The following is a 72,089-nucleotide window of genomic DNA, read 5'->3' as shown; positions in this document are numbered from 1 at the left end:
TAGGTAATGGAGCATACAATACAACTAACAACTTACTAACAACAATTCATGGCAATCAATGCATCAAATAATCACTTCAAGTTCTTCAAACCCTAACTCAATTCCACCAAAAATCAATAATCAAGTTCATGAAGTTTTCTAAGGCAACCTACACATCAAATTGAAGCTAGTGATGCTAGTAACACAATTAAAACATCAACTTTCAACATCTAACAACATATGATCATCCAAAATTCAAGAACAACACACCAAAATTCAAGTTCATGCTAGTTACACTAAAACAACGAGATCGAGCATATAAATCATATATTCATGTTAGACTTGAGCCATAGACACTAATTAACACTTTTATAAGTTAAAAACATCAAGAACACAAAATCTAGTGATTTTAGAAAGTTACCCAAATGAGATGAAGTTGGTACCAAAATGAAGAGGATGAAGAGAGGATCACGAATATGTAATTTATTTGGTTGCTAGCTCCCTAATCCGGATTTAGATGATGAATGAATGGAATGGGTGTTTGTGTGTGTGTTCTTGCTAGAGAGAAAGAGAGAGAGGTGGAGGTGATTGAATGGTGGTGATTGGGGTGGACTAGTTGACCTAGTCAACTAGTTTGCCCCGTGTCAATTTTAGTCCCTCGAGTTTAGAAGCGGGTGCGGGATTTAACCGATCGAATATTTTAAAAACGCAAGTTAACGAGAGGATGTTAAAATTAAATGACGGAATTATTATGAACGTTAGTTAACGAAAGATACCAAATTAAATGACGAAAGATATTATATAAAAAAAAAGACGGTGTTAAAATAAATTTAACGGAAAAAAAAACGCGGGATGTTACATTAGCCTCCTCAATAATTGGAGACAAGAAGAAGGCGATCCCTTCCATCCACCACATTGCCCTCTTGGCGATGAACCTGAAGCACTTACCGGCGAACCGGTCCGAAACACCATTTTCTCTCTCATTTCCAGAGTATCTCGTCACGATTATATACTACATTAAATTCTAGATTTTATTTATCCGCTCGTCCGAACTGACAATCACCCCGGTGTAATAGAAGAAGTCAACGAGCTTCGCGCTCGGGTAATGACTTTGGAGAATATGGTGCAAAGGTTACAAACACCAGCAGCAGCACCAACAGCATAAACAGTACCACCATCACCACCACCAACAGTACCATCACCACCACCAACAACAACATCCACATCCCACACCGCAACATCACAATCTGTATCTCAAACATCAATGTCATACGCCCTGTAAATATCCAGGAATATCAACAACAACAAACGATGAAGTATTAATTCATAAACTTCATTGAAGAGATATCTCTGCGGCAGTTATGTAATCTCCAAAATCTTAGAGATTATTTAATTCTGACCGTAAATCGGATGAGTGAATGGAGATGGTAGAGTAGAAACTTTGATCGAAAATGGTGTACGATTTACAAGCTAGAATTGTTTTACCAACAGCATCAACAGGACCGTAGCATCATAAACACAGTCAGTGCCGTCAGTATCGTCAGAATCAACAGCACCTGTAACATCACAAACTCTGTCAGTTCAAGAATTATTGTGGACATCATTACGAATCAACAACAAATATATTGTATCAACGAGTTATGAAGTATTGACTCATTTTCAATCAAAAGATTTATATGTATATTTTATATGTATAAATTTTTAAACCATAATAAATCTTCCCGTACTAAGCTATTATGTGTGAATCTTAACTACTCAGTTAATTCATATTACAAATATGCAATGATGTACGTCCTTCGTCCGCAACTTAACCATCGTTAATTACAATCTCTGTCTCAATTCAATAAAAATTCAATTCATAATAAATCAAGTGTATTATTCGAATATATGTTTGATTTTACACTTTCATCATCGATGTACTCGAAACTTTTCAAATAACATCATTCGTACCTTGCGAAGTTCACAAGAATTTCATGAAAACCAACAAATAACAAAGTAATGATTCATAATTTCAATATTATTGAAGAAATACTTATGCAATTTATAAAGTTTTAGGGATTACTCAATTCTAGTTCCAACCATAAAACAAATGAGTTTAATTTAATATTAACTCATTAAATCTATATTACATCTAAAGAAAATATACACATATATTTTCATAAAGACTGTAATAAACTTCTTTTGTACAAAATATTAATTGTGAAAATTTTTTCAACGGGTAGGTAATACCCGAGAGATATATAAATTCACAATTAATATATTACATTTTTCGAAACTGATTCAGCAATCATCAACTATACTCCATACTTTCACAACAATATCCATTCTTTCATATAAATCAAAACAATCATAATCATTCAAATTCAATTACATATTCTATTTTGAAATCGCATAATTCAATTCGAAATATAACCAGTATCATCACTCTTAGATTCCTATATCTTTCAAAGCTATACTTTGACTTCAAAACCGTGTTAGAACATCATATGTATATTAACGATTACAAACTGTGTTCAAACTCTCCGAAGTTTTCGAAGACACTTCAAACAATGAACAATCGAGATGATGATCCAATCACATATTACTCACATTTATGTACCTAAAAAGCTCTCGAAGCCAAAGTCATAGTTCGACGCGTATCCGTGTCAGACCCTTTGGCATTTATTAGCTAAAATGACTTTTCAATTCCTTTTCAAAGTAGACAGTTTTGTCACAGCTCCAGCAAGTCAACTTCGACTTTTCAGTCGGACTAGTCTTATTATAACCTCGATAGATACGTTGCCCTTTCGTCATCGTTACTGGGGACCTTTCATATCTCGCCACCTTAGCAATAAACTTACCAACAACTTCAATTATCTTTGACTTTTCGAAAAATCATTATATTTATTGAAATCACATCATTTACTCATTCGCATCTTGTAACGAGAATTGTCATACGAATCATCGGAAAACAGTAACCAGTATTTTGAAATCTCGCAGCATGTCTACGTCAACAGTTATATGTGTACGTAAAACGTCTATCTCCTGGACTTACATACTTTGAATGTGAAGTTCTGAAAAATATTTTGAACTGCAAACTAGTTCTTGAAATGCTGACGAAGCATCAAAAACTGTAAACGATCTTAAAAGTAAAAAAGTTTGATGACAAAGAATAGTAAGGTGGTAAAGCTGAGAAAAAGAGAAGGTTTGGAACTGGAAAACGGATTGAACAGACTATGAAGGAGGCTGTGGACAAATCACAAAGACTAAATCTGCCTTCAAAGAATCCAAATGATTTAGTGCCTGCTAAAGTCATTAACGAATACCTTACTCTTTATTCTAAACCTTTACAGAAAAATCTTCATCATCATCCATCAATATTAAAAATTCTAAGATATTATCATATCTTTCATTATAAATATCCACGATATTTCTGAAGATATTTTCACAACTAATCTTATCTGAAGTCATTTATGTCTTTGCGCTATCAGTGTTACATCATATAAGAAACTATTAGTTTCTATATTCTATAAACTTTCGAGTTTAAATTATGAATATTTTGAAGTAGTGTTGGGAACTGAAGCATGAGTTAGTATAATATAATGACACTTGATCAACGTGATTATATTACAGTAAGTCATGCTGAGTTTCTAATGGGACATGACGATTCACAGACCATGCCGTCATCATGTTCCATGTTACACGACTCTTGTATTCTATTTAATCTCTAAAAATATCAAGAATATATTTTCTTGATGATTCGGTCTTTTCAGGGTATTCTGGTAAATTAATAATCAAGATCGTGCCATTACCATTTCCTTCTTAGAACATTAACTATGTTCATTCTGAAATTCATATCTGCGAATACTGGACCATTACAAGCGGTGCTTAATCGCAAGAAGAAGAAACGAAAGGACAAAGCTCCGAACTAGAAATGGGAGTATAAATCATAGCAAATAGAAGATAGCATTAACTGTGGATGACAATGATTATAGAAGAAGCAAGGACTTTGAAATATAAGGGAAGATATAAAACCCAACAACAACCCAAAAATCACAAACCGTATATATCAATGCATATAGCAATATAAAGACATGGGAGAACTAAAAACACTATAAAACCAAGAGTATAGTAGAAGTAAATAGATTCTTCTGGAGGTAGATGAAAAAGAAGAACGACATATATGAAAGTGAGGAGTATATCGAGAATCAGCACTGGATGAAGCATATTGATGAATAATTTTAAAGTAAGAATTGAGGGAGAAAGAATAGAAGGTGTGAATTAAAAGGAAACGAAGGAGGTGGATTTATAGTGAAATATCCGACAGAAAAATCGAGATGAATCATCGCATTAAATCGAAGAGGATCATAATTTTCTTAATCACCGAAGAATCAAATCCTATATAGATTACAAAGATTTTCTTTAATCCGGAGATCAACCGTGATGACGTCAAAAGATAAGATGAATCCCTATTTTCTCATTTCACTCTTTTACGATAGCTTCACTCATACGTTTTGAGTAATCGAATTATTTTATCCATACTTCTTAGACATGATAAAACTTCATAATCGTCATAATAACATTCTCATTGTTAGCCATAACGACCTCTATTAAATTTCGGGGACGAAATTTCTTTAACGGGTAGGTACTGTGACGACCCGGAAATTTTCGACTAAATTTAAACTTTATCTTTATATTATTCTGACACGATAAGCAATGTTTGTTAAGTTAAATCTCAAGGATTTTAAACTATGTTTATACATTCATTTAAACCTCGACCAAATTCCAATGATTCACGAACCATTAAATGAACATATATGAATATGTATGTATATGTGTATATGTTATAAATTGAAAATGTCAACAAAGTATTTAAACGTATAATGCTTTATATGAACGTATTTGTTTCAATATGATTATCGACGAAATAAAAAAAATATATTAAATGATTGAATTATCAGAAACATTGAATTATGATTACAAGTCTCTGTTGAGAGGTCCACTATGATTTGAGAAAATCTATTCCTCTTAACGATATTCAGAATAATTTGTAAAGCTATTTATAAATAAAAACAAAAAGTGTCATTTACGAAAGTTAGACAAAAGTTAGTGGAGAATTGGTTTCCAAAATATTCTATTAATCTATTTCCAAACGTACAAAGATGTTTTCAGTTTAAAAAGAACTTTATTATTAAACATATATACCTTTTATAAATATCTAAAATTACTTTTGACAACTCATTACTTAACCAGTATAATAAATATAACGATATTTATATTTTATTTCATTAAATATATATAACGATTTAAATTAATATTATATATATTTATACGCGTATTATACATACATAGTTTTTATACTTTTACTATACTTTAACTTTACCTTTACTTTACTTTTACTTTACTTTAACTTTGATAATTCACTTTAATAATTCATACTTTAATAATTCACTTTAATAATTCATACTTTAATAATTCACTTTAATAATTCATACTTTAATAATTCAATTTAATAATTCATACTTTAATAATTCACTTTAATAATTCATACTTTAATAATTCACTTTAATAATTCAAACTTTAATAATTCACTTTAATAATTCAAAAATCTATTATAAATAGAATTCAATAGGTTTCATTATTTCATAGAAACTTGAAAATATATTTCTCTAAACTCTCTCAATCGATTTATATATATATATATATATTTGCTATGTATTATTTTAAGATATTATTAGTATACATAAACTATTACGACGGAGTGCTGTCCGAGTGATTTCAAAATAGTTTTTTGAATGAGTCGAAGCTAAGGAAATTATGGGTTATAGCTATGGAGGTGATGGGTATGGTTCATGGGTATGCTCGTGAGGTCAATCTAGTGTTTATCATCTCCGTTGCGTCTACGTACTTTCCTGCAATATTGAATCTCAATATTGATACGTGAGCACTCATAACTTAACTTTTATATATCAATAGTGTATCCCTGACTAGTGCTCGAGTATATAGGATTATGCATGCTTGTACATTCGTTATTGTCCTTAGATAGGTTTGTTGAATCCTGAATTAGATACATATGCTACTGAGATAGGGTATATGATATGCATGTCATTGGAAAGCTAGCGAAAAATTAAGAACTTTTCATTTAGATATCGAATGGTTTCGATGAACGGATTAGAAGTTATAGTCAACTGAATTTTAGTATTATTGTTAAAATGATTATTATTACTATCGTCGTTATTATTTTAATAGAAATATCATTGTTATTATAAAATATCATTATTACTATTATGTTAGTATTATCATTTTATCATAATACCATTTTTAGTAAATATAAATATTGTTATAGAATAATAATAATTATTATTACAAAATAATACAACTTTTACTTATTATTATTATGATCAATATTATTTTATCAAATAAATAGGGGATACAAAGATATTTTTCACCACGCGTAATATAATTACATTAATAATACTTACCACTATAGTTTTACGATATTAAGTGAACTTTATAAATTTTACTACTTAAGATATATAAAAGTATATTTTATTATATATAAACGTTAATATAAATTTTTATTAATAAATAACTTTTATTATTATAAAATCTAATAAATATATTTAAATATATAAAACGACTATAGTTAAGTTATATAATAAACACGTATAAATTTTAGAAGTCATTTTGGGTCAAGTTGACTTTTGTTGACTTTTGCATATTAGTCTCGAGCATTAGGATTGTGGTACACTATGACTTGACCAAAAAATTGTTAGAAAAATATTGACCAACATATAAATATATATAATTAATATAGGTTCGTGAATCCGAGGCCAACCTTGCACTTGTTAAATGACGTTATATGTATTTTTACTACGAAATACAGTATGGTGAGTTTTCATAGCTCCCTTTTTATTTGCTTTTGCAATATATTTTTGGGCTGAGAATACATGCGCTGTTTTATAAATGTTTTACGAAATAGGCACAAGTACTAAAACTATTTCTACGTGGGTTTAAACCAAAAATATACCCTTAGCTTGGTAACATTAAACTACTTGTCTATGTACGGTAGGCGCGAATCCTAAAGATAGATCTATTGGGCCTGACAAACCCCATCCTGACTATGGGATGCTTTAGTACTTCGAGGTTATTTTAAACACACCTAATCTGGTGTACTTTAGAGGGTAAAACATGAACGTTAAGGCTCGTTACCGGATGCCTACAACTTATAGAATACTTTTATACACTTGCGAGTGTACATATATTCATAAACGAAAATCTTGTGGTCTATTAATATATTGAAATGATTGTTATGATAAACCTATGAACTCACCAACCTTTTGGTTGACACTTTAAAGCATGTTTATTCTCAGGTATTAAAGAAATCTTCCGCTGTGCATTAGCTCATTTTAAGGATATTACTTGGAGTCATTCATGGCATATTTTGAAAGACGTTGCATTCGAGTCATTGAGTTCATCAAGATTATTATTATGTCAATTATAGTTGGATGTATTATCAAATGGTGTGCATGCTGTCAACTTTCGTTGTAAAGAAAGTTTATCTTTTAAAAACAAATGCAATGTTTGTAAAATGTATCATATAGAGGTCAAATACCTCGCGATGTAATCAACTATTGTGAATCGTTTATAATATATATGAACGGGTCCTTTCAGATAGTTGTTGCGATTATTGTTGTAATTGCTGTTGTTGTTGTATTGGTGATTCTTATCACCGTTTTCCTCCCACTTTCTTTTGACTTGCTTCACATTGGCCTCTTCAGCAGTCTGTTCTTTAATTCTTTCTTCAATCTGGTTCACTAGTTTGTGAGCCATTCTACATGCCTGTTGTATGGAGGTGGGCTCGTGTGAAATTATATCTTCTTGGATTCTTTCCGGTAATCCTTTCACAAACGCGTCGATCTTTTCTTCCTCATCTTCGAACGCTCCCGGACACAATAGGCACAATTCTGTGAATCGTCTTTCGTACGTGGTAATATCAAATCCTTGGGTTCGTAACCCTCTAAGTTCTGTCTTGAGCTTATTGACCTCGGTTCTGGGACGGTACTTCTCGTTCATCAAGTGCTTGAATGCGGACCACGGTAGTGCGTACGCATCATCTTGTCCTACTTGCTCTAGATAGGTATTCCACCATGTTAACGCAGAACCTGTGAAGGTATGCGTAGCGTACTTCACTTTGTCCTCTTCAGTACACTTACTTATGGCAAACACCGATTCGACCTTCTCGGTCCACCGTTTCAATCCGATCGGTCCTTCGGTTCCATCAAATTCCAAAGGTTTGCAGGCAGTGAATTCTTTATAGGTGCATCCTACACGATTTCCTGTACTGTTAGATCCAAGGTTATTGTTAGTATGTAGCGCAGCCTGTACTGCGGCTATGTTTGAAGCTAGAAAAGTACAGAATTCCTCTTCATTCATATTCACGGTGTGTCGAGTATTCGGTGCCATTTCCTTTAAAATAGTCAAATGGAACAAGTTAATCATACAGAATATTAAGAGTAGTTAATAGTATTTCATAGCATAATATGAACTCATTTATAAAAGCTTTTTCTTCATATTAGCGTTTATAAGTTTAAATTCAGGTAGTACCTACCCGTTAAGTTCATACTTAGTAGCTAATATACAATTCAACTACTACAATTCTATATGAAAAACTGATTATAATAATATTTTGCGTTCAAATTTTTATACAATATTTTACAAACTTACAATACCGCTTATTTTACATAAAGCATGAAATATAGCACACAATAACTTTGATACAAGATAGTTGTGAAGATAATTCTAGCTAGTACACAAATCGTTCAGCAAAGGCAATAAAGACACGTAATTCATACGTCCAGAAACAAGTCATGCATTCTGGTTTTACTAGGACTACTTCCCATCCTTGGTCTTGTGGAACATAACCGTTATGGCCGTTGATAAGACAGCGTGTTGTAACGTCGTCAAAGGGACGAGGGTTACGTAATGACCAACAGTCTCGTAATAACCTAAAAACCTCATTTCTTACCCCAATTACCGACTCCGTCACTTGTGGGAACGTTTTGTTTAATAGTTGTAGCCCGATGTTCTTTTTCTCACTTTGGTGAGAAGCGAACATTACTAACCCGTAAGCATAGCATGCTTCTTTATGTTGCATGTTAGCTGCTTTTTCTAAATCATGAAGTCCTATATTCGGATACATTGAGTCAAAATAATTTCTTAACCCATTGCGTAAAATAGCATTTGGGTTCCCCGCAATATATGCATCAAAGTAAACACATCGTAACTTATGGGTTTCCCAATGTGATATCCCCCATCTTTCAAACGAAAGTCTCTTATAAACCAAGACATTCTTGGAACGTTCTTCGAATGTCTTACAAACTGATTTCGCCGTAAATAGTTGTGCCGAAGAATTCTGACCGACTCTAGACAAGATTTCATCAATCATGTCTCCGGGTAGGTCTCTTAAAATATTGGGTTGTCTATCCATTTTGTGTTTTTATACTGTAAAAGAGACAAGAGTTAGATTTATAAAAAAAATACTTATTAATACAAGCAATTTTTACATATATCATAAAGCATAAGCACACTATATTACATATATTACACCACACGAATACAACTATCTTATTCCGACTTGCTCGTTTCTTCTTCTTCAGTTTTGGTTCGTTTTGCCAAGTTTCTAGGGATATATGATGTTCCCCTAATACGAGCTGTCGTTTTCCACAACGGTTTAGAAAAACCTGGTGGTTTAGAGGTTCCCGGGTCATTGTTACAACTTAAGGGCTTCGGGGATTGACGATACATATAAAGTTCATCGGGGTTGGAATTAGATTTCTCTTTTTTTATGCCCTTTCCCTTATTATTTTCTTTTGCCTTTTTAAATTCAGTTGGGGTAATTTCTATAACATCATCGGAATTCTCGTCGGAATCCGATTCATCGGAGAATTGGTAATCCTCCCAATATTTTGCTTCCTTGGAGGAAACACCATTGACCATAATTAACCTTGGTCGGTTGGTTGAGAATTTTCTTTTACTTAACCATTTTATTATTTCTCCCACCGGTTCTATTTCTTCTTCCGGTTCCTCCTCCTCCGGTTCCGATTCTTCTTCCGGTTCCGATTCTTCTTCCGGTTCCTCTTCGGGAACTTGTGAATCAGTCCACGAATCATTCCAATTTACATTTGACTCTTCATTATTATTAGGTGAGTCAATGGGACTTGTTCTAGAGGTAGACATCTATCACATAATATCAAACACGTTAAGAGATTAATATATCACATAATATTCACATGTTAAAAATATATAGTTTCCAACAAAAATGTTAAGCAATCATTTTTAAAGGAAACATGGTCGAAGTCCAGACTCACTAATGCATCCTAACAAACTCGATAAGACATACTAATGCAAATTTTCTGGTTCTCTAAGACCAACGCTCTGATACCAACTGAAATGTCCCGTTCTTATTGATTAAAAACGTTCCATATTAATTGATTTCGTTGCGAGGTTTTGACCTCTATATGAGACATTTTTCAAAGACTGCATTCATTTTTAAAACAAACCATAACCTTTATTTCATAAATAAAGGTTCAAAAAGCTTTACGTAGATTATCAAATAATGATAATCTAAAATATCCTGCTTACACACGACCATTACATAATGGTTTACAATACAAATATGTTACATCGAAATCAGTTTCTTGAATGCAGTTTTTACACAATATCATACAAACATGGACTCCAAATCTTGTCCTTATTTTAGTATGCAACAGCGGAAACTCTTAGTATTCACCTGAGAATAAACATGCTTTAAACGTCAACAAAAATGTTGGTGAGTTATAGGTTTAACCTATATATATCAAATCGTAACAATAGACCACAAGATTTCATATTTCAATACACATCCCATACATAGAGATAAAAATCATTCATATGATGAACACCTGGTAACCGACATTAACAAGATGCATATATAAGAATATCCCCATCATTCCGGGACACCCTTCGGATATGATATAAATTTCGAAGTACTAAAGCATCCGGTACTTTGGATGGGGTTTGTTAGGCCCAATAGATCTATCTTTAGGATTCACGTCAATTAGGGTGTCTGTTCCCTAATTCTTAGATTACCAGACTTAATAAAAAGGGGCATATTCGATTTCGATAATTCAACCATAGAATGTAGTTTCACGTACTTGTGTCTATTTTGTAAATTATTTATAAAACCTGCATGTATTCTCATCCCAAAAATATTAGATTTTAAAAGTGGGACTATAACTCACTTTCACAGATTTTTACTTCGTCGGGAAGTAAGACTTAGCCACTGGTTGATTCACCAACCTAAACAATATATACATATATATCAAAGTATGTTCAAAATATATTTACAACACTTTTAATACATTTTGATGTTTTAAGTTTATTAAGTCAGCTGTCCTCGTTAGTAACCTACAACTAGTTGTCCACAGTTAGATGTACAGAAATAAATCGATAAATATCTTGAATCAATCCACGACCCAGTGTATACGTATCTCAGTATTGATCACAACTCAAACTATATATATTTTGGAATCAACCTCAACCCTGTATAGCTAACTCCAATATTCACATATAGAGTGTCTATGGTTGTTTCGAAATATATATAGATGTGTCAACATGATAGGTCGAAATATTGTATACGTGTCTATGGTATCTCAAGATTACATAATATACAATACAAGTTGATTAAGTTATGGTTGGAATAGATTTGTTACCAATTTTCACGTAGCTAAAATGAGAAAAATTATCCAATCTTGTTTTACCCATAACTTCTTCATTTTAAATCCGTTTTGAGTGAATCAAATTGCTATGATTTCATATTGAACTCTATTTTATGAATCTAAACAGAAAAAGTATAGGTCTATAGTCGGAAAAATAAGTTACAAGTCATTTTTATAAAGGTAGTCATTTCAGTCGAAAGAACGACGTCTAGATGACCATTTTAGAAAACATACTTCCACTTTGAGTTTAACCATAATTTTTGGATATAGTTTCATGTTCATAATAAAAATAATTTTCTCAGAATAAAAAATTTTAAATCAAAGTTTATCATAGTTTTTAATTAACTAACCCAAAACATCCCGCGGTGTTACTACGACGGCGTAAATCCGGTTTTACGGTGTTTTTCGTGTTTCCAGGTTTTAAATCATTAAGTTAGCATATCATATAGATATAGAACATGTGTTTAGTTGATTTTAAAAGTCAAGTTAGAAGGATTAATTTTTATTTGCGAACAAGTTTAGAATTAACTAAACTATGTTCTAGTGATTACAAGTTTAAACCTTCGAATAAGATAGCTTTATATGTATGAATCGAATGATGTTATGAAAATCATTACTACCTCAAGTTCCTTGGATAAATCTACTGGAAATGAGAAAAATAGATCTAGCTTCAAAGGATCCTTGGATGGCTTGAAAGTTCTTGAAGCAGAATCATGACACGAAAATAATTTCAAGTAAGATTTCCACTCGAAATAAGATTGTTATAGTTATAGAAATTGAATTGAAGTTTGAATATGATTATTACCTTGTATTAGAAAGATAATCTACTATAATTAATAAAGGTTTCTTGATCTTGGATGATTACTTGGAATGGATTTAGAAAACTTGAAAGTAAACTTGCAATCTTGGAAGTATTCTTGATTTTATGAAACTAGAACTTTTGGAATTTATGAAGGACACTTAGAACTTGAAGATAGAACTTGAGAGAGATCAATTAGATGAAGAAAATTGAAGAATGAAAGTGTTTGTAGGTGTTTTTGGTCGTTGGTGTATGGATTAGATATAAAGGATATGTAATTTTGTTTTCATGTAAATAAGTCATGAATGATTACTCATATTTTTGTAATTTTATGAGATATTTCATGCTAGTTGCCAAATGATGGTTCCCACATGTGTTAGGTGACTCACATGGGCTGCTAAGAGCTGATCATTGGAGTATATATACCAATAGTACATACATCTAAAAGCTGTGTATTGTACGAGTACGAATACGGGTGCATACGAGTAGAATTATTGATGAAACTGAACGAGGATGTAATTGTAAGCATTTTTGTTAAGTAGAAGTATTTTGATAAGTGTCTTGAAGTCTTTCAAAAGTGTATGAATACATATTAAAATACTACATGTATATACATTTTAACTGAGTCGTTAAGTCATCGTTAGTCGTTACATGTAAATGTTGTTTTGAAACCTTTAGGTTAACGATCTTGTTGAATGTTGTTAACCCATTGTTTATTATAACAAATGAGATGTTAAATTGTTATATTATCATGATATTATGATATATAATATATCTTAGTATGATATATATACAGTTAAATGTCGTTACAACGATAATCGTTACATATATGTCTCGTTTCGAAATCATTAAGTTAGTAGTCTTATTTTTACATATGTATTTCATTGTTAATACACTTAATAATATATTTACTTATCATTTAACATAATTAACCAAGTGTATCAATATCTTAATATGATTCATATGTACCTAGTAAGACGTTGTTATAACGATAATCGTTATATATACCGTTTTCGAGTTTCTTAAATTAATAGTCTCATTTTTATGTATATAACTCATTGTTAAAATACCTAATGAGATACATACTTATAATAAAATCATGTTAACTATATATATAACCATATATATGTCATCGTATAGTTTTTACAAGTTTTAACGTTCGTGAATCACCGGTCAACTTGGGTGGTCAATTGTCTATATGAAACCTATTTCAATTAATCAAGTCTTAACAAGTTTGATTGCTTAACATGTTGGAAACAATTAATCATGTAAATAACAATTTCATTTAATATATATATAAACATGGAAAAGTTCGGGTCACTACAAAATGAAAGTGGTTTACAGCCTACTGCGGTTCTGTTTAAAGATACTACAACAGCGGTGACCGATGTACCACCTATTAGTAGTGTTCTTACTAATGAAGTAGATATGTCATTTACAGCAGGTATTTTTAACCGTGGCTTATTTTTTTATTTACTTTTGGTTTATGTCCCTACATGTTAGTCTGTTGCTGGTCAATTTCTGTTAAATTGGATGCAATAGTTGCGGGTCAGTTGCTGGTTTGAGCTTACAATGAGCAATTATGCAACCTAACCACCAAATCTTTATATTAATGATTAGGTCTTGAACTCATAAGTATTGGGATATGTGATGACTAATAAATATAGTGAAGGTTATCTACGAGCTGGATACTATGATGGAAGCAAGTAAGCAAACAACTTTTCTTTCAATTCAATGCACATTGATATTATTATCTTGATAAATAAAAGCTTATTATTAACAGTCTTGATAAATAAATGTTACATAATTCAATAACTGATATAAAATAATTAGCGAAATGGTAGGCTCCTTCCAGCAACTATTAACATGTATTCTATGTGTGTGTGTGTGTCTATTACTTGCTCATATATATGTTTAATCACTTTTTTAATTTTACCTTGCACTTTTCACAACGAGTGTGATTGTATGGAATATTGTTTTGGTTCCAATACATAAAAATCCCCTTTAACTGCCACAAAATAGCAGTGGCTTCCATTTAAAAAGTTAATTGTTTCAATTGTCTTGCACTTAACTAGCATAAAAATTGTTAGTACTAACTGACATGTGGTGCAGGGACATACGATTGGTGTGAATGTTATGAGTAAGCAGTGACCAAAGTTAATACATATATATAATGACTGTGATCAGTGCATTGTAGAGAAATAGTATAGATCAATGCCCGATGATGCCGGTTGTGATATGTCCTACTGTGTTTTAGACAATACGCAGCTTCTCGTTATCATCAGGTATTTTTACTTTTATTTGGTTTCATAAGTAGATAATACATGTGTTGAACTTGATATCATCGGCTTACAAGTAGATACAAATGGAGATTGACTTATTTATCAATCGATATTTATGTCTTGACGAACTAATATTGATGCACGGTTTAAGATACAAATAGAAGTCTTCTTCGGGCAGAGTTAGCTTAGGTATTTAAAACAATTATGTGTATGGATTAAGTTTAGTTTGTTTGAGGTTGTAGTAGTTACTGTAAAAATAACATTAGTACGTGCATTATGCACTATAATCATTTGTTTCAATTCAAATATATTGGTTTTGATGTTAGTTGCTTTTAAGTATTAATCATTGTTTGAAAACGTAATGTAGGTTTTTAAAGTGGATTCGGGCCAACAAACTGCGCCGGGTGATATCAAGCCTATGAATATTGAGCCTTCGGCTGCTACTGGATTGAATCAACCTTCGAAATGGGCTAAGGAGTGAGAGGCCTATTTCACAAGTACTCTGTTTTTTGGTATCCTGTTTTCATTTTTAATTTTTTTCAATTTTTTTTTCATTTAATATGTTGTTGCTGATTTGTTAACTGCTATGTTAATGCATTTTCTTTTCAGACATTTATTGTGTCAAGACTCCTCCAAAGTTAGACTATGTTCATGAATGTTGTGTTACCACTTTATCAGCATACCTTAGATTCTGTGGCAGAAGAGTTTGTCACGTTCAAACACAAAGTAAGTGTAACCGATTTATATTAATTGTTTAACCTTTAGTGAAAATTGTATATTTGATAAACATGAAAATAGATCAGTTCAAAATATCCCACACTTCACATTCTATAATTGGGGAATTATTAAAAAAAATTCCTTTTTTCAACAGATTATTACACTTTGCCCTCGAATCTTAAATTTGCAAATGTTTCAATTCGCCATATGTTTTAACACATCGCACTCGTGAGTGACATTCGAGATTTCCCAGTTATGACCGGGTCACGGCCTAATCGTGGCTTGGATTTCCAAATAAATTTCTCGATCAACGCAAATCGAACATGTTGAATGATCAAGAATTTTCATTCATGACCAAATCATTACCCGGTTGCTACTCGGGAGTCCAAGTCGAGACAACAAAGCAAAAGTAGGCCGGTTCAAGAAGCTGAAATCAAACAATTTATAGAATTTGCCAAGGATATTTGATTTATGGTAGTCGGGTTCTTTTCAATTTTATTCTTCATGTACATTCGTCTTTATTCATATGGTAATGGTAATCATTACTAAAAATATGACCACACAAATCACTGATGTAGAAATATTAAACCAACTTTATTAGAAAGAAGCATCATAATTAGTATCATTCAAGTTATTTCGGCATTACAACGATAAAAGAAAGGACTGATTCTTTAACACAACAGCCGATAACACAATCGACTCCGACGATTCCTCTAAACTCCTCAATTCATATAACATGTACGTTTTCAGTTTGATTGATTAAGAGTCGCCGTGCAACGCACGGGCTCTTAAAGGCTAGTAACGGAACTAAAACAGGAAGAAAAATAGCAGTTGCATATCAATGGTGTGACGACCCGGAAATTTTTGATCAAATTTAAACTTAATTCTTATATAGTTTCGACATGATAAGCAAAGTCAGTAATGGTGAGTCTTGAAAATTTTGGAACTATGTTCATATAACCAATTACCCTCTGACCGTTCCCGACGATTCACGAACAATTGTTTGTAATTAAATATGTATATGTAAATGTAAATATATGTATATTAATTAGAAATTATAGAATATAAATTAAGCATTAGAATTAAATAAGTATGTAAAACAAGATACAAAATAATTAAGTTTAATTTAAAATGAATCTACATAACTAAATATGATTCTATGTATAAGTAGTATTATATTGTAATAAACATATATAGTGTGTAAATATTCAAATATATATATTTATATATATATATATATATATACATACATACATATATATATATATATACATACATACATATATATATATATACATATATATATACATACATACATATATATATATATATATATATATATATATATACATATATATATATATATATATACATACATATATATATATATATATATATATATATATATATATATATATATATATATATATATATATATATATATATATATATAGTATACATTACATATGTAATAAATTGTAAAATTTATATACTAAATATAATTACAAGTTTAATTATAGTTGTTATATTATTATTATAGTTATTATTATTACTAGTATTAATAATATCTGTACTATTAATATTATTAATGAAATCTGAAACATTGATTTGAATTATTATTATTATTATTATTATTATTAATATTATTGTTATTATTAATAATATTAGTATAATTACTATCATTGTTAATAACAATATTATTGCTATACATTTATGGTAATTGTTATCATTATCATTAGTAATATTACTATTACTATTATATCGTTATAAAATGTATTATTAGGAGTACTATTATTATAGTTATATTTATATTTATTAATAATATTAAATATAATCTATATATATATATATATATATATATATATATATATATATATATATATAATACATAAACATATATAGAGATAGATATAGACAGATTTACATAATACGCAGTTATATATATACAGATATATAATAAATCGGTATTAATCCTATTTAGATTATTAATACAATTATAATTATTAATTAATATTATTATTTATATTATTATTTATATAAAATCACACAAATTAGAGTAAAATCCGTTTCATTTGTCAATCCTACTTTAACCCGTTTTATTTTTTTGTCATTAAATCTGATACACAAAGAATCTGAGTACATATACATAAGCTAAATTCTGTTAGAAGTTATAATCAACTTTTTTAATTAATTAGTATTATTTTTTTTCTCCTGTCCTTGATTTAGACTATGAACCGAAATTGCTATAACAAGTCAAACCATCACTATCCTCTTTCCTTCCACTTGTAATACTAAATCAAAACCCATTTTATTTGTGATACTCGATCACCATAACCTCACCATTTACATGAGATAAATCGATCACCTTTCTCCTTATTCTTCTGCCTTCACCTCATCCACATCACCACCGTCTACAATCCACCCCTTCTCCGGACCACCATCACCCACGAACTACCTTAGTAATCTTTTCTTGCTTGTCTCCACGGCATCAATATACACCACCATCATCATTAACAAACTACAACCATGGATGTTTGAATACTACTACTTGTATTTTCTGTTTTCATCTTATTCACATCACAACCACAACAAACCACCAAGCTCACTTATGTTGCTATTATATTCAAATCTTTTTCATGATAAAACCCATCACTTAAAACCAACCATTAACGCTGCAGCTGCTCAAACTTTTTCTGTTTTCAGTCAACAAGAAAACCCACAATATATATTATGAAATGTTGCTCGAACTAACTCCTGTATTGTTTCTGTTTTAACAGCAAAACTAGACTGTTGTATTACTCACTTCCACATTTCTGATAAACTTAACGTTTTTTTTTATTATTGAAACCAATTACCGCTATTCACAGCTATAAAACGATGTTGTTGCTACTACTATCCTGCCATTTGCTTCGATTATAAACCAACCCAAATCACTTTACTGCCCTGTTGTTCTTTCTTGTTGTTACCCTCATCGATTAACTACTGCTGCTCGATAACAATTGCTTCCATTAGGTTCCTATTACTCGAACAACAACACAACTCAGTTACTTGTTTTACCCTTCCGATCAAACAGACCCAATCACACCATCGATGCAACATATATCAATTCTAATAATAAAATTAAAATTTTAATCTAAATCGAAAAGAAAGAGACTTACTGAAATCGATTTCCACCTAATTGGTTATTGATAAAAGCTTCGACTGCCCCGGATAACTCTAATTCTTTTGTTGCTGATCGATCGATGCTGAGTTATGGGCGAACCCTAAATCTTGTTTTCTGATTGAATTCATCGATTGTTACTGAGGGTTTCAATGAACTGATCATTGATTGCTGTTGAAATTTCGCTTGTCGATTTAATGGTTGTATGAAGAACGGAGTATTTGAATCCCAAAGACCATCGATTATTGTTGCTACTTTGTGATTTTACCTAAACCGAACAGGTTTATATCGGGGTATCCAAAAACTGATTTGGATCAGACAAATGTTGGATTGTATAATTGGTATGTTAGTGGACTTTCAGTTGGGCAGAAATACATTTTGGGTCGATATATATTAATCACCTTGGGACGAATACTTGTTGGGTCGAGATACGAGTTATATGGTTTTTAATACGATATTAAAGCAGAATTGAATAACTGGAACAGTGGTTAAGGGTGTGAGTGTTTGAGAGAGAGGTCGTGGGTTCGAGCCTGGGCAATGGCGTTTTATTTTTCTAGAGCTCTTTCTTCAAAGGTTGTACTCTTTTAGTATTATTATTATTATTATTATTATTATTATTATTATTATTATTATTATTATTATTATTATTATTATTATTATTATTATTATTATTGTTATTATTATTATTATTATTATTATTATTATTATTATTACAATTTTTATTATTATTATAAAAATAATACATTTTATTGTTATTATCATTAATATCATTATTACTATCATTTTTATAATAAATATTATCATTACTATTATTATTACTACTATTGACATTAATACATTTATTAAAAAGTATTATTATTAAATTATTATTAGTACTACGAACTTTTATCAAAATTAGTGTTTTTATTGTAAAAATAGTACAACCTTTTTATCCTATTATTATTACTATCATTATTAAAAATTATATATATTTTAGTAATATTATCATTTTTATTATCAACACTAACATTATTATTAGTATTATTATTATTATTATAAGTATCGTTATTATTAATACTAATCCTACTATTAATATTATAACAAATAAATATTTATTATATAAAAATATATTTAATACATATTACATAACTATATAATATTTTTAAAAGTATATATAAAATAAATATACTTAGTAAATTAATAAAACCTATAAAATATTAAATATAACAATTATATCACTAATAATGATATTTAAAATTGTTTGAATACAATTATATGTGTTAATATATATATAAATGATATAGGTTCGTGAATCCGAGGCCAACCCTGCATTTTCAGTTCAGTCGTATGCATATTTTTACTACAAATATCGTATAGTGAGTTTCATTTGCTCCCTTTTACACTTTATATTTTTGGGACTGAGAATACATGCGCTATTTTTATAACTGTTTTACGAAATAGACACAAGTAATTGAAAACACATTATATGGTTGAATGGATCGAAGTCGAATATGCCCCTTTTAGCTTGGTAGCATAAGAATTAGGGAACAGACCCCCTAATTAACGCGAATCCTAAAAATAGATCTATCGGGCCCAACAAGCCCCATTCTAGAATTTGGAATGCTTTAGTACTTCGAGTTTATCATGTCCGATGGGTGTCCCGGAATGATGGGGATATTCTATATGCATCTTGTTAAGGTCGGTTGAAAGGACCCGTCCTAATCCATCCGGACGAAGTCCATATCGATTATAAACGATTCACAACAGTTGATTACATCGCGAGGTACTTGACCTCTATATGTTACGTTTTACAAACATTGCATTTGTTTTTGAAAAGACAATCTTTCATTACATCGAAAGTTGACGTCATGCATACCATTTCATAATATATCTAATTATAATTGACTTAATAATAATCTTGATGAACTCAACGACTCGAATGCAACGTCTTTTAAAATATGCCATTATTGACTCCAAGTAGTATCCTTAAAATGAGCAAATGCACAGCGGAAGACTTCTTTCATACCTGAGAATAAACATGCTTTCAAGTATCAACCAAAAGGTTGGTGAGTTCATTAGTTTATCATAAATAATCATTTCATAATTTTAATAGACCACAAGATTTCATATTTCCATTTCTCATAAACATACGTCCCATGCATAGAGACAAAAATATCATTCATATGGATTGAACACCTGGTAACCGACATTCACAATATGCATATAAGAATATCCCCATCATTCCGGGATCCTCCTTCGGACATGATATAAATTTCGAAGTACTAAAGCATCCGGTACTTTGGATGGGGCTTGTTGGGCCTGATAGATCTATCTTTAGGATTCGCGTCAATTAGGGTGTCTGTTCCCTAATTTTTAGATTACCAGACTAAAAAGGGGCATATTCGGTTTAATAATCCAGCCATAGAATGTAGTTTTATTTACTCGTGTCTATTTCGTAAAACAGTTATAAAAGCAGCGCATGTATTCTCAGCCCAAAAATATAAAGGGTAAAAAGGCAAATGAAACTCACCTAATGTATTTTGTAGTAAAAATACATATGGCGTCATTTAACAATTGTAGGGTTGACCTCAGATTCACGAATCTATATCAATTATGTATATTAACACATATAATAACAACTAACAAGTTTATTAATAATTTACATATCATATTACTAAATAAGTTATATTTATCCTATATACTTTTAAGTAGTAAATATTTATTTCTATAATACTTTTATTAATATTATTAGAGTAAATACTTATTAAAGTAGTTTAATAATATAATTTTTTTTTATCATTTATCATAATATATTAGAATAGAAATTTATTTCAAGATTTATATGTGATAAGAATATATATATTTACATTATTAATATATTTTATATATAGCTTACATAATATCATTTTAACAATAAAAATTTAGTAGTGTCTAATATTAATATATTTGTAATGTATTTTTGTAAAATAAAAATTTATATGTAAAAATAACAATAATAACGATAATAATGATGATAGTAATAATAATAGAAGTAATAATAAATACTACCTCACAAGAAAAGCTCCAAAAAAATATAACTGCCCATGCCCAGGCTCGAACCCGCGACCTCCCACTAACCCATCAACACCCATAAACCATTCCGCTGTTTCTACTTTTCTGTTATAGTTCGTAACCCGTATTTATTTAACCGATTATCCATCTCGTCCCAATTTAATCATGGCCCAACATCTAATCAGTCCATTAACGGCCCATAATTGAAACAAGTTCACAACCCCCAAAAAAAAAAAAATCCAAAGGGTCGTTTATACTTCTTCAGTTTAATCGATGAAAAAAAAATGTTTGTCCAGCTCATCATACTAAACCCTACTTCAACTTTAACAACCCATTATTTGTAATTCAATAATATCCACTTGTTTCGACTTTAATCTCATCATCTCACAGGAACGTATGGCTCACTAGAAAGAGGATCGAGGTGGTCCCTTAGTAGGTATTGTCACGTACCAATTCTTTTTCTTGATTAACATTTTTTTCTAAAAGCAAACAGTTCATGTTCTTCCATCATCTCTTAAATGGGTTTCGGTTTCGGAGCAGATTACAGTCGCGAAAACTATGTCGGTGGGTGTTTGGGTTTGTGCTGCTCGGACAGAGAACAATAGGTGTAAGTAGCAACAATGGTTGTTAGTTTGGTGGTTTGTTCAAAAGGGTGGTGTTGTGATGGTTTTCTTGGTGGTTAAAGAAACATAAACCAAACAATGAAAACAGTTGCAGCAGCGGTTATCATCGTTATCCTTCTCATTCATCTATCCTTTCATCATCATTATTCGTGAAAAAAAAAATGTAGCAGCATCAATTCGAGTAGCAATAGTAGTTCAAAGGCTTGGTGGTGGTGGTCTTGTCAAAGAACAACCCAGGGACAGCCACAAGTAGTAGCTGCAATTTCGTAGTTGCAGCAGAAAAAAAATATATCACTGTGGGATGGTGGTTGATAGCTGCAGGAGAAGACAGGGAACAATCGGGTGATGGTAAGGTGGTAAGTTAATGGAGTCCAATGGTGAGGTTGTAATGGTTATCGAACAATAAACAAAATTAACAACAACTAAGTTTGTAATAAAATTGTAGCAAAATACAAGGTAATGATTTTATCGAGCACTAAAGGTGAATCAAAGGAGATGATAATCAAAATAGAAGAAAGGATCAAGTAGCAATGTTTGTTGGTGTCTCTTGGTTCAAGTAATCACAAAAAGAAAAATAGTGGGGTGTTGGGTTTTATGCTCAACAAAATAAAAAGAAATAAGAAAAAGAAAGTGGTGTGGAATAATTTACACATGCACACGCACACATAAATAAATATAGAGATAGATAGATGGTGTAGTGGGTTTGTTGAGTAGTGAGGTTGACAGAAAACATGAAACAAAAAAATAGGCAAGTGGTGGTTCAAGTTGTATAAGAAAAAGTGAGGATGATATTATATAAATATAATGAATGCATGTGTGGAATCTTGTTTGTAGCAAAAAAAAAAAAATAAATCGATCACCAATCAAGAATATAAAGAAACAGAAATGGAACAGTTTAAGAAGATGGTGATCAAATTGATGAATGGAGGGGCCGGGTTGTATACGTGCATATGGATGTTTGTTATATAAAGAATGTTTAGTTGTTCTTGCATTCACATGACACACACAATTATATATATAATATCAAGTTGATTGATGAATTATTATAAGGTAACAATCATTCACTTAAACACAGTTAGCCGCCTATTATTCTATCAACATAATATCTAAGGTAATTTTTCGTGCTGCTTTATTAATCAATGGCGGATAAAAGTGTTCGGAAAAAATTCTATATTTTTAATTTAACTATATTTATTTATTTTGGTCATTATAGTATAAAATTCGATTATTAATTATTAAATAAAAATTACATTAATTATTCACTCCCAACCCCAAGTAAAATATAAAAAGTTTTAATATTTGACAAACAACTTCTAAATATATTATTAATAAGCCTAAAATTTATAGAACTCATTTTCGTATCACCGTTTATCTTAAAATTACATAAGTTTGAATTTAACTTTCTTAATATCAATCGAAACATCAAACGAGTATTACAATCATTTAATATTTATTTTTAATATACTTTATTTATATATAGAGATATATTTTAAATAATAATTATTATAATATCCTATTTTTATTTTATTAATTTTTTTATAACAACAACATATACTACTTCAAATTATATTTCAAATTATTATATATATATATATATATACATACATATCTATTTATAATTAATTGTTCGTGAATCATCGTGAGCAGTCGAAGGTCGAATGAATATATAAAACACAGTTCAAAGTTTTTAAGATTTTAACATTACAGACTCTGCTTATCGTGTCGGAAACATATAAAGATTAAAGTTTAAATTTGGTCGGAAATTCCCGGGTCATCACAGTACCTACCCGTTAAAGAAATTTCGTCCCGAAATTTGAGTAAGGTCGTCAAGGTTAACAATAAAAATGTTTTCTTGACGAATATGAGTTGATAAATAAAGTTTTATCATTATTGATTAATATATATAAAACTATTCGATTATGTGAAGCGTACGAGTGAAGCTGTCACAAAAGATTGAGATAGAGATTTAACTTTTGACGTAGTCACGTTTGAGTTTTTAGAAAATAAGGTGCGTCTAATCTTTTGACGTTGTCTTGGTTGAATTCCGAAATTCAAGAGATTTAAAAGAAAATCTATGAAATCTATAAGATCTGATCCTTCGGGATTTACGGGATTTAAGATCTTTTTAATTAAATGCTATCATTTGTCTCGATTCCTCTGTCAAGTATTTCCACTATAAATGAACTTCTTCCGTTCCATTATTTTCACCATTCCAATACTTTCTTTCTTAGTTCGTACATCCAAAAGTTTGTGAAAATGCTTAATCCAGTTCTGATCCTTGTTCTTATTCTAACTATCACAATGATCATTCTCCTTTTCCAACTTCCACCAGAGGAATCTGCTTTCTTCTACTTTGCCCTTGGGTTTATAATGTTTTTAATTCTTCCGTGTTTTTATGTTGCGATAAACATTGATATACACGGTTTGTAATTTATGTGTTGTTATCGGGCTTTATATTCTCCCTTATTTTTCAAAGCTTTATGCTTTTGTTTCCTCTTCCCGACTTCAAATCAAGCGAATAATGGTCCAGAATTTGTAGATATAGAGTCTCGAATGATTATAATGTTCGAAGCAGGAAGGAATGTGATAGCACGGTTTGATTTGTCAAATTACCAGAATCACTGAGAATAGAACTATCAAGAATATATTTTCTTGATATGTTCGGAGGTGAAGTAGAATGAACGAGTCGTGTAACATGGCACATGATGACGTTATGATCTGTGAATCATCACATTTCATTAGAAACTCAGCATGACTTACTGTAATATAATCACGGTGATCAAGTGTCATTATATTATACTCACTCATGCATCAGTTCCCAACACTACTTCAAAAACATTCATATTTTAAATTCGAAAGTTTACAGAATATAGAAACTAACAGTTTCTATATGATGTAACACTGATATCTCAAAGAGATAAATGATTTCAGATAAGATTAGTTATGAAAATATATTCAAAAATATCGAGGATATTTATAGTGAAAGATACGATAATATCTTTGAATATTTAAGATCAGAGGATGATAGAAACTATTATCTGCAAGGGTTTAGAGTAAGGAGCAAGATATTCACTAAAGACTTTAGCAGACATTGAATCATTTGGATTCTTTGTAGTCAAACTTATTCTTTGTGATTTGTCCACGGCTTCTTCATAGTTTCACATAATCAGCTTTTCGGTACTAAATTTTCTATTGAATGTTTCCAATATAATGATACCCAGGAAGCACGAGGAGGTATATAATTTCGGACGAGAATATTTATGAAAATATCCTCAGAAATATCGAAGATATTGATGATGATATTTTGGAATTTCTAAGTTCGATGGTTGATGAGGAAAAATTTTTCCGCAAGATCTTAACATGACTTTGGAGCAGGATATTCTCTAAAGATTTCATCAGATTCAGATTTACCTGGATTCTTTGAATATAGAGTTTGGTCCTTGTATTTGTCCTTGGTCTTCTTCATGGTTAGCTCAATCCGTTTTCCAGTTCCAACTTTTCTGAGCTTTTCCAACATACTATTCTTTATCATCAAACTTTCGATGATTAGGGTCGTTTACGGTTATCTACAGTTTCTGCTGCTTCATTCAGATTTTTTAACATTCAGAGTATTGATTTGTGACTGAGTGTTTTTCAGAATTTTAGAATGAGAGATCATAATTCTAAGAGATAAATGTCATACATATAATTGTTGATGTAGATATGCTGTGAGTTTTCAAAGTACTGATTGTCGATTCCTCTGCATTTACTGCTACCCTATCTGAATCATTTGTTATCGACCCGAGATGATTTCAAGAAAGTTGTGTTTTTAGATGATTAAACGCTGACGGTAATATGGTGGAATATAAAAGGTTCCCGGTAATAATAAATGGACATACATATTAGTCAAGGTGATAATGAGGTTGTTTCGAACGAAAAGTCGAAGTTGATTTGCTGAAGCTGTGACAAAATTTGCTACTTTGGAAAGAGATTACTAAGTTATTTTTGCTAATAAATGTCAAAGGATCTGACGCGGCTAAATGTTAAACTTTCACTCAGTTGCCGAGAGTTTCTCAGGTGCATAACTATATGCATAACTCTTTCCTTCCGTAAATGAAGTGCGGTTGGTTCATCCTCTCGATTGAGGTGTTTTCAAGAATCATGAAAGGTTTGAACGCAGATTGTAATTGGGGTTTAAAATGAAATCAAGTGGCAAACTTGAAGAATCGTTTAGTTTCATATGTTATATTCAATATTTTAATTCATTTTAATTGTCCAATGTTATTAGTCCACAGTTGACAGTGCAATCATTCATATATAATTTAATATATAATATTTGAATTAATTAATACGTATCGTGACCCGTGTACATGTCTCAGACTCGATCACAACTCAAAGTATATATATTATTATAGAATCAACCTCAACCCTGTATAGAGAACTCGATCATTACTGCATATAGAGTGTCTATGGTGATTCCAAATAATATATATAGATGTGTCAATATGATATGTCAAAACCTTGTATACGTGTCCCGATATTTAAAGTGCGTAAAATAAATAACAGAAATTAAATAACGATAAATAAAGTGCGTAAAGTAAATAACAGAAATTAAATGACAATAAATAAAATTACGAGAATATAACTTACGATAAATTAAATTGCGATAATTAAATTGCGATAAATTAAATGTAATACGGAATTAACAGTTAGCTAGGAACAGTTAGCTAGGATTTTGTTAGCGTGGATTCTTAAATAGAATTTCATATTGTTAATTAATCTGTTTCTAATCATTTTTTTTTATTGTGTCCATTATTTCTTCATTATGCCACTTGTTGGATTCTGATAGGTCAAAATCCAAATAGGTAATTGGATGAATATGGTTATTCTGTGGTGAACGGATTTGTATATCGGTGGACGTAAGTAGGATAGTATATGACTGTTGAAACAGATTTGAAGAACGTACAATGTAACTTATTAATGTGAAATTTAAATAGTCCTCGGGTATTACCTACCCGTTAAAATATTTTCACCATTAACAGTTTGTACAAGAGAATTTTTAATCACAATCTTTATGAAAATATACTTACATATATATTTTCTTCAGATGTAACCATGGATTTGATGAGTCAATATGATATTAAACTCTTTTGATTTACCGTTTGAACAAGTAGATATAATCTCTAAAACATTAGGGTTTACATAATCATCATGTCGAACGAAGATAAATGATGTAGAACGTCATGTGGAACGATGATTATACTCGAGGTACAGAATGAGGTGTCGAAGCTGGTGATGCGGATGTTGTTGTTGGTGGTACTAGTGCTGTTGATGATACTGCTGATGCTTGCAAACTGTGTACCGTGCTCTCTAAAGTTAACACTCGAGTTCGGAGTTCTTTAACTTCTTCTACTAACCCTGGTTGGTTATCAGTGTTGGGTAGAGGTTGGATATCTTCTCTAGTTCCGTTAATGGTAGTCTCAAGACGAAAAATTCTGGCAAAAAGGGTATAAACGGTGTTGCGAACAGGTTCGCCGGTGAGCGGGTCGAGTACTCCAAGGTTAGGTGGTAGATTCGATTCATGATATGGAGTACCTTCTTCCCTTCTCCATAGGGTGAGTATGTCACGAACCCACCCCCATTTTCTCCAGTAATCACGATAGTTGATTGATTGGTGTGTTCCTGTCACGATGTCTTCGGAGTCAGAGGAACTTGGTCGATTCGTAGAGGCCATCTTACGCGATTTCAGGAAGGATTTTTGATATGAAGAGTTTAGTGACAGTAATTGATAGCTGGATGCTATTCTTAATGTATAATTTACATAGATATATATAGTACCAGGATCCCTTAAATTAAGGAGAAATTTACGAGAGATATCAGACAAGGTCTACAGTAACAGATACGCTAAGATATGAATTTTATCTATACACTATTCATGCAATCAATGCAGTAAGATGTGTCTAGACTAAGAATAATGAGCAGGTAATTTCCTAAGGATGATAAGCAGATGATTTCCGACAAAAATGATAAGTAAAACCTTTGACATGCAGACACGGTCGAAGTCCAGACTCACTAATGCATCCTAACGACTATCAGTTAGACACACTAATGCAAGACCTGGTTCGCTAAGACCATCGCTCTGATACCAACTGAAAGGACCCGTCCTAATCCATCCGGACGAAGTCCATATCGATTATAAACGATTCACAACAGTTGATTACATCACGAGGTACTTGACCTCTATATGTTACGTTTTACAAACATTGCATTCGTTTTTGAAAAGACAATCTTTCATTACATCGAAAGTTGACGTCATGCATACCATTTCATAATATATCTAATTATAATTGACTTAATAATAATCTTGATGAACTCAACGACTCGAATGCAACGTCTTTTAAAATATGCCATTATTGACTCCAAGTAGTATCCTTAAAATGAGCAAATGCACAGCGGAAGACTTCTTTCATACCTGAGAATAAACATGCTTTCAAGTGTCAACCAAAAGGTTGGTGAGTTCATTAGTTTATCATAAATAATCATTTCATAATTTTAATAGACCACAAGATTTCATATTTCCATTTCTCATAAACATACGTCCCATGCATAGAGACAAAAATATCATTCATATGGATTGAACACCTGGTAACCGACATTCACAATATGCATATAAGAATATCCCCATCATTCCGGGATCCTCCTTCGGACATGATATAAATTTCGAAGTACTAAAGCATCCGGTACTTTGGATGGGGCTTGTTGGGCCTGATAGATCTATCTTTAGGATTCGCGTCAATTAGGGTGTCTGTTCCCTAATTCTTAGATTACCAGACTAAAAAGGGGCATATTCGGTTTAATAATCCAGCCATAGAATGTAGTTTTATTTACTCGTGTCTATTTCGTAAAACAGTTATAAAAGCAGCGCATGTATTCTCAGCCCAAAAATATAAAGGGTAAAAAGGCAAATGAAACTCACCTAATGTATTTTGTAGTAAAAATACATATGGCGTCATTTAACAATTGTAGGGTTGACCTCAGATTCACGAATCTATATCAATTATGTATATTAACACATATAATAACAACTAACAAGTTTATTAATAATTTACATATCATATTACTAAATAAGTTATATTTATCCTATATACTTTTAAGTAGTAAATATTTATTTCTATAATACTTTTATTAATATTATTAGAGTAAATACTTATTAAAGTAGTTTAATAATATAATTTTTTTTTATCATTTATCATAATATATTAGAATAGAAATTTATTTCAAGATTTATATGTGATAAGAATATATATATTTACATTATTAATATATTTTATATATAGCTTACATAATATCATTTTAACAATAAAAATTTAGTAGTGTCTAATATTAATATATTTGTAATGTATTTTTGTAAAATAAAAATTTATATGTAAAAATAACAATAATAACGATAATAATGATGATAGTAATAATAATAGAAGTAATAATAAATACTACCTCACAAGAAAAGCTCCAAAAAAAATATAACTGCCCATGCCCAGGCTCGAACCCGCGACCTCCCACTAACCCATCAACACCCATAAACCATTCCGCTGTTTCTACTTTTCTGTTATAGTTCGTAACCCGTATTTATTTAACCGATTATCCATCTCGTCCCAATTTAATCATGGCCCAACATCTAATCAGTCCATTAACGGCCCATAATTGAAACAAGTTCACAACCCCAAAAAAAAAAAAAAATCCAAAGGGTCGTTTATACTTCTTCAGTTTAATCGATGAAAAAAAAATGTTTGTCCAGCTCATCATACTAAACCCTACTTCAACTTTAACAACCCATTATTTGTAATTCAATAATATCCACTTGTTTCGACTTTAATCTCATCATCTCACAGGAACGTATGGCTCACTAGAAAGAGGATCGAGGTGGTCCCTTAGTAGGTATTGTCACGTACCAATTCTTTTTCTTGATTAACATTTTTTTCTAAAAGCAAACAGTTCATGTTCTTCCATCATCTCTTAAATGGGTTTCGGTTTCGGAGCAGATTACAGTCGCGAAAACTATGTAGGTGGGTGTTTGGGTTTGTGCTGCTCGGACAGAGAACAATAGGTGTAAGTAGCAACAATGGTTGTTAGTTTGGTGGTTTGTTCAAAAGGGTGGTGTTGTGATGGTTTTCTTGGTGGTTAAAGAAACATAAACCAAACAATGAAAACAGTTGCAGCAGCGGTTATCATCGTTATCCTTCTCATTCATCTATCCTTTCATCATCGTTATTCGTGAAAAAAAAATGTAGCAGCATCAATTCGAGTAGCAATAGTAGTTCAAAGGCTTGGTGGTGGTGGTCTTGTCAAAGAACAACCCAGGGACAGCCACAAGTAGTAGCTGCAATTTCGTAGTTGCAGCAGAAAAAAAATATATCACTGTGGGATGGTGGTTGATAGCTGCAGGAGAAGACAGGGAACAATCGGGTAATGGTAAGGTGGTAAGTTAATGGAGTCCAATGGTGAGGTTGTAATGGTTATCGAACAATAAACAAAATTAACAACAACTAAGTTTGTAATAAAATTGTAGCAAAATACAAGGTAATGATTTTATCGAGCACTAAAGGTGAATCAAAGGAGATGATAATCAAAATAGAAGAAAGGATCAAGTAGCAATGTTTGTTGGTGTCTCTTGGTTCAAGTAATCACAAAAAGAAAAATAGTGGGGTGTTGGGTTTTATGCTCAACAAAATAAAAAGAAATAAGAAAAAGAAAGTGGTGTGGAATAATTTACACATGCACACGTACACATAAATAAATATAGAGATAGATAGATGGTGTAGTGGGTTTGTTGAGTAGTGAGGTTGACAGAAAACATGAAACAAAAAAATAGGCAAGTGGTGGTTCAAGTTGTATAAGAAAAAGTGAGGATGATATTATATAAATATAATGAATGCATGTGTGGAATCTTGTTTGTAGCAAAAAAAAAAAAAATTAATCGATCACCAATCAAGAATATAAAGAAACAGAAATGGAACAGTTTAAGAAGATGGTGATCAAATTGATGAATGGAGGGGCCGGGTTGTATACGTGCATATGGATGTTTGTTATATAAAGAATGTTTAGTTGTTCTTGCATTCACATGACACACACAATTATATATATAATATCAAGTTGATTGATGAATTATTATAAGGTAACAATCATTCACTTAAACACAGTTAGCCGCCTATTATTCTATCAACATAATATCTAAGGTAATTTTTCGTGCTGCTTTATTAATCAATGGCGGATAAAAGTGTTCGGAAAAAATTCTATATTTTTAATTTAACTATATTTATTTATTTTGGTCATTATAGTATAAAATTCGATTATTAATTATTAAATAAAAATTACATTAATTATTCACTCCCAACCCCAAGTAAAATATAAAAAGTTTTAATATTTGACAAACAACTTCTAAATATATTATTAATAAGCCTAAAATTTATAGAACTCATTTTCGTATCACCGTTTATCTTAAAATTACATAAGTTTGAATTTAACTTTCTTAATATCAATCGAAACATCAAACGAGTATTACAATCATTTAATATTTATTTTTAATATACTTTATTTATATATAGAGATATATTTTAAATAATAATTATTATAATATCCTATTTTTATTTTATTAATTTTTTATAACAACAACATATACTACTTCAAATTATATTTCAAATTATTATATATATATATATATATATACATACATATCTATTTATAATTAATTGTTCGTGAATCATCGTGAGCAGTCGAAGGTCGAATGAATATATAAAACACAGTTCAAAGTTTTTAAGATTTTAACATTACAGACTCTGCTTATCGTGTCGGAAACATATAAAGATTAAAGTTTAAATTTGGTCGGAAATTCCCGGGTCATCACATCGGTTACCAGGTGTTCAATCCATATGAATGATTTTTGTCTCTATGCATGGGACGTATGTTTATGAGAAATGGAAATGTGAAATCTTGTGGTCTATTAAAATTATGAAATGATTGTTTATGATAAACTAATGAACTCACCAACCTTTTGGTTGACACTTGAAAGCATGTTTATTCTCAGGTATGAAAGAAACCTTCCGCTGTGCATTTGCTCACTCTATAGATATTACTTGGAGTCATTCATGACATATTTCAAAAGACGTTTCATTCGAGTCATTGAGTTCATCAAGATTATTATCAAGTCATTCATAGTTGGATATATTAGGAAATGGTATGCATGCCGCAAACTTTTGATGTAATGAAAGTTTGTCTTTTAAAAACGAATGCAATGTTTGTAAAATGTATCATATAGAGGTCAAGTACCTCGCGATGTAACCAAATGTAATGTACTCGTCCGGATGAATTAGGACGGGTCCTTTCAAACGGGACTATAATTTAAGTTAAATGTTTCTTGATTAATTAATAAATATTGTATTTTCTTATTTTGATACAGTCACCACTTCAAAATGGAACTTTATTTTATTGCTACTAGTTTTTCTCTTCCCACATCGAGTGGGAGTTAAATTTACAATAGAAGATAAACTCTATATAAAACGTAGGAGAGTTAGACTAGCTTGTACTGCGTATTTGAGTGAGGGCCTTAACTCTTAGTGCTCTTATTAAACTCATTAGGTAGTATAAGTAATTAATAATTTGCATTTGATATGGTTTGAAGCTAACATTTACGTTAGCTTTTATATTACGAGCCTAGCTAATTGCATTGTTGGATAAATAACGAGCCTATATCGAGCGGAGCTCGAGCTACTCAAATTAATCACGAAATGAGCTCGAGCTCAAAATTTAATGCTTGAATCAAGCCGAGCTCGAGCTTTCTGAAATTTAAACGAGCCGAGCTTGAACACTACCAAGCTCGGGCTCGGCTCGGCTCGTTTACAGCCCTAGTCGTGAGTCTATCACGCGCCACACTTCACAAATAAAAACTTTAATTTTTTAATCGGTAATACTTTCTCCCATCTCGCATATATGTCGGAAGTAGGCAACAGTTTGTCGTCCATGAATGAACTATAGGTGTTGACCGATTATCCCTCATCTTCGCCATCCAACCATGTCCATGAATCTACGCAATTTGACACACCAAAATTGCCCAATTCCGAAACCATATTCTGAAGTTGTGCCTCATTTTTAGCCCCGATCTTGCGAACCCATGACCATACCCATCATTCGTTAATAAATATATCTGTAATTGTACAATCCGCATCGTCGCTAACTATTGAGTCACCTACATAATTAAGGATTTAATTATGACAAAACATGATTATGAACACTAATTCTTATGTGCAAGCCAACATAAGTTTACTTGATTATTTCTAAGTATATGAACACAAGTGTATACTATGTCTGAGTAGGGTGGTGTGTTGCCTCAACTATCAGCACAAGATAGTTACAGATTCAAGGGCTCTTCACAAGCAGCATAGGATGTATGTTGAACCAGCTGAAGACTTGTAGAAGAACTAGCATGAGAAGAACCAGCATCAGACTGGAGTAGCACACAACACTTAGATAAATTATGCTCCATTACAAGCATAATAGTTTCATGTGTCGTCTATGTAAGTAACTAGAGGGGGTGAATAGTTACTTAATGCAATTTTTAAAACTTTTTCCGATTTAGAACTTGAGATTACTATAGTGTGATACTATAGTGTGATTTGAATAGTTTGTTCACGAGTATAATAAATAACAAGATAAGGGATAAGAGAACAAACACGGAGATTTATAGTGGTTTGGGAAGATGTTAACTAATCTTCCTTAATCCATTCCTCAATTCTAACGAATTGAGAGTTAGTTTCACTATGATGCTCCATACTAGGTGGAGTGTCCGAATACAACACCAGCTCCTTGATAAGCCGCAATTTATGAACCCTTACGTCGCGTTGAAGAATTCACAATCACCAAATGCTCTTACCACAAGATCCTAATGCTACCACTAATTGAAACCTCACTTATCTTCTAAATCCCTTTAAGAAGACAATTTACAAGTAAACTCACAACTAAGTTTACAATCACTCTTACTTGAATCACTCTAAACTGATTACAATAAGATTTGAATGATATCAGTAAATGTATGGAAATGTAAGTGCAAGAGGTGAGTCTTCAAGTGCTCCAAGGTTTGGCTTTTATAGGCAAGAGAAATTCAAACTCAGACGTCTGCGGCTCACCCTATGGTCGACCGTGGGTCGACCGTGCAGCTCTAATCTCTGAATTTTGTAGCCGTTTGAGATCTTTAACTTTGTCTTTTTCCCTTATTAGATGGCTGCAATTAGATGTCAAAAACATCTGAAAAGATATGCATTACCCCTTTTATCTTGGAAGCATTCTTTGAAGTTGACCTTGGCTTGAAATAGGTAAGTCACTTTGTACTAGAGGTGTGTCATTGATTTCCTTTTAAGGCGAATGCAAAATTTTGATCCCATGACAACATAAGCTTCCAAACTTCAAGTCACAAGTCTTCCACCACTTTGTCAACATTAGTTTTGCAAGTATGTGCTCTCATTGGTTACTTGCAAGCTTCCAAATTAGACTACCTTGTATTTATATGAAGGCTTTTGGGAGTTTACACAATACTCTTATTAAGCACATGATTAGTGCTTAATGGTTAATCAAGTGGAGAGCATCTCTTTAATTGGGACTTAATGACCCTCTTTAAGTTTTATTACTTTTATATTAGATTTATAAAAATACACTTTGAAAAAGAACTTTTGAAAGGACCCGTTCATACCGATTATAAACGATTCACAATAGTTGATTTCGTTGCGAGATATTTGACCTCTATATGTTACATTTTACAAACATTGCATTTGTTTTTAAAAGACAAACTTTCTTCACATCGAAAGTTGACAGATATGCATATCCCTTCATAATATATCCAAACTATGAATGACTTAATATTGATCTTGATGAACTCAATGACTCGAATGCAACGTCTTTTGAAATATGTCATGAATGACTCCAAATAATATGTAATGACCCGGAATTTTCCGACCAAATTATACTTATGAGATTAATATTTACATAAATTAAACCATACCAACATGATAAGCAATCCAAATTGTTGAGACTTGTGTTTTTGAAAAGAATTTTACACAACGTTTGACCGTCCAATATGACCGATGATATCACGAACTATATAACATACGGTAATTATACGTTTGTGTATATATATGTATTTATATATATTTAACATGATCTAAGGATGGTTTAACATCTCATTGTGTACTAATGACAATGAGTTATAAGAATATTTTGAAACTACTAACTTAAGTTTTCAAAACGATAACTATACGTAACATTCTTTGATATATATACTTATAATGCTTATACATGTATCGTATATATAATGTATTTAATCACTTTTTAAGGACTTAAATACATAAAACAATATAAGTATATTCACAAAAGATAGCTATATTTGAATTCTCGTTCCGTTTCCTCAAGATTTTTATACGTATATCTAGGGTATATGTACCCGTATAATACCCAGCTTCTATACGTATTTACTATTGGTATATACACATCAAATCAACATCCTAATCAACATTATTACTGCCCTAGATATGAGGTAACTAGAATTTGTCAAGTAGTATGAATTATTAGTAAGAAAACAAAATTAGGAATCCTTTTCTTTCTTTATAAACTAAAAACGTTTTTATAAATGAACACCATTTATTCACTCCATTTTCTCATACCTACACCCTCATTTCTCTCTCAAAATACTTCTAACTTCATACTTGATCATCTCCAAGCATTTTCCCAATCATTTAGCTTCAATTACAAGCCTTAAACACCATAAGAAAACTCTTTCAAGAACATATCAAAATAACCACCAATTTGAAGAAGTTTACTTCCAACCTTTTGATCTAACTCCACCACTCTTTGATTCCAAGATTATTTATTATCTTTTGCAGTAACTTTGTCCAAGTAACTTGAGTTAGTAACCTTGTTCATAATCTTATTCAATTCATATTCATATAACTATCTTATTTTGTGGTATAAAATTTTAACAACAAGAACATAGTTTGAATGATTTCAAACTTGTTCACAAACTAAATATATCCTTCTAACTTGACTTTTAAAACACTTCAAGACCTGTAATATATCATAATGATATGCTAACCTAACAAGATATAACTTGGTTTTACAAAGAACATCTTAAAAACTGAATCTACGTCGTCGGAGTGCAACCGGGGGCTGTTTTGGGTTGAATATTTAAAAACCATCTTGAACTTTGAATTAGAAGTTCATGTTCTGGAAAAATTATATTTCTTATCAATATGTTAACACATAAAAATTTCATGGTTTAACTCAAAGTGTAAGTATTTTTAGAAAAATGATCATTAAATGTTGTTTTTATGATGGAAAATGATCACTTTCATAAGTTTCACCAAAAGTTTGACCTATAACCTATGATTTCGAATACAAACTAAGGTATTTTCAGTTCATATTCTTAAAATTTGACTCGATCCAAGGAAGTGGCAAGTCGAACCAACAAAAACGGAGTTGTAATGAAGAAACTACGACTAAAACAAGATTGGGTATCCAAAGCTAGTTTAGCTACGAAAATATTTGGAGAAAAAGTAAATTAAACATATCTTTTCTAATTAATATGATATTTTATATATAATTACTTATGAGTTGATTTTATATATTTCAGGATCACCCATAAACAATACGAGAAGATTAATCATAAGACCTCATGATTGTACGCAACACGTCATTTGACAACACGGTACTTTATGTACGCAACACGTCGTTTGACAACATGGTACCATGGGTCGAGATTAATTCTGATCAATACGAATACGATGGGGTCTTTATTTATTTTATTTAAGCAACTAATTGTGGACCACTAACATCGGACTGCTAACTACGGACTAAGCAAATATTAAAAGTATTAAAAGTATATATATATATATATATATATATATATATATATATATATATATATATATATATATATATATATATATATATATATATATATATATATATATGTAACGATTACTTAAAAAGAAAATATGTTGATATATTATATATATGGTTAGGTTCGTGATATCTATCGGAGACCAAGTCGAATTAAATACCTTCAAGGCAAAAGTGAGTTTCATTTGCTCCCTTTTTAATTGCTTTTGCAATATATATTTTTGGACTGAGAATACATGCGCTGCTTTTATAAATGTTTACAAAATAGACACAAGTAATTAAAATATATTCTACGTTGAGTTGTACCACTGGCATATTTCCCTGTAGCTTGGTAACTACTATTTACATGGGTATTGTAAACGCGAATCCTGTTGATAGATCTATCGGGCCTGACAACCCCAACCGGACTGGACGACCAGTATTCAACGGTTGCACAGTACTTCGTTTTGATGACTACACTTGGTACGGTGTAGTGAGATTTCATAATAAAGGGAATATGCGACGTTGATTAAATGTTAAGTATGGTTACCAAGTGCTCAACCACTTAGAATGCTTTACATACACTTGCGAGTGTATTATGTTTATGATTATGAAATCTTGTGATCTATTAACATATTGAAACGATTGTTATGATAAACCTATGAAATCACCAACCTTTTGGATGACACTTTAAAGCATGTTTATTCTCAGGTACGAATTAAGTCTTCCGCTATGCAGTTGCTCAATATAAGGACATTACTTGGAGCCGATCATCGCAATGGGACCAAATGTTGATGACTTCGTCCAGGTGGATTAGGACGGGTCCTTTCAGTTGGTATCAGAGTGGTGGTCGTAGCGAACCAGGTCTTGCATTAGTGTGTCTAACTAGTAGTTGTTAGGATGCATTAATGAGTCTGGACTTCGACCGTGTCTACATGTCAAAAGTTTTGCTTATCATTTCTAGTCGGAAATCATCTGCTTATCATCCTTAGGAAATTACCTGCTTATCATTCATAAGTCTAGACACGTTTTACTGCATTTACTGCATTGATAGTGTATAGACGAATTCTTATCTTAGCATATCTGTTATTGCGAACTTTGACTGATATCTTTTCAAAGATTCTCCGTAATTTACGGGATTTTGGTATTATATATACATATGTAAATTATGTATTGAAGAGTACCAAATCTAACTCCTATAATCTATTCCATACCAAAAATTCATTTTCCCCATTATACAAGATAGATTCCGCATCTAGTTCGAATTCTTCAGATTCCGACAGTTATGCCGATATGGATTTCCATTCGGGCTCCGAAAGCAGCGTCACCGGAATGGATCAACCAATTTCCCATCATCTATTCTGGATGAATTGGGGATGGGTTCGTAATATACTAAATCACTGGAGACAAGAAGAAGGTGATCTATTCCATCCACCAAATTGCCCTCTTGGCGATGAAACTGAAGCACTTACCGGTGAACCTATTCGAAACACCATTTTCTCACTCATTTCTAGAGTATCTCGTCACGATTATATACTATCCCATATTACAAATCTTGTTCATTCGCTCGCTCCAACCGCCAATCATCCCGGTGTACTAGCAGAAGTTAACGAACTTCGCGCTCGCGTGACGGCTTTGGAGAACATGGTGCGAAGGTTGCAAACACCAGCAGCAGCACCAGCAGCATAATCAGCACCACCATCAATAACATCAACAATACCATCATCACCACTAACAAACAACATCCGCATCACACGTCTCGACATCATAATCTGTCCCACAAACATCAACATCATACGCACCATAGATACCAAGGAGTATCAACAATAATGAACGATGAAGTATTGACCCATAACTTCATTGATATTCTGCGAAGAATATGTGGTTTCAAAAAGTTTTAGAGATTTCTTATTCTAGCTCAAACCAAAAAGCAAATGAGAATAATATCATATTAACTCATTAAATTCATGATTTCATCTGAAGAAAATATATATGTATATATGTTTTCATAAAGATTGTAATTAAAAGTTCTTTTGTACAAAATATTAATGGTGAAATTTTTTTTTACGGGTAGGTAATACCCGAGGAATAATTAGATTTCATCTTAATAAGTACATTGTACATTCGTCGAAGCTGATTCAACAGTCATTTACTATCCTACTTACAACCACCGATATACGTATCCGTTCACCGCAGAATAACCATTTTCATTCAATTTCATATTTAGATTTTGACTTCCCAGAATCCAACAAGTGGCATATGAAGAAAACATATGACAAAATAAAATCTGTTAGAAACAAACAAATTAACTATGAAAAATTTTGTTAAGAATCCACGCTAACTGTTCCAGCTAACTGTTCCTAGCTAACTGATTACATTTTATTTATCGCAGTTTATTTATCGCAATTTAATTATCGCACTTTTATTTATCGTCATTTAATTTCTGTAATTATTTTACGCACTTTAAATATCGGGACACATATACAATGTTTTGACATATCATATCGACGCATCTATATATATTATTTGGAATCACCATAGACACTCTATATGCAGTAATGATCGAGTTCTCTATACAGGGTTGAGGTTGATTCTACAATAATATATATAGTTTGAGTTGTGATCGAGTCTGAGAGGTATACGGGTCACGACACGTATTAATTAATTCGTATATTATATATTAAACTATATATGAATTATTGGACTGTTACTGTGGACTATCGACTGTGGACTAATGACATTGGACAATTAAAATGAATTAAAATATTGATTATAACATATGAAACTAAACATTTCTTCAAGATTGCCACTTTTTTCATCTTAAACCTCATTGTATCTCGACGATTACAATCAGCGTTCAAATCTATCATGATTCTTAAAAACACCTCAATCGAGAGGATAAACCAACCGCACTTCATCTACGGAAGAAAAGATTGATGCATATAGTTATGCACCTGAAAAACCCTCAGAAACTGAGTAAACGTTTGACATGTATCTGTTCTAGTTCCTTTGACATTGTTATTACCGAAGATCGTTTTGCAATCCCCTTCCAAAGTAGCTAATTTTGTCACAGCTTCAGCAAGTCAACTTCGACTTTTCATCCAAAACAACTTTATTATAACCGTGATATATATGCGTACTCTTTATTGTTACTGGGGAACCTTTTATATTCTACAATATTACCATCAGCGATTAATCATTCTAAAAACACAATTCTCCTGAAACTACCTCGGTTTGATAACCGATGACCCAGATCAGTTAACTTTGAAAATGCTGACGAAGCAGCATGTTGTAGATGATCTTAATGGCCAAAAGTTTGATGATAAAGAAAGGAGTGTTAGGAACGCTCGATAAAAAATTTAGTACCGAAAAGCGGATTATGTGAAACTATGAAGAAAGCCGTGGACAAATCACAAAGAATAAGTTTGCCTTCAAAGAATCCAAATGATTCTGTGCCTACTGAAATCGTTAGCAAACATCTTATTTCTCATTCTAAACTTTCACAGACAAATCTTCTTCATCATCCATTGATATTAGAAATTCTAAGATATTCTCGTATGTTCTATTATAAATATCCTCCATATTTCTGGCGATATTTTCACAACTATTCTTATCTGAGATCATTTATCTCCCCGTAATATCTGCAACATAAAAGAAACTGTGTTAGTTTCTAAATTCTGAAACCTTCGAGTTTAAAATATGAATGTTTTGAAGTAGTGTTGGGAACTGAAGCATGGATTAGTATAATATAATGACACTTGATCAACGTCATTATATTACAGTAAGTCATGCTGAGTTTCTAATGAAGCATGATATTTCACAGTACCGTCATCATGTGCCATTTACACGACTCTTACATTCTATCTAATCTCTAAACATATCAAGAGAATATTTTTCTGGATGACTCGGTCTTCTCCAGGGTATTCTGGTAATTTAACAAATCAAAATTGTTCTATTACCATTTTCTTCTTAGAGCATTAGCTATGTTCATTCTGAATTTCATATCTACGAATTCCGGACCATTACTCGCTTGACTCGAAGTCGGGAAGAGAAAACGAAAGCATGAAGCTCCGAAAAATAATGAAGAATATAAACTTCGATTATAACCCCGAAATTTCAAACCGTGTATATCGATGCAGATAGAAATATAGAGACAAGGGAGAATTAGAAACACTATAAACACAAGAGTATATTAGAAGTAAATAGATTCTTCTGGTGGTAGATGAAAAAGAAGAATGACAGATATAAAAGTTAGTAGTATATCAAGAATCAGGACTGGATGGAGCATATTGATGAATGCTTTAAAGTAAGAATCAAGGGAGAAAGAATAGAAGGTGTGAGTCGTGGAAAATAAGGAAACGAAGGGATGAATTTATAGTGAAATATCCGACAGAGCAATCGAAACAGATTATTGCAAATAATCAAAGAAGATCCTGATTTCCTTAATCACCAAAGAACCAAATCTTATTACGTAAGATTCTTTTTAAATCCCGAAAATCAATCATAACTACGTCATTGGTTAAGACGAATATATTTTACTCATCTCACTCTTTTACGATAGTCTCATTTATATTCTTCGCATAATCGAATCGTTTTATCTACATTACTCAATGATGATAAAACTCCATTATCACCTTATATTTGTCATGAAAACCTTCTTATTGTTATCCATAACAACCTCTATCAAATTTCGGGGACGAAATTTCTTTAACGGGTAGGTACTATAATGACCCGGAATTTTCCGACCAAATTATACTTATGAGATTAATATTTACATAAATTAAACCATACCAACATGATAAGCAATCCAAATTGTTGAGACTTGTATTTTTGAAAAGAGTTTTACACAACGTTTGACCGTCCAATATGACCGATGATATCACGAACTATATAACATACGATAATTATACGTTTGTGTATATATATGTATTTTTATATATTTAACATGATCTAAGGATGGTTTAACATCTCATTGTGTACTAATGACAATGAGTTATAAGAATATTTTGAAACTACTAACTTAAGTTTTCAAAACGATAACTATACATAACATTCTTTGATATATATACTTATAATGCTTATACATGTATCGTATATATAATGTATTTAATCACTTTTTAAGGACTTAAATACATAAAACAATATAAGTATATTCACAAAAGATAGCTATATTTGAATTCTCGTTCCGTTTCCTCAAGATTTCTATACGTATATCTAGGGTATATGTACCCGTATAATACTCAGCTTCTATATGTATTTACTATTGGTATATACACATCAAATCAACATCCTAATCAACATTATTACTGCCCTAGATATGAGGTAACTAGAATTTGTCAAGTAGTATGAATTATTAGTAAAAAACAAAATTAGGAATCCTTTTCTTTCTTTATAAACTAAAAACATTTTTATAAATGAACACCATTTCTTCACTCCATTTTCTCATACCTACACCCTCAATTCTCTCTCAAAATACTCCTAACTTCATACTTAATTATCTCCAAGCATTTTCCCCATCATTTAGCTTCAATTACAAGCCTTAAACACCATAAGAAAACTCTTTCAAGAACATATCAAAATAACCACCAATTTGAAGAAGTTTACTTCCAACCTTTTGATCTAACTCCACCACTCTTTGATTCCAAGATTATTTCTTATCTTTTGCAGTAACTTTGTCCAAGTAACTTGAGTTAGTAACCTTGTTCATAATCTTATTCAATTCATATTCATATAGCTATCTTATTTTGTGGTATAAAATTTTAACAACAAGAACATAGTTTGAATGATTTCAAACTTGTTCGCAAACTAAATAGATCCTTTTAACTTGACTTTTAAAACACTTCAAGACCTGTAATATATCATAATGATATGCTAACCTAACAAGATATAGCTTGGTTTTACAAAGAACATCTTAAAAACTGAATCTACGTCGTCGGAGTGCAACCGGGGGCTGTTTTGGGTTGGATAATTAAAAACCATCTTGAACTTTGAATTGGAAGTTCATGTTCTGGAAAAATTATATTTCTTATGAATATGTTAACACATAAAAATTTCATGGTTTAACTCAAAGTGTAAGTATTTTTAGAAAAATGATCATTAAATGTTGTTTTTATGATGGAAAATGATCACTTTCATAAGTTTCACCAAAAGTTTGACCTATAACCTATGATTTCGAATACAAACTAAGGTATTTTCAGTTCATATTCTTAAAATTTGACTCGATCCAAGGAAGTGGCAAGTTGAACCAACAAAAACGGAGTTGTAATGAAGAAACTACGACTAAAACAAGATTGGGTATCCGAAGCTAGTTTAGCTACGAAAATATTTGGAGAAAAAGTAAATTAATCATATCTTTTCTAATTAATATGATATTTTATATATAATTACTTATGAGTTAATTTTATATATTTCAGGACCACCCATAAACAACACGAGAAGATTAATCATAAGACCTCATGATTGTACGCAACACGTCATTTGACAACACGGTACTTTATGTACGCAACACGTCATTTGACAACATGGTACCATGGGTCGAGATTAATTCTGATCAATACGAATACGATGGGGTCTTTATTTATTTTATTTAAGCAACTAATTGTGGACCACTAACATCGGACTGCTAACTACGGACTAAGAAAATATTAAAAGTATTAAAAGTATATATATATATATATATATATATATATATATATATATATATATATATATATATATGTAACGATTACTTAAAAAGAAAATATGTTGATATATTATATATATGGTTAGGTTCGTGATATCTATCGGAGACCAAGTCGAATTAAATACCTTCAAGGCAAAAGTGAGTTTCATTTGCTCCCTTTTTAATTGCTTTTGCAATATATATTTTTGGGCTGAGAATACATGAGCTGCTTTTATAAATGTTTACAAAATAGACACAAGTAATTAAAAATATATTCTACGTTGAGTTGTACCACTGGCATATTTCCCTGTAGCTTGGTAACTACTATTTACATGGGTATTGTAAACGCGAATCCTGTTGATAGATCTATCGGGCCTGACAACCCCAACCGGACTGGACGACCAGTATTCAACGGTTGCACAGTACTTCGTTTTGATGACTACATTTGGTACGGTGTAGTGAGATTTCATAATAAAGGGAATATGCGACGTTGATTAAATGTTAAGTATGGTTACCAAGTGCTCAACCACTTAGAATGCTTTACATACACTTGCGAGTGTATTATGTTTATGATTATGAAATCTTGTGATCTATTAACATATTGAAACGATTGTTATGATAAACCTATGAACTCACCAACCTTTTGGTTGACACTTTAAAGCATGTTTATTCTCAGGTACGAATTAAGTCTTCCGCTGTGCATTTGCTCAATATAAGGACATTACTTGGAGCCGATCATCGCAATGGGACCAAATGTTGATGACTTCGTCCAGGTGGATTAGGACGGGTCCTTTCATAATATCTCTAAAATGAGCAAATGCACAGCGGAAGATTTCTTTCATACATGAGAATAAACATGCTTTAAAGTGTCAACCAAAAGGTTGGTGAGTTCATTAGTTTATCATAAATAATCATTTCCAATAATATAATAGACCACAAGATTTCATTTTTCATAAACAATCTTACACTCGCAAATGTATAAAAATCCATTCGTATGATGAACACCTGGTAACCGACATTAACATAATGCATATAGAATATCCCCCGCATACTCGCAAGTATGCCATAACATTGGCAATCGCAATCACCATTTAAATCGAAGTACTAAAGCATTCCAAATTCCAGAATGGGGTTTGTTAGGCCCATAGATCTATCTTTAGGATTCGCGTCAATTAGGGGCCATTTCCCCAATTCTTAGGTTACCAGACTTGAAGGGGCAATATTCGGTATAGCAATCCAACCATACAATGTAGTTTCAAGTACTTGTGTCTATTTCGTCAAACATTTATAAAATCAGTGCATGTATTCTCAGCCCCAAAAATATATATATTGCAAAAGCATTTAAAAAGGGAGCAAATGAAACTCACTATACTGTATTTTGTAGAAAAAATACATATGATGACATTGAACAAGTGCAGGGTTGGCCTCGGATTCACGAACCTATATCATTTATATATATATATATATATATATATATATATATATATATATATATATATATATATATATATATATATATATATTAATACACATAATCGTAATTGAATAATTATATATATTATTATTAGTAATATACTAGTTATATTATATTATATGTTACTTAAATAGATTTAATATATTTAATTTATATATTTTATATACCAATAATTATCATTCTTTATATCATGATATTAATAAAATTTATATTAGGATTTATATATGATAACAACATATATTTATATATTAATTGTTACATTTTATATATATAGCTTAGTTACTATCATTTTAATAAAAATATAGGGATATGTAATATTAATATTATTGTAATGTATTTTTATATAAAAAATCTATTTGTCATAATACTAATAATGGTAAGTATGATAATAATAATGATAGTAATAATAATAATAATAATAATAATAATAATAATAATAATAATAATAATAATAATAATAATAATAATAATAATAATAATAATAATAGTAATAATGTTTATTTTAGTATAAAGGGTAGTTTTAAATAAAAAGATAATTTACTTTAATAGTATAATGATAATAATAACAATGTTAATAATAATAATCAGATTTATCATAAGCTTTATGTTTAATTTCTAAACTTAAGACTACAGTTTTTATAACTTATATTCGTAATCGTTTTCATAATTGTACTTGTCTTCCTATAATTATATCTATTTTCCATAATTTTTATCACATCACTTTTATTATTAATTTCGTAACATGAATGTAGTTAACATGTTCATAGTCATATTAATGCTAATAATCGTAATAATATAATAAATATAATACTAACAATGATAATACTAATACTAGTAATAATAATAATAATAATAACTATAATAATAATATTAATACTTAATGATAATATTAGTAATAACTATAATGATAATATTATTACTTATTTAAATGGTAATAATATTTATTACTTCTAATATTTAGGAATATATAACAATTATCATATTAATAACAATAATCAATAATAATAATGATAATAATAATGATAACAATAAATGATAAATAATAATAATAATAATAATAATAATAATAATAATAATAATAATAATAATAATAATAATAATAATAATAATAATAATAATAATAATAATGGAAATAGGAGTAAAGTGTATACCCTCCTAAAAAAATGCTCCAGACGGGATTCGAACCCGAGACCTCTCGCTCACCCGCTAACACCCCAAACCATTCTGCTGTAACCGTTTTTCTGATTAACTCTTCCACCCATTTTTATTTAACCCGTTTTATTATTTGTTCATCTTCTCCCCTATGCACTAATGTCGACCAGGGATCAATCCCAATCATTAGCAGGTTACTAACTAATTTTTAGGATTTACGAATTGGTACAGAAAAAATTAATGATGAAATAAGTAAAAAAAAATAAAAAAAAATTACAGCACTTGCTGCTGTCGCAGTTTCAATACAAAAAAAAAATAGATTTCGATTATGACAATGTTTTGGACAATTCTTCGAACATGAAATAGGTTGTATATCCTTTACATAATCTTTCTAAATCAACAATTTAACAGAAAACATCAAAACGAGTTTGAATTTCGCGATGAACGCAGTTTTTGACTTTTTGAAATTTTTGCTTTGACTTTAAAATTCGAAATTTATAGAAGGAATTGGATAATGAAAACTTACAGATAGTTTACTTAGATTATTCCTAATAGAACTGCAATTCTAGTTTTTGACATTGAATTCGAATTGAGTGTTTGATAAAAATAAAACCACGAACAGGGAACACATGGTTTCTTTCTAAATTTCTGGTTTTTCCTTTCTGATTCGCAACAGGTATCATATATAATATACAATCGAATAATTGAAGCAGTGTCAAGATTGTTTCTTAGTGATACAGGTCGAACAAGAAATCACGTGGAGAAGAAAAGAGAATAAAAAATGAAATTTTGATATCGATGTCTAACTAAATCTGCTTTATCCCTTTGTTTTTATATATAAATAATATATAATATATAATATAATATATAATAATTTTAATAATCAGTAATTATACCTATATTTTTCATGACCCGTCCTAATCCATCTGGACGAATACATTTCATTTGGTTACATCGCGAGGTACTTGACCTATATATGATACTTTTTACAAACATTGCATTCGTTTTTAAAAGATAAACTTTTATTTCATCGAAAGTTGACAGGCATGCATACCATTTCATAATATATCTAAACTATAAATGACTTGATAGTATTCTTGACGAACTCAATGACTCGAATGCAACGTCTTTTGAAATATGTCATGAATGACTCCAAGTAATATCTCTAAGATGAGCAAATGCACAGCGGAAGATTTCTTTCGTACCTGAGAATAAACATGCTTTCAAGTGTCAACCAAAAGGTTGGTGAGTTCATTAGTTTATCATAAATAATCATTTCATAATTTTAATAGACCACAAGATTTCATATTTTCATTTCTCATAAACATACGTCCCATGCATAGAGACAAAAAGCATTCATATGGATTAAACACCTGGTAACCAACATTAACAAGATGCATATAGAATATCCCCATCATTCCGGGACACCCATCGGACATGATAAAATTGAAGTACTAAAGCATTCCAAATTCCAGAATGGGGCTTGTTGGGCCCGATAGATCTATCTTTAGGATTCGCGTCAATTAGGGGGTCTGTTCCCTAATTCTTAGGCTACCAAGCTAAAAGGGGCATATTCGGCTTCGATCCATTCAACTATATAATGTAGTTTCAATTACTTGTGTCTATTTCGTAAAACAGTTATAAAAATAGCGCATGTATTCTCAGTCCCAAAAATATATATTGCAAAAGCATTTAAAAAGGGAGCAAATGAAACTCACTATACTGTATTTTGTAGTAAAAATACATATGACGGAACTGAACAATGCAAGGTTGGCCTCGGATTCACGAACCTATATCATTTGTATATATATTAAAACATATACTTGTAATTAAATAAATCTATATATTATTATTAGTGATGTAATTGTTATATTTAATAATTTATAAGTTTTCTTATTTATTCATATATTTCCATTTTATATATCGTAATATTAATATTAATACTAAGTTGTGCTATGATAATAATAGTTATAATAATAACTTTAGTAATTCCTATGAATCCTTAATTAATTAAAATTTTAATTTAATGAATTTCCTACTAATCTTTATATCCAAGATTTTTATTTTCATAGTTGTAATAATATTATTAAAACCTTTATATTCCTAATCATGAAAATCATAATCTTCGTGTCAAATTTCTATGATAACGACTATAGTTTCTTATAACATTAATTTGTATCTATAATCATAACTTTTACATGTATTCGTATAATTACAACTATTTTCTATAATCTTTATCCTATTATCTTTTTATATATATTTATGTTATTAATAGGTTTAATATCCTTGAAATCAATATAATAATACTAATAATAATAATACAATAATAACAATAATACTAACAATAACGATGATTTTAGTAATGATAATATTAATAATTATAAACTTTTTGATAATACTAATATTTATAAAATGATACAAATTCTAATATTAATGATAATAATGATAATAATCCTAATCATGTTACTAATAATAATAGTTATACTAGTAATAACTATAATAATAATACTTTTAATTATTATAATAAACATATTAATGATATTAGTAATAATAACAATTAACAAAAACAATAATTAATAATAGTAATAATAATAATAACAATAATACTAATAATAATAATAATAATAATGATAAAAATAAAAAATAAATAAAAGAGTATACCCTTCTCTAAAAGAATTGCCACAGACGGGACTCGAACCCACGACTTCTCGCTCAACCGCTTAACACCCTAACCATCTGCTCCCATTCGTTTATCTATTTTAAAACCCACCCTAAATATTTAAAACCCGTATATCTGTCTGTCTCTCTATCCTCTCCTCCTTCAATTTCAATTCGGTCACCTCCATTAATCAAGGTAACAGCAATTTAAAATGTGTTTTATATATGAATTTGGAAAAGTCAGTTGTAAAGAGTGTTTGGTTTAATTTAAAATAGAAAAAGAAAAAAGACGTAATGTAGTAGCAGATAAAAAATAATAATAATAACGAATATGAACTCCAACACCAAACGTGATTTTTAGACTGTTTTAACTAATGTTTTCTACACAAAAAAGTTTGTAAATCATTCCTATAAACTACTGGGATTGTCAATTGATTCAGAAACATCAAAACATCATCGAATTTCTTGATGAACACGAAGTTTGACTTTTAAAAACTAAAACTTTAACTCCAAAATTGGAATTCGATAGAAAGAATTAGGAGTTAAGATTTTGCAGATAGTTCAAGAAGAAAGATCCTAACAAGATTACATTAATACATTTTGAGAATTGTAACGAATTTGACTTGTTCAAAAATAAAACACGAACAGAGAAAAAAACTGGTTCAGCGTTTGTATTTTTAGTTTTTTTTTAATTTAACAAATGAACCAGTGGTAATTGATATTAGATAAAGATGATGGAAATCGAATGATTTTCTCTCCCACTACAGATAATTGATTTGATATATAACGAATAATTGTATGTCGACATAATATTAAGGACAAAGCAGAAAGACAAAAACAAAATTACATCAGATAGTGATCTGTAACAGGATGTACGAAGTTATTTATTTTTATATCTTTTATTTAATATTAATAATGAATAAATATGATTATATTATTAATATTAATACTATTAATTTTATTAATATTAATAATTATTATATTATTAATAATTAATAATAATAATAATAACAATAATAATAAGTTGTATAATAATAATAATAACAATAATTTTAATAGTTTTTGTAATAATAAAAAGTAATAAAGTAATGATAATAATAAATTTACACAAAGTTGTGAATTTTTAGTAACAACAATAATAATAATCCTAATAATAACTACATTTATAATTTTACTACTAATTATAATAATAATGATAATAATAATATTAATGTAATAAATCATATGCATCAATTATAATATCATTAATAATACTGATATTAATATTAATATTGAATGTAACAATAATAAATAATTATAACTAAATTCGTAATTACATTTAATATTACAATTTATTAATTTTGTAATATCTAATAATTATATCATATATTATATGAATACATCTATTGAATATCTAACATTTATATGTTCCATATATGTTTTAATAATTATTAATAGAAATCATTTATATGTATTTATCTTATATAGATTCATAATAATATTATATATTTATTTTGTTAATAATTTAATTATTCTTTATAACAACATTTGTATACAACAGTTTATTAATATTCTTATATATATAATTATTTACATTTACTTATTTTTATATATATCTATCTATTTACAACTAATGGTTCGTGAATCGTCGAGAGTAGTCAAAGATTAAATGAATGTCAGAAAATAATTTAAAAATTCTGAGACTCAACATTACAGACTTTGCTTATCGTATCGAACTTATATAAAGTTTAAGTTTAAATTTGGTCAGAAATTGCCTGGTCGTCACAATATTAATACAAAAATACTGTTAATATTATTCATAATAAAAAATACTAATAATAATAATAATAATAGAATTATTAATAATAGTAATAATATTAATATCAAGATAATACCAATAGTAATAATAATAATGATAATAATATTTTTAATTAAAATGCTAATTTGTATTAATAATGATAATAATAATGATAACTAATAATATTTACATTACAATTAATTTATAATCTTAATCATTCTTTTAATAATATTTATACCCAAGATCTCTATATTTATAATCTTAACAATATAATTAAAACTTTTATCTTCGTAGTCATATTCATCATAAATCTTAGTCTTTAATTTCTAAACGAATGACTAAAGCTTTCTATAACATCAATTCGTAATCCTAATAATAATAATAATAGTAATACTTATATTATTAATAATCTGATAAAATTAATATTATTGATATTTAATAGTAATGATGAAAGTAGTAATAATATTATGATATCAACTATATTTTAACTTGTAATTAATATTACATATTATTAGTTATGTAATATTTAATAGTCATATAATTTATATATATAATAACATATGTTGCATGTTTATACACTTTATATATTTTGTAATATAATAATAATTATATATGGAAATCATATATATATATATATATATATATATATATATATATATATATATATATATATATATATATATATATATATATATATATATATATATATTCATTTTAATAGTAACTTAATTATTATGAATATTATTTTACATTTTTAATTCCAATTGATTAAAGTGTATTCTATTAATTCCAAATATTATATATACTCTTAAATTTATTTTTATATATAATTACATATTTAATTACACACAATTGTTCTTGAATCGTCGGGAATAGTCAAAAGGTCAATTGAATATATGAACATAGTTTCAAAGTTTTCGAGACTCAACATTACAGATTTTGCTTATCGTGTCGGAAACATATAAAGATTGAGTTTAAATTTGGTTGAAAATTTCCGGGTCGTCACAACTTTGAGCCATTCTATAATGTTTAACATTAATCATAAGCTAAAAGTGTCATTAAGGTGTCATTAAGTGTGATTAACCAAGATTAGTGTTTTAATGACCAAAACTTGTAAGAACCCAACCCGTTATATTAAGAAAAACGTACATTTTTTTTAAAAAAATATAACATGTCGTCATCCACATCAAACCATCGCATCAATAATTAATTGTTTCATGTTCAAAAGGCGCATACAACTTAATTAAAAGTTTACATCAACATCGGGTTCAATGACCCATTTTACAATTTTCAAAAATATAAGTTTCGACCAATTAGTTTAAGTTCCAAACATCACTAGAGCATGGGTTTGGGGTTAAACTACCCAAACATTAGGTTGAACTTCCAAAAGCAATCCACAAGGCACTAAAGGGGAAAAGCCTAGTCCACAACTTTACCCTTGCCACGATTCGCGCCTGCATCTAAAAATATAAACAACGAGAGGGTAAGCTAAAGCTTAGTGAGTAGAATAAATATATACATGCATATACAATTTATCTACTCGCATCCACGACATCATATAATGCATATAATCGCATATCATCTCATAACAAAAGCTAGTATCGTCAAATCGTACAACTAGCAACATCATTAGCATAATAATCATAATAATAATGAAATGCTAAACAGCGAGTATAAACCATGGTTAACCAATAATCGCAAGGGAATGACCTCGCGAACAAGTCATCGGTGTTCATAACAATCGTTAGCGCCCAAAAAAAGCTATGGTATGCTAACCCCCGAGGTGTTCCAAAAACAGCTATGGCATCACCCCCAAGTGTTCCAAAACGGTTATGGCATCGCTTGATCACGTGTGAGTAAGAACCGGCAATTCGGTTAGCGCCCAAAACGGCTATGGTATGCTAACCCCGAGGTATCCCAAAACAGCTATGGTATTACCCCAAAGTGTTCTAAAACGGCTATGGCATCACTTAATAACGGCTATTACTCACAACCATGTGCACAAAACGGCTATGTGCACAATTAATACGGGCAAATAAATCATATACATACATACATAAATATTCCACTCACCTTTTCTCCTTGGTGAGATTTCCAACTACAACTCGCAACCTTCAAAGCAAGTCACCTAATACAATTAATGCCCAATTAATACACATAACAAGTTGGACTATTTACCAACTAATCTCACAAGTGCATTTATGACCCAAAAGGGCATTTATGACCCATTTGCACTAGAATCACCCAACAAGGTCAAAGTCCACAACTAATCACTACAAGCTAGTGATTAAAGTCCAATAACACCAACTAACACAAAGATAGGGTATTTTCATACCCAATTTAACCCACTAAGTCAAACTTATCCATTTAACCCATTTCAAGTCAACCATGAACCCCAATAACAAATCTTTCACTAACAATACAAGTGAGTTAGTGATTTACATCAAGATTACCATGGTTAAGTTCATAATCTAACCATCCTCTAAATATAGGAAGCAATCGCACAATCAAACAGAATGCAATCGATCGATTCCAAAAATCTAATTGTTGAATTAATTGAGCCCACTCTATGATTGCAGAGTACGCATCCAATGTCTTATGTCTTGTGTTGGTGGTTAAACCGACGTTAATATTCAAACGTTAAATCTTTGTTTTGATGATGACATGACAAACCTTATATGACTTTAAACGACTCGAGTTCATGAACCTGCGTTTTAATCTAGCAAATGACCGACACATTCATCAAAATATAAACGTGTCAATTTCGGGTCAGTTTTGGTTTTAATATTTGAATTCGTTTTAGGTCGGTTTTCGATTTTTATATTTATAGTCTCAAAATCGAGGAAACCGAACCAAATAAACTGAAAACCGAACCGATGAACACCTCTAACTATGAGTGACCAACTTGGTTCAATCCATACATGACGATTAACATGCTCAATTACATGCCCAAATTATCTCGAATCAACTTGTCTTTCAATGTGTGATACTTGCGTGTTTGGGGCAATAGTTCAAGTCCGACAGAACTGCTTTGGCCCAGTATAACATGGGAATAGGCAAAGAATCTGTTTAAGGAGAATTGTGTTTAAACAAAAGCCTGGTTCTACTACAGTATTATTCTTTCTTCTTTATTTTAGATTTCCATCTTTAAAGTTTTCTATTTTGCATATTTCAAAATCAACGATTAATGATCCAACCTATTGTCAGGTTTGATTGTTTATTTCATGCTCTGAATCTTATTATTTGATTTGCTATCAATGTTTATTGGATCTTTTTATTTGATTTGCTATCAATGTTTATGATTTGATTATATTGTTTGAGTAATCTCTTACGATTTTGTTGACTCGATTCAGTTTCGTATTATATATTTAACCTAGAAAAGACGGAAAATAAAATTAAAGCATAGTGATACTAGACACGCTAATTAGCCAAGAGTGACCAACTGGGTTCAATCCATACATGAGGGTTAACATGCTCAATTCCCATGCCCAAATACTCACGAATCAACTTGTCTTTGAATGTGTGGTACTTGCGCGTTTCAAGCGAGTACAATCAACTTCTGTGTTGGCATTCAATGCATACACACGTTGAACTGCAAATGTAAATCATATACCTTCCTAAACAATCAACTTTCTCCCATTCTTTTCCGTATTTATTCAGCTTGAATACATCCACAAATTCTCCAAACTTAGACACAACGACTAGTAAAAGATGTTGATCAGACTTTACTAGAAAATGTTGCCCCGAACAACCAACGACATCTACTACTTTCACCCAAGAATAATTATAATCTTGTCCACAGACTATATTTTTCAAAACATAGAGATCTCCATTGTTAAACAAGGCATAAATATCGCGACCGACAAAAGTTGGAAAACGCATAGAGCGAGGATCAACACCACCATAATCCAAAGGAAACATTTGCCATGTTCGTTCCCCAGCTACAAGGTGAACGTAAACACGAGGTTCACGTACTAATGAAAATCCAACAACAGTACATTTAAGAGAACTGGGTGGCGCTGAGAAACATACGTTACTTAAATGCGGTAAACCAAATGAATGGTTGTCGATCTGCCATGGAAGGTAGTGGATCTCACGTGTGAAAGGGTTAAAAAACACGAGAGATGAATTAACCATATAATAAACCAACCACCCAAACCTCGAACATAATATCTTTTCATCAAGGATTGACATATGTGATCTTTTCATACGGTACTTGTCACCAAGTATCGGATCTGTAAAAGTAACAATTTCTCGAATCTTGTCGACCACCATGAGCCAAGGTGAAATAACCGAATACGTTTGCAATCTCCTAATTGCGGCTTTGTTGCTCCATTGTATCAAAGGTGCTGCTAAACGAAAATGTTGGCAAGTAGCACGAAAGTGCATGTATTCAACACCAAAACAAAGCTCCATGATCATCTCCAAAATATGAAACGGTAAATAATCCGGACGTGATTCATCAACATTATCGTCCTTGTTAGTTTCTTGCTTAGAATTGTGTGTGCACTTGGCTTCTTCGCAATCAACTTCGAAGCTAAACAAAAAACATAAAATGGTAAGAAAAGTTTCCACTATTTTCAAAAGCGGTAAATAAATATATAAATAAATAAACTACATATGATTAAAAAAAAAAAAAAAAAAAAAAAAAAAAATGAGAGAGAAATACCTGCAATCCCATAATGTCAAATGACTTGCTTGAAAACTCATACAAGATGAGAGAATGGTTCTATCTTCAACATGGTACGAGTATATCATTTTTCCCGTATCGTCACGGATGTGTATACAACCCCCCAACTCGGATGCAATCGAATGTCTATAAAATACAGAGTTATCACAAGCAAGATCCACAAAAAATTCAGCATCCTTTAGTTCTACCATTTCTTTCCACATAACGCGCTTCATCTTATAACTTCCACGATCTATGTCTTTCAACTCTTTACACCCTGTACTAGTCATCTTAAATAAATGCACCTCACCGAGTGTTTTCTTTGCGTCATCACTAAAATCTACAAATATATAGAATAACTCTGTACTGGATCCTTTTAACAGAGTAATAAATTTAAGACAACGACTTAATCTAGGAGTACACGGGGTTGTCCCAAATAGCAAAAATTCTATCTCTTCTTCTCCAATGTCGACTTGGATGACGTACGTATAATCCCCGGTGCTCAAAGCATATACTTTACCGTTGAAAACAGTCGGGCAGTGTAACAAACAGTCAGAATCGGTGATTTTCTTAAGCTTTTCACCATATGACATTTCTATCCATTTCAACTTGTTACCATATGACATTTCTACATCTCTCAACTTGTTACCATATGACGTTTTTAGTCGGCAAAAAACAAAAGTAGGTTTTGTTGTTCTCGTTAACAGAAGAATTGAATCGGGATCATCAGGAGGGGATGACAAACAACATTGTCCGATAGATGCATAATCTTTATCTCTTAAAATCAATGGGGGAAGATGAATAATCGTACAAGTTACCGGGTTCCAAAGAGACCATGTGACATTTTTGGAGAGAATCACCCATCCATAGAAATACCCTCGTATACGCCTCCCCAGCAACTCACGTACTCGACACCGATAATGAATCTGGTCATTAATGGTGAAGAAAATTTGATCTTGGGTACCATCTTCAACATCTAGGTTTTGAGCCACTAACCAGGTATACTTTGAAGATAAGGGAGGCAATTGATCATATACTGGACCATCAAGAAGCTGCTTTTGCTCCATCTTTCTAAACTAATAATGATTTGAAACTAATTAGTAAAACATATATACCGTTTCGTTATACCTGGCAATCAAGACCCATACACCAAAAACTGGGTCCATTGGGTCTCGAGAAACCAAAGGGAATGGGTCCAATATGGACCCATCTTTAGTCCTTCAATATGTTAGAAGGTTCATCTAGACCCGTAGAAACCCAATTTCCAACCCATTATATGAAAAAAATAAAAAAACTAAAAATTAGAGAATTAGAAAAATAAATAAATAAATAAAAAGGTTAAAAATAATAATAAAAACAAAAAACATTCAAGAAAAGTAAACTCTTATTTCAAAAAAAGTAAAAAACAATAAAAAAATATATATATTTTTTTACGAATAAAATTTATAAGGAAAATGGGTCTCGACCCGACCCAATCCGTTTGGACCGAGCCGTTTGCCCGTTTGAATTTAGAGACCGTTCGACCCATGACCCGTTTTGACTCAAACCCATCTGGGTCTCAACCCAACATCCCTGTTTACTTTTTGATTATTGAGCTGAGTTGCCTAGATGCATTATTCGGTCAACCATTTGATGTGTTTACTTTTACAATATTCATTAATTAAAACTTACTGGAGGCATTTCTGATTCACCCTTAAAACCTATGTACTATGGATACAGCCCTTCCAATTCCATTTACTACCCCTTACACCTTTTCTTTTCTCTTAGTCTTCTCCATTATTTTATTATTGACCTAATATTTGGGGCAAAATTTTCTCTTGCTATTTCCATTCTACAAACCCGATCAGATGCACCAAAAATATTTTTACTACTTTGTAAATATTAATCAACAACAAATACTAATCACTCGTTCACTAAATTGATCGACAGTAGAAAAGAAAGAATGATGGAGAAGTGGGGTTATGAGATTTCATCAAGATATGAACTTATCTATAAAACCACGATTATATGTTTTTTTTGTTTGTAAAACCCACCTCTTATTAGTACTCCGATTAAATGTTTAAGGTTTTTGTTTTTGTTTTGGTATCGCTCAATCACTCATGGTGTGAAACGGTTTAGATATTGGATTTGGGGTTATTGGGATTTGTAAGTGTGCGGCCATGAAAAGGATCTGAGGTTTGTAAATAATAAATAGAATAATATGCTCTGTTAATGGTAAATGGGTTGTTAAAAATATTATTTTATTTAGGCTAAAATAGTCAATTACTATCATTAAGATACTTCATTCAATCAAAAACAGAAACAACAATATTTTTTCATAACTTACTCCATATATCCATCAATATCCATATGGTTATCTATATCCATAAATGACTTAATGGGAAAAAAAGTAAACAGGCCCTTAAGTGTCAACCAAAACACATAATTCATTGTTTGGTTTGATTAGGTTAAATATTAAATATATATTTATACAGAGACTATACAAATTGAACTTGTATCAATTTAATATACTTAGAAAATGATTGTATCGTTTAACTCATGGCTATTGGAGCCGTTGTAATCACCCTCTCCTAGCTGCTCGTTAGGGAGGTGTTCTTTTTTTTTTTTTTTTTTTTTTTTTTTTTTTTTTTTTTTTTTTTTTTTTTGCTTAATGAATTTTGACATTAAAAAAAAATATATACACTTAGAAAATGATTTTCAAAATTATGTGCACTAACTTGAAATAATCAATTATGTATATAATAAGCAATCAAACAATGATATACTATTATGTCACGCAATATGTGGATAGAAGTCAAATACAACAACACAGACCCTAAAAGTCAAATATAGAAGTCTAAAGTAAATCGGAACAGAAACCAAACAAATAAAAAGTAAAAACAATAAATTACAGAAAAATGTCATATTAGACCAATGATGGCAACAAAAAAAAAATAATAACAATCCCCAATCCCCCCACACATCCCATCCCCACGCGCGCACACGCACACACATGGGGTTAGATTTAAATGAGAACCACAAAATAGTAAAAAGGAAAAACTACGAGAACCTTTGAATTACATTGTTTTTATACATGTAAACGCAACAAATTACGCAAAAATGCTATTAAATGTTCATATTGACAAATACGGGTTAAAAACCACAAAAAGGCATGTCAAATTCAAATTCAAATAATACATTATACAAATACAATTACGTTATTATGCTTACGTGTCTAGACAATTATGTTAAAGTTTATGTTTATTATAACCTTTAACGTTTAACCCATTAAAGCTTAAATTTTTATAAGCATAACTTAAATCAGAATGACAAACTTCATATAGTCGACTATTTTGAAAAACTTTGGTCTCTGAAAAAGGTTGAAACTTTATTTAAATATCGTGAACTAGAAGTGATTCTTACCAAAGAAGATTATAACACAATAATGAATTTAAGAAAATATGGAAATTTTACTTGAGAAAAGAGTTGATTAAAGTGTAATTTGTTCACCCTTTCAGATTCTTAACAAAATATTATCTTTTCATAGGACATTGGGTGAAAACTTCTGTGAATAACCCAATTTATTTAATCTAATTAAATATGAAGATTTTTTTTTAATCTCTACAACTTTTAAATATTGGTTTAACACTATAAAGATTAAATTATTACCTATAAATTCAATCGGTATTGCGAAATTCATATCTCCAATAGGCTTTTTTATTTTTTGCAAAAAAAGAAGAATACTTAACGGTCTTTTCCCAAAAAAAAAAAAAAAAAAAAAAAAGGGCATACTTAACAGTGAAAAAAGTTGAAACTTTGATTAAAATAATAAAATTACAGAACTTTATAACACGGAAGTGATTTTCACTAAAAAAGATTAAAACTTAATGATGGATTATGAAACTATAACAGGATTTCTACTCTACCAATAATCAGGTGTTGAAAGTGTAATCGGTTAACGTTTTCGGGTAAATAAACATACTGAATTTGAAGTGTAAATAAACATAAAAGTTGAACCATTCCAATTGTTTCCAAGATATTAATTAATAAAATCGAAACAATCAATCGCACGGCAAACGAATCAATTGCATTATTATTATTCTAATTCTAATTATAATTATAAATCTAAATTAAACAATAAAAGAAATTATAATAATATAATACCTTGGCAAACGGCTCCGCAGCTGAAGCTGAGAGAGGGGGTGTGAGACTGTGAGGTAATTAATACTCGACGATGTAAAAAGGGCAGATAAACCCTTTAGCGTACGTTCCCGTATATAATTAGTCAGGTTGTAATTTCTTTCTTTTATTTCCTCTTTTTAATCTCTACTAATATATGAATATGTCTATCTACTAATATAACATATGGAGTACTAAAAAAAGGCTGAGACGGGCATCGCATGTCATGCTACGATTGCAACGGACCTAGAAAAGACTAAAAAGACAGTGAACACTTAAAAATGGTCAACGACGACAAAAAGACGGTCAACAACGGTCGAGACGTTTTAAGGTCGACCTTGTTTTTTCAGTCTCGCGTCTTTTTCAACCTTGCTAGGGATTTTAGAATTTTATGTAATCTTGGAATATTTAACTTATGTAACTTTTATTTTTCAGGAATTTTAATTTATAAAATTTATTCGGATAAACGCCAACTAAAAAAACTGAAAATTGCTATTTGCAATTATTTAACTAATGTAACGAGAGCCATAAACCAGTGGTAACGCGACGTGTTCACTGAAAAAGCTCAACCAAAGCGTCATAACGCTGCGTGTTGGAGGCTCAACTATATGGCATGCATGTTGGTAGCACGGGATAAAATTGTGTCGTGCTTCTTATATTCATACAACTTCAATGTTATTTAATATACTTTTTATACGTTTACCCGCTATTATTCAACTTCTAATTATATTTTAACACATCACTCCACCATGTCACGCGCTACTCACCTTCATTTCAGCACATTTGCCACGTCACCAACAATTACCTCACTGTAGGGGTGTTCAATAATTAATTTGAAACCGATTAATTCAAAAACCAAACCGAAACCAAATTGGAAAACACCTGACCGAATTTAAAAAACGATTTTCGGATCGATGCGAACACAAACCCAATTTGTAACTCGGTTTCTGTTCGGTTTTGAAATTTTGAATTTGGTAAAACATAAAACTGAATTCAAACCCATATTCAAATTAATATTATATTTACTTTTTAGATATATGTGTCAATGTCATTGTTGTTTGGGATACAATCGTCTAACGGTTCCCACCTGTATGATTGAGTAGTCCACATTGTAATTATTTTTTAGAAATGTCATGTTTATTTTTATAACGCAAACTAATAAACGTCACAATTAAGCTATAAATATTAATAAATCATATGAATCTTTATAATTTAATAATAAATGATTATATACAACAACAACAACAACAACAACAACAACAACAACAACAATAAATGTTGTTGTTGTTGTATTATATGAGGTTGTAAATAATTAAGAAATTAGTAACGTCACAATCAAGCTACCAAAGTTTTGATTTTTAAATACTCGGTTTTAACCGAAACCGCACTGAATTCGAATTTGAATTCGATTTTCGGATTCGATTCAGTTTTAATTTTGAATTCAGATTTTGATTTAATTTTCGGTTTTACTCTAAAAAATTTCCAAACCGAATACAAGGAACCGAATACACCAAATAAACTGAAACCGAACCGATAAATACTGCTCACCCCACAACCAACACGCCAAAAAACACCTCGAAAAGTACTACACTACAAGAGGTCTTTAGGACCTTTTGGTATATATGGTATAATAATTTGATATTTGTATAATTTATTTGTTATATTTATATAATAAGTAAATTCGGAAAGTATTACTCTGTATCATTTGTTCTTAGAAATAGTATAACCAACTAAAATAATAATTAATAATTATAAGTATTCGTAGAGATTAAAAAGGAAAAACAGAAGAAATTGTTATAACCGGGACCCACCTCAAAAAATGGTTCCCCAACCCCAATTTTTCTCTCAATCCGTACATTTTCCCAACACAACATTCCAACCTTCTTTTCCCAACTAAATTCCCTTAACAAAACAATCTCAACTCACTCATCAATCTTCATCTAAATTACAAACTACAAATCACATCTACCCAAAGAAAACAACCGTATTCTTGGGGAATTTGTCAAAATTCACCACTCCAAATATCATCAAAAATTTACTGAGCAACTTTGGACGGTTGGAAGGGATTTCCTAGAAACATGATAGGTCATTCGCTTTTGTAAAGTTTCAAAATTTAGATCAGGCTGTTCGTGTATTCCAAGAGTTGAATGGAAGATTGTTAAATGGTCGTACCTTGTCTATAGATTACGCTAAAAAGGAGTAAACACTAAAATATTACCCAACAGCGAAGATCAAAAACCTGCTAACAGATCCTTCCCAACCTTCAAATCGAACTCTTCTAATCCCAAAATTAATCTCGCTATCAATCAAGAAACAACCAATCGACTCAAACTAACAGCTCTTATTGTAGATAAGGAACCAATAAAGGCGTTAAAACTATTTACGTGGTTGAAGAGTAGACATATCTTCATCGAATCTGTCTCTACATGCTTATGGGTATATTGTCTGTTGTAAAGATGAAGAAAGTTATAAACTTATGACTAAGGGACCTTCATCTAACGATTTGGAATTTTTGGATGTCATTCCAATGAAGAATTACACAAACAAATATTTAAGGATTACAAAAATTGCAATCAAAGGGGTGCCCTTTAATTGTTGCTCATCTAATTGTACTATTGAAGTGGCCAATTTCTTTGGTAGAATGATGCATATTGATACCTTATCACACAACCTCCAAAGACCTGACGTTCTGCAAGCTATCATCATAACTAATGAACCAGGTTCAATCAAACAGTATGTTGATGCAACATTTGAAAACAAATTCAATTGTAAGTTAAGGATCGAGGAGGTCTTCGAAGATGAGATTATGGAAACTGTCGATTACGATATCATCAGAGAATATAACGAGTTGGCAATGGAAGAGCACAATATATTCAAAGAGCAAAATATAAAAGTTCAATCTAGTCTTCCGGTACCGGAAAATCATCAGAGGGCAACCGATATTCTGTTAGAGGAGGGAGAGGTTAACTTTAAATAAGTGAGTTTAAATTTTGAAACCCCTAAAAAGTCAAACCACCCTTTTTCGGCTACCTGTAACATCCCGTTTTACCGTACGTATCGAAAGGTACTCACTTAATCATTTGTACGTTTATAACTCGTTAGCTTATGCACAAATGTATATATATATACATATATGTATGCTTGATAATGCGTGCATACACCAGTTTATACATGGGTTTTGATAGCGTTAAGTCTTGTGAGACCATTGTTGTAGGTTAGGCGAATATAGGAAGCGGGATTTATGTGTACGTGTTAAATAAAATCAAAATTCGTTTAAGGTTGTCGAGGTGTCCAGGTGACGGCTAATGCCGCGCCGCGACAAACAGGGTCGCGCCGCAACACATAAAGCAATTCTGGATTAGAAGTTGGGTTAAAAGGGGTCATTTTTCCTTCAATACGTCGCGCCGCGACATTTGGGCCGCGCCGCGGCAAATCTGCTGGACAGATTCTGGTTTTAGCTCCAATTAAATGACTTTAAGGGGAAAATTAGTAATTTAACATGTGGATCTGATGGGAGCATTAAACCTCCACCACTAGTTCATTTATTTCATTTCCTTTTCTATTTTCTTTCCAATTTCTCTCCCAAAACACAAAACCCACTTAGTTTAATCTTGAGATTTGGAGTTGGAGATTTGTGAATTTAACCTAGGAGCGAGATTTAAAGTTGTTCTCCTTGTTATTAGCTACAAGAAGATAGTCTTGGTAAGTTCTAACTTTATGTTTTAAGTTTTAATTGGTTAATGGCTAGGGTTTGGGTTACTAGAGATTTGTATGACCCATTTGAGGGTAAAATGGGTGAGTTTGGGTTATGTTGTTGTAATGAAACCCTAATAGCCACTATTTAGGGTTTTGGCCTTGTGGTTTGAGATTGTAAGTGTCAATTGGTGTTGTTAGTCACTAATGCACTTTAAGATTTATGAAAGAAGTATAAATGGGTAAGTTTGACTTGATTGTGAATCTAAGTAATATAAAATGGGTCAAAATGTACTAGTTGACCTAATTAGATGAAATGGGTATGGATTACCCTAAGTTTTGTGTTAATTGAAGTTAATAGACTTTAATTCACTAGTCTTAGTGATTAAAGTCGAGTCTTGGCCATTTATGGGCGGTTATGAGTAGTTGAGTCATTTAATGCAAATTGGGTCATTAAATGCTCAAGTGGGAGTATTGTGGTTAATCCCACTAGTTGTTAAATTGAGTGTGCACTTAATGATTTAGGTACATTGCGTTGAAGCTCGGAGTGCTAAATCATCATCCTTGTGACAAGGTGAGTGGAATAATTATGCGTTCATGTATATAGCGTGTTTATTTGTGAATGTTATGGTATGAACCATGTGCCGGTAGTGCCATAACATGTATGGGATAGATATAGGATGTGAACCACGTGCCGGTAGCATCGAGTGAGAACCACGTACCGGTAGCACTATAAAATGAGGCGTGAACCACGTGCCGGTAGCGTCAAAGTGTGAACCATGTGTCGGTAGCACTATCAAAGAGTGAGACTCAAATGCGTATGGTGTGAATCACGTGCCGGTAGCACCATAGCGTTATGGTTAACCATATTGTGTTGTGATCGTTTAGCATTATATATATATATATATATATATATATATATATATATATATATATATATATATATATATATATATATATATATATATATATATATATGGTGTTGAGTATATGCTAATGAGATTTTGTGTCAATGTACAACTTGTTGGTATTTCGGGTATGATTGACTTGCTATGTGAGTTACATGTTCGTACGAGGTATTTGGTAATTGTGATTGCAAATAGATGGGTTATATATATGTATGTATAATTATTGCATTCACTAATCCTTGCTTACCCTCTCGTTGTTTACCATTTTATAGGTTCCGGCTTGGACAAGGGTAAGGGCATACGGTTGGATTAGTTGTCTCCCGTTTGTGTTGACAGGGGGTGCTTTTGGGATAGCTTTTGAAGTGGCATAACGTTTTGGGTAGTTTAGCCCCAAACCATGCTCGAGTGTCGTTTGGATTATAAACTATCATTGTAGTAGGCCAAACTTGTATTAAACTTAATTAATGGCCTTTGAGCCTTTTGTAAACATTTAAATGGTTGTACGTTTAAATGGAACTTGTGGAATGGTTTACATGTTTAATTGGCGCGTCAATGTGTATTATAAAAAAAAAAAATTTATCGTATGGAATACGGGTTGGGTTGTTTCAAGTGGTATCAGAGCATGGTCTAAGGGATTTAGGCGACTTGAGATAGGTGCCTAGACTTGGACTTTATTGTGTGAGCGCTTTATGCGGGACTTGTAGGACTTTGGGTCTAATCGGAAATTGTTAGTGCTTTGGTTTATGTGAACTGACCTGGTGCTAATTGTTTCATGTTGTGTTTAGCAATCATCAAGCAAGAAGGATGTTGTACTAGCAAGTTAATGCGACGTGCTCGTGTAACAACGATTAGCTACCGATGTTACGGGTGCAAATCGTGTCAAACGAGTAATGTACGACGATTGTTGAGCAAGATGGGGTAGTGTGGTACGCATGTATATACTTACGTGTTATGCTTCTCGTTCATGGTTTAACCCTTTCCGTTTTATAGAATGAAGACGAGAAAAGGACACGATAATGATATCGGTGGTACAAGCGAGGACCCTGAATTTTCGGCCAAGGTTGAGGCCGTCTTTAAAAAGTTAAAAGCGGATTTTCTTACGGACGTCCGAAAGGTCTTCCAAGATTCGGTCGATGGACAAGTGACCGATTTGATAAATGAACGAATGAAGGCCACTATTGAAGAGGCTCTTGAAGCTAGAAACAATTATCCTCATGGTGAGGGAGGTGAAGGAAGACGGGACTTCCACTACAAGAATTTCAAGGATACTCAACCTCCGATGTTTAATGGGGTGAGGGATCCATTGAAAAGTACTTGTTGGATTTCCGATATCGAGGGGGCGTTCCGTACCGCGGAGTGTCCTCCCGAGAAGAAGACGAGGTATGGGTCTAGCATGTTACGTGAAGAAGACAAGTTGTGGTGGGACGATAAAATCAATTTATATGGCGAAGAGCAATGCATGAGCTTGACATGGGAGGAGTTTAAGAAGGAATTTTTCCAAGAATACTGAACTTCTTCCGACCATGATAGAATCCGGGACGAGTTGCATCATTTGCAACAAGGTTCGATGGACTTGGTTACTCTCAAGTCTACCTTTTTGGCAAAGACTCGCTTTTGCCAGGAATATGTTGGTGACGATTACAAGCTAATGAAAGATTTCTACCGTACCTTGAACGACGAGTTCAAGGGTAAGATTAGTCGGGGAATGGCTAAGACTTTTGAAGAGCTTTTCGAGTTGGCTCGGGGTTTTGAGCCGGAGGTTCCAAGGAAAAGCGATTTCACTTTTTCTAAAAGAAAGTTTGAAGGTTCGAGCCATTTAAACTTTTCAAATAAAAAGAACAAGAAAGGCTCCGAAAGCTTAAATAGTGTGAAGAAGGGTGCTTCCGGGGGTTTCGGGCCCACGTATTTTAATTGTAAACAAAGGGGACACATGGCCCGTGATTGTACCAATGGCCCGAACAAATTTACTTGCTATAATTGTGGTAAGGAAGGGAACAAGAAGCCGGAATGTCCCGAGTTGAATAATGATCATGTTAAGAAATTGGAGAGAACGGCGGGCACGGCTAGGGGTCGCAACTATTTAATGACGAATGATGAAGCTAAGCAATACAACGAAGTTGTCTCAGGTACTTTTATGTTTAACTCTAATCCGGCAAGGATTTTATTTGATAGCGGTGCAAATTTGTCGTTTGTGTCTCCAAAATTTGTGCCTAAACTTGATAGACTGTTAGCTAAGTTAAGTCGTCCGGTAGAAGTTGAAATAGCGGACGGTAAGACGGTGCTAGTAATTGATGTGTGTAAGAATTGTGATGTCGTTTTTGGTGCCGAAAACTTTAAAATTGATCTCATCCCTATGACTTTGGGCAATTTTGATATCGTTGTTGATATGGATTGGCTCGATCGAAATAGAGCCGATATTGCATGCCATGAGAAATTTATCCGCGTGAAGACCCCAAGTGGGGGTGAGTTAATTATTCATGGCGATAAACGAAGAAGACTTGTGCCGATATGTTCTTTTGCACGGGCACGTCGTTTTCTTGTTAGTGGTGGCATGGCTTTTCTTGCCCATGTTGTTGATACTCGTGACGAGCCACCACCTATTCGTGAAATTCCGGTGGTTAGTGATTTCGAAGATGTTTTTCTGGATGAGTTACCGGGTGTTTCGGCGGAAAGACAAGTTGAATTTCGTATTGAGTTGGTTCCGGGAGCTACTCCCGTTGCTAAAACTCCTTATCGTTTAGCACCAACGAAAATGCAAGAGTTATTAAATCAAACCCAAGAGTTGCTTGAGAAGGGTTTTATTCGACCGAGTGCTTCACCATGGGGCGCTCCGGTTTTATTCGTGAAAAAGAAGGATGGTAGTATGCGGATGTGCATCGATTACTGGGAGTTGAATAAAGTGACGATCAAGAATCATTATCCATTGCCTCGGATTGACGATTTGTTTGACCAACTTCAAGGTGCGACGTATTTCTCTAAGATCGACCTACGGTCCGGCTATCATCAAATGCGGGTCCGTAAAGAAGATATTGAGAAAACGGCTTTTCGAACGCGTTATGGGCATTTCGAGTTTGTAGTTATGCCTTTTGGTCTTATGAATGCACCGGCGGCATTCATGGATCTTATGAACCGATTGTGCCAACCTATGTTGGACAAGTCGGTGATTGTGTTCATTGACGACATACTAGTCTACTCGAAGAGTATGAACGAGCATGAACGTCATTTGCGTGAAGTATTGAAGACGTTACGAAAGGAGAAGTTGTATGCCAAGTTCTCCAAATGTGAATTTTGGCTAAGGGAGGTTCAATTCCTTGGCCACATTGTGAACAAAGACGGTATTCAAGTAGATCCGGGGAAGATAGAGACGGTGAAGAGTTGGAGACAACCGACTATGCCTACGGAGGTCCGAAGTTTCCTCGGATTGGCCGGTTATTATCGTCGATTTATCTAAGACTTTTCTAAGATTGCTTCTTCATTGACGAAATTGACGAGGAAGAATGCAAGGTTTGTTTGGGAGAACGAGCAAGAAATTGCCTTTAAATTGTTAAAGGAGAAGTTATGTCAAGCTCCGGTGTTAGTTTTGCCGGAAGGGGTGGAAGACATGACGGTTTATTGTGATGCCTCGTTAAATAGACTCGGGTGTGTCCAAATGCAAAGAGGTAAAGTCATCGCTTATGCCTCTCGACAATTAAAGGAACACGAGACGAGATATCCGACTCATGATCTTGAGTTGGCGGCAGTTGTGCATGCGTTAAAAATTTGGCGCCATTACTTGTATGGTGTCAAGAGTACGATTTATTCGGATCATAAGAGTTTGAAACATCTCTTTAATCAACGAGACTTGAATTATCATCAACGTAGGTGGATCGATGTGGTGAAAGATTATGATTGTGAAATACTTTATCATCCGGGCATGGCAAATGTGGTCGTGGATGCGTTAAGTCGAAAGAGTCATCACCCGGTGTTACGATTGGGATTGTTACGTATGATTATTACTAACGATTTTCTTGAAAAACTCGGCGTGATTCAAATAGAGGTTTGCGTTCACAACAAGCATGCGGAGCGAATTATGGGACAATTGAAGTTCATTACTATGTGCTCGCGGGGTTTGTTGTCTTTTCAAGGAAGAGTGTGAGTGCCTAAGATGGGAGATTATCGACAAATGCTACTTGATGAAGCACATAAGTCAAAGTATTCCATTCATCCGGGCGCAACGAAAATGTATTTTGATTAAAGGAAAGATTATTGGTGGCCGGCATGAAACGTGATGTTGTGAAGTATGTTGAGTAATGCGTTACATGTTTGTAAGTTAAGGCCGAGCACCAAAAGCCGTATGGTAAGTTACAACCGTTAGAAATCCCGAAATGGAAATTGGAGCACATTACCATGGATTTCATCACAAAGTTACCTAAAACGGCGAGAACCCAGTTTGATTCGATTTGGGTTATAGTTGATCGACTGACGAAGAGTGCTTTGTTTCTTCCCATTAAGGAAGCGATATCGTCGGAGACCTTGGCTAAGTTGTTTATCAAGGAAGTCATCTCTCGACACGGTGTTCTTATATCGATTGTTTCGGATCGAGATACTCGTTTTACATCTCGATTTTTGGAAAAGTTTCACGAAGATATGGGTACGCAATTAAAATTAAGCACGTTGTATCATCCTCAAACGGACAGTCAAACCGAACATACGAATCAAACTTTGGAAGATATGTTATGTGCGTGCATTATTGATTTTTGTGGTAGTTGGGACGAGCACTTACCTTTGGTGGAATTCTCGTACAATAATAGTTATCATACTAGTATTGGAATGCCACCTTATGAGATGCTTTATGGGCGTAGGTGTCGAACCCCGATTTGTTGGGGTGAAGTGGGACAAAAGGAAATTGGGAGTACCGATTTGGTTTTAGAGACGAATAGCAAGATTGATGTGATTCAAGAGCATTTGAAGAAGGCTCAAGATAGGCAAAAGTCGTATGCCGACAAACGTAGATGAACGATCGAATTTCAAGAAGGTGACATGGTGATGCTTAAGGTTTCGCCATGGAAAGGTATTATTCGATTTCGGAAACGAGGAAAGTTAGCTCCTCGGTTTATTGGACCATTTAAGGTTTTAGCTCGTGTTGGTGAAGTCGCGTATCGTTTGGAATTACCCGAAGAGCTTGCGGGGATCCATAATACATTTCATGTTTCCCATCTCCGTAAGTGTCTTGCGGATGATTCATCTTGGGTGCCATTAGACGAGATTGAGCTAAATAATAAGTTAGAGTATATCGAGGAACCGATTGCCATACTTGATGAGAAGGTCAAAAGGTTGAGACATAAAGAGGTTAGGACTTTTAAAGTTCAATGGCATCATAGTAAGGGTTCCGAGTTTACTTGGGAGCCCGAAGAGTTTGTGTTGGTTTATCTTCCGGCTTGTCATGCAGCTTGGATCGTGAGGACGCGCTCCGATTCAAGTGGGGGAGAGTTGTAACATCCCGTTTTACTGTACGTATCGAAAGGTACTCACTTAATCATTTGTACATTTATAACTCGTTAGCTTATGCACAAATGTATATATATATATATATATATATATATATATATATATATATATATATATATATATATATATATATATATATATATATAAATACATATATACATATATGTATGCTTGATAATGGGTGCATATACAAGTTTATACATGGGTTTTGATAGCGTTAAGTCTTGTGAGACCATTGTTGTAGGTTAGGCGAATATAGGAAGCGGGATTTATGTGTACGAGTTAAATAAAATCAAAATTTGTTTAAGGTTGTCGAGGTGTCCAGGTGACGGCTAATGCCGCGCCGCGACACATAAAGCAATTATGGATCAGAAGTTGGGTTAAAAGGGGTCATTTTTCCTTCGATACGTCGCGCCGTGATATTTGGGCCGCGCCGCGGCAAATCTGCTGGACAGATTCCGATTTTAGCTCCAGTTAAATGACTTTAAGGGGCAAATTGGTAATTTAACATGTGGATCTGATGGGAGCATTAAACCTCCACCACTAGTTCATTTATTTCATTTCCTTTTCTATTTTCTTTCCAATTTCTCTCCCAAAACACAAAACCCACTTAGTTTAATCTTGAGATTTGGAGTTGGAGATTTGTGAATTTAACCTAGGAGCGAGATTTAAAGTTGTTCTCCTTGTTACTAGCTACAAGAAGATAGTCTTGGTAAGTTTTAACTTTATGTTTTAAGTTTTAATTGGTTAATGGCTAGGGTTTGGGTTACTAGAGATTTGTATGACCCATTTGAGGGTAAAATGGGTGAGTTTGGGTTATGTTGTTGTAATGAAACCCTAATAGCCACTATTTAGGGTTTTGGCCTTGTGGTTTGAGATTGTAAGTGTCAATTGGTGTTGTTAGTCAATAATGCACTTTAAGATTTATGAAAGAAGTATAAATGGGTAAGTTTGACTTGATTGTGAATCTAAGTAATATAAAATGGGTCAAAATGTACTAGTTGACCTAATTAGATGAAATAGGTATGGATTACCCTAAGTTTTGTGTTAATTGAAGTTAATAGACTTTAATTCACTAGTCTTAGTGATTAAAGTCGAGTCTTGGCCATTTATGGGCGGTTGTGAGTAGTTGAGTCATTTAATGCAAATTGGGTCATTAAATGCTCAAGTGGGAGTATTGTGGTTAATCCCACTAGTTGTGAAATTGAGTGTGCACTTAATGATTTAGGTACATTGCGTTGAAGCTCGGGAGTGCTAAATCATCATCCTTGTGACAAGGTGAGTGGAATAATTATGCGTTCATGTATATGGCGTGTTTATTTGTGAATGTTATGGTATGAACCATGTGCCGGTAGTGCCATAACATGTATGGGACGGATATAGGATGTGAACCACGTGCCGGTAGCATCGAGTGTGAACCACGTGCCTGTAGCACTATAAAATGAGGCGTGAACCACGTGCCGGTAGCGTCAAAATGTGAACCATGTGCCGGTAGCACTATAAAAGAGTGAGACTCAAATGCGTATGGTGTGAACCACGTGTCGGTAGCACCATAGCGTTATGGTTAACCATATTGTGTTGTGATTGTTTAGCATTATATATATATATATATATATATATATATATATATATATATATATATATATATATATATATATATATATATATATATATATATATGATGTTGAGTATATGCTAATGAGATTTTGTGTCAATGTACGACTTGTTGGTATTTTGGGTATGATTGACTTGCTATGTGAGTTACATGTTCGTACGAGGTATTTGGTAATTGTGATTTCAAATAGATGGGTTATATATATGTATGTATAATTATTGCATTCACTAAGCCTTGCTTACCCTCTCGTTGTTTACCATTTTATAGGTTCCGGCTTGGACAAGGGTAAGGGCATACGGTTGGATTAGTTGTCTCCCGTTTGTGTTGACAGGTGGTGCTTTTGGGATAGCTTTTGAAGTGGCCTAACGTTTTGGGTAGTTTAGCCCCAAACCATGCTCGAGGGTCGTTTGGATTATAAACTATCATTGTAGTAGGTTAAACTTGTATTAAACTTAATTAATGGCCTTCGAGCCTTTTGTAAACATTTAAATGGTTGTACGTTTAAATGGAACTTGTGGAATGGTTTACATGTTTAATTGGCGCGTAAATGTGTATTATAAAAAAAAAATTATCGTATGGAATACGGGTTGGGTTGTTTCACTACCTTACCTAGT

General features: G+C 31.8%; 1 protein-coding gene across 2 annotated transcripts; it reads right to left on the bottom strand.

The window, feature by feature from the left end:
* Positions 1–54,352: 54,352 nt before the first annotated feature.
* LOC139898333 (uncharacterized) lies at positions 54,353–59,893 on the bottom strand. 2 transcript variants are annotated; one of them, XM_071881057.1, is made up of 3 exons: positions 59,758–59,893; positions 55,615–56,690; positions 54,353–55,482 (listed from the first exon to the last, which is right to left on the bottom strand). In XM_071881057.1, the coding sequence occupies exons 2-3, from the start codon at positions 56,679–56,681 to the stop codon at positions 54,498–54,500; spliced, it is 2,052 nt and encodes a 683-aa protein (XP_071737158.1). In that variant the 5' UTR covers positions 56,682–56,690; positions 59,758–59,893; the 3' UTR covers positions 54,353–54,497. The 2 variants fall into 2 exon arrangements, with proteins under 2 accessions (XP_071737158.1, XP_071737159.1); XM_071881058.1 differs by having other exon boundaries at positions 55,615–56,685; positions 59,758–59,813.
* Between the last annotated feature and the right edge of the window lie 12,196 nt (positions 59,894–72,089).

The sequence above is a fragment of the Rutidosis leptorrhynchoides genome, chromosome 3 (assembly GCF_046630445.1).
Source record: "Rutidosis leptorrhynchoides isolate AG116_Rl617_1_P2 chromosome 3, CSIRO_AGI_Rlap_v1, whole genome shotgun sequence".
Taxonomy (NCBI): Eukaryota; Viridiplantae; Streptophyta; class Magnoliopsida; order Asterales; family Asteraceae; genus Rutidosis; species Rutidosis leptorrhynchoides.
Note: the sequence above shows the minus strand (reverse complement) of the source record. Positions and strands in the feature narration are given on the sequence as shown.

Excerpts from the sequence above, each read along its gene's own strand:
- LOC139898333 (XM_071881057.1), bottom strand. The coding sequence starts at position 56,681 with ATGGAGCAAAAGCAGCTTCTTGATGGTCCAGTATATGATCAATTGCCT. Across the intron at positions 55,483-55,614 it reads TTGACATTATGGGATTGCAG|CTTCGAAGTTGATTGCGAAG; the intron begins GTATTTCTCTCT and ends TTTTTTGTTTAG.